This window comes from Pinus tabuliformis, chromosome 7, assembly GCF_031772625.1.
Source record: "Pinus tabuliformis cultivar Carrire ecotype Pingquan chromosome 7, CPIR1, whole genome shotgun sequence".
Classification (NCBI taxonomy): domain Eukaryota; kingdom Viridiplantae; phylum Streptophyta; class Pinopsida; order Pinales; family Pinaceae; genus Pinus; species Pinus tabuliformis.
In genome coordinates, this window is record NC_142293.1 from 570,919,354 (window position 1) to 570,991,442 (window position 72,089).

Sequence of the window (72,089 nt, forward strand, 5' to 3'; positions counted from 1 at the left end):
AATATGTTATTTTTTCTACCCAAGATATCACAACAAGAAAAATATTAATATTGTAGGAATTGTTTGAGGACCTCATTAAGGTTGTTTTTTTATGTCCTACTTGATTGATACCTTCTCATGACATGAAGGTTTTAAATATGATCTAATTGTTGGAAATAATACTGAGAGGGCGGTGAATCAGTATTATCAGATATATAATTTTATTTCCCAAGCAGATATATATATATGCTACTTCAATGAAGTGAACTAGCGTGTACATGCGAGTGTACTTAAAGCAACCAGCATATATGTAGAGAACTTTTGATTTATACAATTTATCATGTATTGATCTTAAACCAGTATATCACAGATTTATTAGACAGTGCAGTAAAAGCAGAATAAAGCATCACACATAAGCAACACACATGAACACCGAGATATAAGGTGGAAACCCAATGTGGGTAAAAACCACCTGCTATTGTCGTCTCTGTCTTCTTTTTAATAATAAGAAAATATGTTTACAATCTTGTACTGGTGCAGACTCATACTAGTACATAAGCACCCACATGCAGAAGGCTATAACCTTCTCTCATTCTCCAGCTACTACTGGAAGGGAGCTACAAGCCCCTAGCTCTTTTACTAGCCAATATGTTTACTAGTACGTAGGCGCCAGCCTACAGAAAAACTCCACTCTTCCACCAGGGACCACGTTTCATGAATTTTCAGACTGGATAGTCCTGGAATACAACACCACAGTCTGAAGGCCACATTTCATCCAATTTTCATACTGGACCCATCAACAACATTGAAACTGAGAAAATCATCACTGCAATACAACCATCAAATACATCCGCATCAGCCAATCACTGAAACCCAGTCATCACTTTCTGAATCAGCAACAACTAAATCAATCAATCACTTTACAACCCATCATCACTGAAGAAAATCACAATCAATCAATATGATCATTCAGAATACTGTCATCAGAATACAGTCACCAGAACACCAAGCAAAACCCAGAACTCTGCAACAGCAAACAGAAACAACTAAAACTTTAAAAATCATACTTCATAAGGTATACGCTACTTCCATGTGTCAAACGAGTGTGTATATGCACTTCTACCAAAGGGAACCAGCTTACAGATCTACAAATTCAAATTTATGATGTATACACTACTTTGATATGCAAAACTAGCGTGTATATGCTCTTTTACTAAAGCGAACCTGTGTACACATCTGTAGATGATAACTTAAACATCACAACTATTCCAGACTTCAATCATACCCAGATCATCACATTTACAGAATAAAACATGCGTAAGTATTTAGATCTAGATTGTTCAAGATCAAACCACATAATGATAATACTCTTAAGCGTTTAAGATCCCAGTCCATCAACCTTCATTAGCCTTATAGGTGCATCCTTAGATTAGATCAAGAAAACCATCTGAAGCTCATTAACCTACCTATATGATTCAACACTTCATAAGATATTCAAATCCTTGCACACCATGGCCTAATCATCTTCTCCTCCTTATATAGTTTTAGGCCTTTCTCAATACCATCGACCAAAACTACTTAGGACCAATACCTTGGATGAAATACCTCGGACCAATTACCTTGGGTCAAATACCTTGGACCAAAGACTTTGTTTTCCCAAGATATACACGCTTTTCCTTCTGTGAAAGTGTGTGTGTACGTATACGCTCCTTTTGTTCAATAAACCTATGTGTATACGTAGCTTGGTCAAGGTGAACTTGCGTATACCTTTCTTTCTTCATTCTTTGTATCCTCATCTATAATTCTTTGTTGTTGACATGCTGCACTGTGATCTTTCATCTGAGTGAGTTGCCATCAAGGACAACACCTCTATCATAATGCCAACAATATCCCCCTTTGGACTTGATGGCAACAACAACACCAAGTTACTCTCCCCCTTTGATGTCAAGGGCAAAGGGTGGACCAATATATTTTCTCCATTTGACATACATTATGTTGTTCATGCTGAGATGCACTGAAACCGTCCATGCTCCCCCTGAGCACAAGCAGAGTCTGCAAAAAAAAAAATTCTAAAAGAATGACTCTATGACTCAACTATGTGAGGATGACCTTCCTATCACCAATGACTCATACATACATCCATCACCCGACCAAGTGGGGATATACCAATTGTTTATACATGAAAGAAACAATAAACATTACATCATCCATCCCATGTAAAGTAGGGATACAAATTGCATCATTTGTCGAAGAGGACTCATTAAAATGTATGAGAAGACATATCACACCCTAGACTTTTACATGACTTAAGCAACAAATGGTATAGATATCTGAAGCCATAGCTGGACTCAACAACCATAATGCCAACAATGTTGAATATACATGAAGGCTAATGATCCCCCTGAACCTATGCTACTTGTGCTTTGTTAACAAGTCAATGATCAAGGCATCTTTGTCAGTCAGACAAAATTAATGAATGAAGCATATCGATAGACATTAATCATCAATATCAGTCAGAGAACCTATATCAGAGCCTGCGCCACTATTTTTCTTGTCTGAAAAACATATATGCTCCTTGACCCATAGAAACCTATGTGTGTACGCGACTATTCTCCATGAAACACGTGTATAATAACCTTTCTCTGAAAATTTGTATTTAACAGCAGGATGATGCAGCAACTACTCCCAACTTTTGTCTGAGATATTCAAATGTCTCTCTAGGCAGTGGTTTAGTGAATATATCAACAACCTGTTCTTTGGAGGGAACATACTCCAATTTGACTTTTTGTTCAAGCACTTGTTCACATAGAAAATCGTATTTGATGAGTATGTGCTTGGTCTTGGAGTGCATGACTGGATTCTTTGAAATACTGATGGCAGTTTTATTATCACATAGAATGGAGATGGGTGGATTACATGTGATCTGAATGTCTTGCAATGTTTGCATCATCCAAAGTAGTTGTGTGCAACAAGATGTAGCTGCCACATATTTTGCTTTAGCTGTAGATAAAGCAATTGAACTTTGCTTATTACTGAAACAAGACACTAACCTGGAACCCATATAAAATGCACCACCACTAGTTCTTTTTCTGTCATCAACACTTCCTACCCAATATGCATCTGTATGTGCATGAAGAGTAAGATCTGTATCTCTAGGATACCATAAACCAAAGTTCTGAGTTCCTTGAAGATATTTGAAAATTCTTTTGACTTCCTGAAGGTGTGATTCCTTTGGATTTTCTTGGAATCTTCCAACTATTCCTACTACATGCATGATGTCAGGTTGGGTACCTGTTAGATAATGCAAACTGCCAATCATGGATCTGTAAGTTGGTTGATGTACTACTGCTAATTCATCATTTGAGTTGAGACTGCATCCTGTTACCATTGGGGTACATACATGTTTAGAATCTTCCATGCCGTACCTTTTCAAGATCTGTTTGAGATATTTGGTTTGTGAAAGAAAAACACCATCTTTATTTTGTTGAACTTGTAGACTAAGAAAATAGGTAAGTTCACCAAGCAAGGACATTTCAAATTCTTGCTACATTACTGAAGCAAATTTCTGACTCATGGATACTTCATTGCTACCAAAAATGATATCATCAAAATAAACAACAATAATTAGCAATTTATCGGTTTCATTATTTGTATATAGGTTGCTATCCACTGAACCTTTTGTAAAACCTTGTTGGTGTATATATTTGTCAAGGCGGTAATACTAGTTCCTTGAAGCCCGTTTTAGACCATAGAGAGCCTTTTTGAGTCGGAATACAAGTTTTTCATCATTTCCAAGGATGAATCCTTTTGGTTTTTCACTATAAAATTCTTCTTCTAAATCTCCATTAAGGAAAGAAGATTTGACATCGATTTGGTATACTTTGAATTTCTGAAAGCTAGAAAGAGCAAGAAACATCCTTATGCCTTCAAGTCTAGCAACAGGTGCAAAGGTTTCTTCAAAATCTATACCTTCTTGTTAAGCATACCCTTTACAAACAAGTCTGGCCTTGTTTCTAATGACTTCTCCATTTCCATTCAGCTTGTTTTTGAATATCCATTAAGTTCTTATAATATTTTTATCATGAGGTCTAGGAACTAATTCCCAAGTATTATTCTTTTCAATTGGCTCAAGTTCTTCATTCATGGCCTTGACCCAACATTCATCTTTGCATGTTTCATTTATATTTTGAGGTTTGGTGGAGGATAGTAGTTCTAGATAGCTTGAGGTTTCTGTAATAGTTCTTCTTGTCTGTACACCTGCCTCTTTTTCCCCTAAAATTTGAGTTTCTGGATGATTTTTCTGAACATACCTAGACGAAGTCTTTTCTTCTACCGTTATCTCTTCTTCTGGTGCTTCATTGGTTTCTTCTTCAATATCATTGTGATTTGATGTGGGAAAATAATCCCCATCTTCTTCATTGTTATAATCTTTTGTTTTTATCTGTTTTGGATTTTTGCATGCTTCATCAACTACAACATCAATACTTTCAACAATTTTCCCAAGTCTTTTATTATAACATTTATATCCTTTACTTCGAGAAGAGTAACCAAGAAGAATACCTTCATCTGCTCTGGGCTCAAACTTACCAAGTTTTTCATCAGTCCTTTTGATATAACATTTGCTTCCAAAAACTTTAAAGTATTTTACAGTAGGAGTCTTACCATACCAAAGTTCATGTGGAGTTTGAGTGCTATTTACCCGAACATTTGCTTGGTTGAGAATAGTTACGGTGGCGAATGCAACTTCACCCCAAAAGGTTGCAGGAGTTCTAGATTCATCTAGCATAGCTCGAGCCATTTGTTGAACAGTTATGTTCATTCTTTCTACCACTCCATTTTGCTGAGGATTCTTTGTGGTGGAGAATTGCCTTTTTATTCCATGTTGTTCACAAAATTCAAAGAATTCATCCGAGGTAAATTCCCCTCCTCGATCAGATCTGAGGCATTTGATTTTTCGATCTGATTCATTTTCAACCAAAGCTTTGAAGGCTTGGAACTTTTCAAATGCTTCATCTTTATGCTTTAGAAAACCTATCCAACACATTCTGGAAAAATCATCAATGAACAAAATAAAGTATTCTTTTCCACGAGGTGACTTTTTCCTTGATGGTCCACATAAATCAGTATGGACAGGTTCAAGAGGCTTACTAGTTGACCCTTCTTTTTCAATGAAGTGAGCTCTAGTTTGCTTACCGATTTGACATGGTTTGCATATTGTATTTTCAGGGATATTGATATATGGAAGATCACAAACAACCTTGAATCTGCATGCTTTTCTTATTTGAGAAAAGCTTAGATGCCCCAATCTTCTATGCCATAGCCAATTTTCATCATTTTTGCTTAGATAGCACTATTGTTGTCCTCCCTTGAGTATGTATAAGTTGTTTGGAGTTCTTGTACCTTTGATCACGGTCTCTCCTGTATCAAACTCATGAACAACACATCCATTTGATCGAAATACCACTTCATTTCCTTGATCACACATTTGACTGACACTCAACAGGTTATGCTTTAAACCGTCTACATACATAACATTTCTAGCTTTAACCTTTTCTTTAAAGAAAACAGAGCCTTTACCTTTTATGACAGCAGGAGTGTTGTTTCCAAATGAAACATTCTTTTCCTTTTCTAAAGCATTATATGAGTGAAGTTTTTCTTTGTCACCTGTCATGTGTTTTGAGCATCCACTGTTGATGTACCACTGATTTTCTTGTCCTTCTTCATACAAGGCTATACCACATCTTTCTGTTTGAGATTCTTTCCTTCTTCATATCATGGGATTTAATGGAGTTTTCTCCTTTTTAGATGTTTACCAAAATTTGCTCCTGCATTCAGATTCTTCATGACCAAAGTTGTTACAAATTGAGCATTCTATTTCATTTTCAAGAAGAGAAAAGTTATTATAGGAACTTTTCTTGATCCCTGTCACATTCCTTTGATTTCGTGCTTCTCTAGTCATGATGGTTTTGTAAGCAACACATTGAGAAGCTTTGTGTCTAAAATTATGACATGAAAAACATTGCCCATTAAAGAAGTTCCTGTGACTATCGAATCTATTGACCTGTTGACTATAGTTTCTAGTGATATTCATATTTGGAGAAAATTGAGTATGATTTACTTGCGGTTGGTTGTGGATTCTATTCCTCCTTGGATTAAATTGAGTCTGATTTACCTGGTGATCTGCTTTATGCCTTTGCTGATGATTGTCATATTGTTCACTATTCTTTACTGCATCAAGATAGCTTTTAGTGGAGGTTGACGGCTTCTGTGATTGAGATACTTCTTCAATATATACAAGACCTGTCTTTATCAGAGGAGAATGTTGCACTTTGATAATTTAATTTAAGGGTTATGATCCTTTAGCAAATCTAAGATTAAGAGATTTCGTTTTCTCACGATCCTTTCTTAGACCCATAATTTCACATTCTAGTTTTTCATTGTGATTTTCTTTTTCAGCAGTTGGTATGTCAAGGTATCTATAATCATATTCTTTTCTTCCAAATAGATTTTGAGTTTAGAGATTTCTTCATGAAGGTCATCCTATTCTAAAGCATCCCAAAAATTATCATCATCATAAGCCATTAGAAATCTATAATCATTACTATTTTCATCTTCATCACTATTTGATAAACCATTGTTATCTTCATGAGTAGAGTAACTCCTTTTATTTACAACTTGTTTTCTATTCCATTTTGCATATTCCTTCCCTTTTTCATATTTATCTTTATGGGGGCATTTGGTAGCATAATGACATACTCTGCCATAGGCTAAGCATTTGAAGGGTAGCTTACCTCTAAATCTTTCGGAACCCCGTTGAAGCTTCTTGACAAAGTTTACCTCATCTTCTTCTTCTGAAATATGTCTTGATTCATTGTGTTCTTCCTTTCCTTTTGCTGAAGCTTTAAATGTGGATTCTCTCATATCTGATGGTCCTCCTTTTCTCATCTCAAAAGCAGTTAAGATTCCGTGAAGCTGTGTCATAGTGATAGTCTGCAGATCCTGTTTTTCTTCTATGGCAAACACTTTTGATTCAAATTTAGCAGACAAGGATCTCAAAACTTTCTCAACTAAGGTAACTTCCTTTATTTCTTCACCCAGATTCTTCATACAATTAATAAACTCATCTATACGTAAGAATTAACTAGCTATACTTTCATCACTGTGCATCTTAAGAGTTTCATACTGAATTCTGAGAGTCTGAAGCTTAGCACGTTTTACCTGAGAGTCTCCTTTGTAGCTCAGAATGATTTTGTCCCATATTTCTTTAACTAATTTGAGCTGCACGACTTTGATGAATTCTGATTGTGACAGACTTCCCAATAAAGTATTGACTACTCTGGCATTGGTTTCATATTTCTTTTTACCTACCATATCTGTAGGAATTGCTGTTGGAAATGTATATCCTCCTTCCATAATTTCCTAGACACCCATTCCAAGTGATTGTAGATAGGTTGTGGTTCTTATTTTCCAATAAACAAAATTTCTCCCATCAAAGTTTGGCGGTCTGATGGACCCCATGCTTTCTTGATTACTCATGATGATGGATCTCCCTTCAAGCGATCAAGCTTCTTCTGAAGGACCGGCTCTGATACCAATTGTTGGAAATAATACTGAGAGGGGGATGAATCAGTATTATCAGATCTATAATTTTATTTCCCAAACAGATATATATACACTACTTCAATGAAGTGAACTAGCGTGTACACGTGACTGTACTTAAAGCAACCAGCGTATATGCAGAGAAATTTTGATTTAGACAATTTATCATGTATTGAGCTTAAACCAGTATATCAAATATTTATTAAACAGTGCAATAAAATAAGAATAAAGCATCACACAATATAAACACACATGAACACCAAGATATAAGGTGGAAACCCAATGTGGATAAAAACCACCTGTTATTGTCGTCTCTATCTTCTTTTCAATAATAAGAAAATATGTTTACAATCTTGTACTGGTGTAGACTCATACCAGTACACAGGCACCCACCTGCAGAAGGCTATAACCTTCTCTCATTCTCCAGCTACTACTGGAAGGGAGCTACAACTCCCCTAGCTCTTGTACTATCCAATATGTTTACTAGTACGTAGGTGCCAGCCTACAAAAAAACTCCACTCTTCCACCAGGGACCACGTTTCATGAATTTTCAAACTGGATACTCTTGGAATACAACACCACAATCTGAAGGCCACGTTTCATCCAATTTTCATACTAGACCCATCAACAACATTGAAACTCAGAAAATCATCACTGCAATACAACCATCAAATACATCTGCATTAACCAATCACTGAAACCCAATCATCACTTTCTGAATCAACCACAACTAAATCAATCAATCACTTGACAACCCATCATCACTGAAGCAAATCACAATCAATCAATCTGATCATTCAGAACACTATCACCAGAACACAAAGCAGAACCCAGAACTCTGCAACAGCAAACAGAAACAACTAAAACTTTAAACATCATACTTCATAAGGTATACGCTACTTCCATGTGTCGAACTAGCATGTATATGCACTTTTACCAAAGGGAACCAGCGTATAGATCTGAAAATTCAAATTTATGATCTATACACTACTATGATATGCAGAACTAGCGTGTATATGCTCTTTTACTAAAGTGAACCTGTGTACACATATGTAAATGATAACTTAAACATCACAACTATTCCAAACTTCAGTCATACCCAGATCATCACATTTACAGAATAAAAAATGCGTCAGTATTTAGATCTAGACTATTCAAGATCAAACCACATAATGATAATACTCTTAAGCCTTTACGATCCCGGTCCATCAACCTTCATCATCCTTATAGGTGCATCCTTAGATCAGATCATGTAAACCCTTAGAAGCTCATTAACCTGCATATATGATTCAACACTTCATAAGATATTCAAATCCTTGCACACCATGGCCTAATGATCTTCTCCTGCTTATATGGTTTTAGGCATTTCTCAATACCATGGACCAAAACTACTTAGGACCAATACCTTGGACCAAATACCTCGGACGAATTACCTTGGATCAAATACCTTGGACCAAAAACTTTGTTTTCCCAAGATATACACGCTTTTCCTTCTGTGAAAGTTCATGTATCTGTATACGCTCCTTTTGTTGAGTAAACCTACGTGTATACATAGCTTGGTCAAGGTGAACTTGCGTATACCTTTCTTTCTTCATTCTTTGTAGTCTAATCTGTAATTCTTTGTTGTTGACATGCTGCACTGTGATCTTTCATCTGAGTGAATTGCCATCAAGAACAACACCTACATCATAATACCAACATTAATATGTTCATGAAACAAATTAGATTCAAATTTTATAGATATAAAATATAAAAAAAAATGTTAATGCCTTCATTTGATTATTACTTGACTTTGGTATGGGTAGGTTACAGGAAACGGGATTGGAAAAATGATGGGGAGACAATGCAGAGCATCTATTTGATATGATTCATTTGTTGTTGGAGATCTTTCAGGCACCTGAGCCATCGACTTTGGGAATGTTTATAGTAGGGATTCCTATGGTTTTTAATGTTGTGATTCTTTCATCTCATGGTTATTTTGGGCAAGAAAATGTTTTGGGAATGTTAGACAAGACACTGGTGGAAAGGTAAACAAAGTTCTTATAATTGCAATGTTCATTCCATGATATCCTCTCTTATTGTTTGATTGTATTTTGAATGTTTCTTTTTATTTTGTTTTTTCTTTAAATTATGAAATTGGAAATACTTGGCATCATGTCTATTTAAAAAACATCCAAAGCTTGAAGATGAGTTTAGTATTACATGATATTAATTGAAATCCTTTTAGTTGTTTTGTGTTAAAATATTTTCATGATTATTAATTTTTTTTACTTTCATGTTATTTGAGCACAGGTTGTTTATATACTTAACCAAGTTCACGTGTTAGAGAATGAAATTTTGTTGCGAACAAAACAACAAGGGCTAAACATCACAACTTAGATTATTTGTTTTAACAAGTTATCTACAACCTACGCTTTTTGACATGTAACTTAGGTGGCATGATTGTGCCTAAGCTTTCTCTAAACGTTGAATATAATTAACTTACCAAGGTATTATTTTCTATGGTGATGTTTTATTTTCTTTCTTTATAGAGCTCATATCGCCACATAATGGCCACTATCCCTAACTGAAGAAAACTTGTTCAAGTTTCTTTCTTTTATGGGGGAAAATGACATTGACATTGTTGATGTTAAGGTATATGTCAAATATATATTTTATAGTATACTTTAGTTTATATTCAAGTATTCATCATCTTTCATGTCTTATACTTTGAATTGTATCTTCTTTCATTTTTAGGAGAGCAATTCAACATTGATGGTAAGAAGCAGGAATTGAAGAAAGAGGAGAACAATAACACTTGAGAGACAAATGAAAAATGAGAGAGAAAAAAATTGGTCTAGTGATACCCTTAGAGCCAATATATTGGATAAGACACACACATAGATACTGATGGTCAAGTCTTAAGAGTTGGTGAATTCACTTGAAATGCCTTAACAACACTGTGATAATATTTTGAAATGATGAAACAATATTTCATGTGTAAATTGTAGTCCAAGCAATATTAAGTTGGAAAATGTTCATATTGTAATACTTGACAATTTATATAATAAAAGTTATGTTGCTGAAATTATTTTTACTTGCACTTGATATTATTTAGTCCTGTAATTTACATATGTAACTTTGCATTATCATATTAGATGAACATGCACGTTGTATTAATTTTTTTTTTAATTTAGGCGCAAAATCATACTAATTAATTTATGTTCATTAATAATGAACACATAAAATCAATCTAAAACTACGAAATTAGTAGTTTATATTGATTAATGATGAGCACAAAAAAATGAATATATGACTAAATTAATCATTTATAATGATTATGAATGAAATTAAAAGAAATGAATAGAAACTACTAAATCAATCATTTATATAATGAATATAAAACTACAAAAAAAATATAAACAACTACTACAAATGATGACTAAATTTTGTGTGTATATCTATATATATATATATATATATATATATATATATATATATATATATATATATATATATATATATATATATATATGACTATTAGTAGCTAATTTATAGTATCTTATAACATGACCAACCTTTTGGTCATATTTATTTGGTCATCAATTGGTTTTCTTGGGTAAATATATAGTAATATATTTTGTTGTATATTTGGTCATTAATTGCGACCATTAATGACAAAATCAATGACTAAACTAATGACCTAATTTATAACTAAATATACTACTAGATGATAAAATTGAGACAAACAATTAATGACTAAGCTAAAAATGACTAAAAGTTGGTCGCGTTATAAGATACTCTAAATTAGCTACTATTGGTCATCCATTGAAAAATGTTCATTTATATGCAAATTTTAGTCTTTTTTTAGTAACTAATTAGCAATTTTGTAATAGTGCATGAAAAGTTTAATTGGTATAATTTTTTAAAATTTTGGTACAAAAGATGCAATAGTAGAGAGTGTACTCAGCTAGCAGCCACAAGGTATCCAAAACTGGAGGCATTCAAAATAGACGCAGTATATGTTCAGGGGGATCATATCACATATGCTCAGTTTATGGAGAAAAAACAACAACAATCATGGAAGAGATGTTTGCGAAGTAGATTGCACGTATCAATAATTAGACCTTGGTCTTCACATGCAGTGATTGCATGGACAAAAAAATACAGCTTGTAGCCCCTTGTCATTGATGTCAAAGGGGGAGAGAATTTGTGGAGAAGTTGTGATGGTCTGTGCAAAAGAAAGCAGGCCATTGGTGTCTCATGTAATGCGATATGTGGAAGCATCATGAGGTTTGGCTATAAAATGAAGACAAAGATGAAGTGTTTCCATCAATGCCAATAGGGGAGATTGTTGGGTTGTTGGCATTATCTTGATGGCCAATGGCATAGTGAATATATGTTCAAGTGTGTTGGCATTGATGTCAACAATCATGTTGGGGAGATATGTTGGGCATTTGGCATTGCCTAACTATTTGCAGTAGTGTTGGCATTGATTTCAACGAGACTATCTTGGATGCTTGTCGCAGTAGATGTTGGAAGTAATGGCTCAGGAGGAATCCTATGGTTTTTCATGGCTCGGAAACGTTCCTATGATAACTGCAAGCTTTATGTAGAGAATCAACATGATAGCAAGCTTATTGGAGAAGCCATAAAATGATGATTACATTGATGGACCAGATGAAATTCCATGGTAGCCATAGGTTATATGTCGATCAGTTGGTGCCATCTTAAAGGTAGTAAATGGGCTCAAAACCTATGTAAGACCCCCTCCAATGGAAGGTGCTCCAAATAAGCTTTCCAATATATGAAGAGGTTTAAAAATGGATTCATGGTTCAAAATTTATGGCCTACTAAAGTTCAGGGATTTGAAGCCTTAGGAAGGGAGGAATATCGTCATATCGGAGATCAGAATGTCGGAGGTCCAACATATTGGTGTATTGGAATATTAGAGGTCGATATATCGACACATTGGCATATCGAATAACAAGTTGTCAGAGGTTAGCATATCAACGGATCAGTATATCGGCAGCCAGCATATCGGCGCAATGACATATCAGAGAACAAGATGTCAGAGATCAACATATCGACACATCGAAATATCGGAGGGCAACATATTGACACATCGGCATATTGGAGAATAAGATTTCGGAGGTTAGCGTATCAACACTTAGGCATATTGGAAGTCTAGGACATCAGAGTATCGACATATCATAGATCTGGATACCAGAACATCAGAGGATTGGCACAAGTGGCACATCAAAGGTTAGAGCCTTATCACATCGGAACATTGGCATATCAGGGATTGGAATATTGTAACTTCTTAAAGTGAGGAACCTTTAAAATTTGTGATATCTGATAAGTGTCGATAAGCCTTTATAAGCATCGAGGAATTAAAAAGAATATTAACAATGGATTTCAGTGCAAAACCAAAGGTTGACGGGCCATCTTCTCTCTCCTCTAGCAGGACACATGGTAGCATATGATTGGCTTTCTTAAGCTACAGTGGAATCTAACATCAACATGACAAGACACGTGGTAGGCATATTCAACCTTATTGGGCAGACTAATGGTCCAGAAGTAGATGATGTGTGTCACCACTAAGGAGTCACGATGTGGAGTGATGCCCTGATATCGAAGGTTAGCATATTGGAGGATGAAGACATCAGAACTCTAAAATAGTTAGAGTTTGGAAAATTTCCGATAAAAGGGGTTTTTGATATTGGGTTGGCACATGGTCGTGAGGGTTAAAATAACCAAGGGTGTAGAATAGTTAACAAAGGGAGAATGGCCCTCGACAGGAATTTGAAGGCTTAACACCTTAATGTTAAGCGACAAGTAACAACTCTTGGTCCTATGATGAGAAATGTGCTCAGGGCTAAGCAGAAGGAGCTAAGGTGCAATCGTAACTTCGTAGAAGTTATGATTCAAAGGGTGCTCTGACATGGCACTAAGACAGTGGTCACTGGTTTGGTCAAATGAGACAACAAATGCTCTGGGAGGTAAGTGCCAAGGGACTAAGGAGTATCGGAACATTGCACCACTGTGAGGCAATGATGTTGAATTTCTCCGATAAGATAGTACAGAGAGTTAAAGGCGTATGGGTCGACAGCTGCGAGATTGAACGCAAAAACAGAGGAGTTGGTCTCAAGATTAATGGTGATTGTCAAAGATCACAGGGTCAAGGTAGTAAGGACCATGATCTTCAGGAAAGAGTGTTGGGTCTACCTTGAGGTGAGACAAGCCATCTCTATTCTCTTATGCATGCCTCAGTGAGTTAATTAGATAAATGGGTCAGCTACTGAAGAACAAATCTATATCAGCGGAGTTGGTTCATGGATTCAGATGGATTAGAAGAAGACTCTAAGATAAGGAAACGAGGACAATGGTCCACAAAAAAGCCATGCCGAAGTACAAATAAGCTGTGTGAAACCATGAATAAGAATGGAAGAGCCTCAGTAACAGGAGATTGTTCACAGAGAGGATTGTGCCTCGTTGGAGTGTGTAGGTGGACTGAGAATTAATTCTCAGTATGGAGAAACTGTCAAGTGCTCATTCTCATGTTTAATGCATTGGCAGAGACCAATTCAGATGCAATAGTAGAATGGAAAATCCATGCTAAAGTACACTCGGGCAGTGTGAATACAGGTAGGAGTGGCATCATCAATTAGTGGGCAAGAGAGGAACAAAAACCACGAGCTCAGATGAGCAAGGTGGGGGAAATCAACATTGTTTCTAGAGAGCTAAGTGGAAAAGCTCTATTTGAGTGCGATGTTGTGTGAGGCTAAATGAGATTTTTCTGCAAAGAAGAGATGAGAGTGTCGATGTAGAGGTAAGAGACCCCGATAGAAATTGTGTTTCTGTGTAAGAAAGGTCGAAGGTTCATGTGAAGAGAGAGAAGGCCGAGTGAACAAATGCTATCGTATGTAAGACAAATAGGTCTTGATGAATAAAAGAGGCCAAGCACTAACTGTATGCTGATGAAGAGAATAGAATAGAGAGTTGCATGGACTGTGATGAGTGACTGTTGTTGATCATATTAGCGTGCTACTATAGAGTGAGCAGAGTGAGCAGAGAATAGAGATGAGATCAGGCAGAGTGGGTGCCAATTACAAAGAACATTCAGTTCCTATTTGAGTGAGGTTTGGAGCCTGCATAAAGAAAGTTGGTGCTTCAATCTTTAGTGGGTGCTTGAGAAGGTTTAGGGGTTGGTGAGTCCTATAAGTTGGTGCTTGCATAAATCCAAGGAGCTACAAGTTAGTTCTTGCAACAAATCCGTGAAGTTGGTGATTCACATGGTGCTTCTGGTAAGATGGATATGTGTCTACAAGATGAGATAGTTGGTGCTTCTTGCTAGTTGGTGCTAGAAAACAAACAAAGGGAGTTGGTTCTTCCTGTGAGTGGGTTATCACAAAATAGATTGATGTAATAGAGTAGGTGAGCGTATTTTACATCAATAACAACAAAAAGCGTTGGTGGTTTTTTCTTGGAAGGGTTTCCACATAAAACCTTTGTCTCACGTGTATGATTCCCATGGTGTGTGATTGTATGTTGATTTCATATTGTTTCCATATTATGTGTTGTTGCTGAGTAGATGGATGGTTGCAAAGTTTGAAGAAGAAAATTAAATTGGCATAAATAAATAAAAATAGCCTTAATATTGATTCATCCCCTCTCAGTATTAACATTGTTTCCAACAATGCTTGCACAATTACTAGTGATAGTGATTGCGCAATCCATAAGTACAATGTACTACGCAACACGTGTCAAGAGTTTGTGTTCGCTTTCCATTGACAGAATTTCTCACTTCGATTACAATTGTACTTCTATTTTGGTGAATTTTTTCAACTGTCTCTCTGGCGCACCTTTGTTTTTGCAAGTGTCACTTTCACATTCGCGCCTGCCATTTTTGGCTTGATTTGGTTTTAACAAATGTCGTTTTCATGTTATATTCACTCAGGCATGTGTCTCTTTCACTTTATATAAGCCTTTGCAAGTGTCGTTCGCACTTTTATCTTACTTTCGCAAGTGTCATCTTTTAGCATGGGAAGTGTCGCACATTGTAAAAGCGGAGTGATGGTTCATTTCAAGAGGAAACGTTTCTACTAATGGGTCTTATCTATCATGTAGACATGTATTAGATGCATTCACAAAGTTTTATGCATTTTCATACTAGTGTTGTCACTATTTCCACAAAGCGTATCCTGAGTGTCACACTTTGAGGAGATTGTTGTTTTGTCATCGCATTAAGTGGATCATGTTGTTTTTGAATGTTGAGTGTTCTGTGTTATGTCATCGATGGTTCTAAGTGTCAGATCATGTTTAATTCCAACGTTGGTTTCATCTCTGCCTCATTGATCTCACACTTAGTCAAATTTTGGAATATTTCATGCCCGACCAACCTGAGCTCACTTTGCCCCTATGAAATACACATTGCACAGTTGTAGTCCTGAACACTACATCACTCCCTCTTGGAACTGTGTAATGCATAGTCACTGCCTACAAGGATTGTGCATTGCATAGTCACGGTGATCAATCTTGGCCTCCTGATGTCTAAAACTATGCAATCTTGCATCGTAGCCATTCCCTTTCTATGCATTTTATAATCCCAGTCTGCATCCTATCTCTCTAGCTCCTTGAACTACACAAATTTGCAATCCAACTTCCTAGCCCCCCTCTAGAAGTGTGCATTATGCAACTACATAGGAAATCCTTGTTCACTATGACCCTAAACTATGTAATCCTTCTTCATAGGCCTCGAAAACTACACATTGTTCATTTTCAAGCCTAAATCCCACATTCCTGGCCTCTAGAACTGTGTATTACACAATCCCTTAGTCTTCCTTCCTGTCGAGTACCTAGTTCCAACAAAATTTGTAATTTTCATGATGTAAGTTAGATTAGGAGGTTTTCAGACTAATTTCGTCTTGTCATGAGTGGATTTCACTTACAGGCATTACATCTTGAAGTGACAATATGATTCTTAGAGAAGATAAGAAGGAAGCTATTCTAGAAGACACTTGGGAATCTATGAATATAATATGATCGTGTAACAATAAGATTAAGTGACACTAGTTTATGATGGAAGACCAAAGATCAAGACCACATGAAGACTCCATATCATTCATCCCCTTGAAAGGTGAAGATGAAGAACAAAGTAGATCTTTCATGAATATGAAAAACTAAACATACCTCTCATGAAGATTAAAGACAATGAAACAAGAATAATAACTTGGAATCACCATCTCATCATGAAGTCCATGTCACCATTGTTAAGTTGTGACTTATGCAAACAACATCAGAGTGTCTATGTGTATTGCCAGATCATTTGTGGATATAATGATGTAATTATCAAAAGGAAAGGATAAAATGTAATATATGGAAGTCCAAGGTTTATATGTGGAATATGAAAAGTCACATAGTCATATATGGAAAAAAGAGTCTTTAGGAAAATTCCAAACTTCATGGAGAAGTCCAAAAGTCACATTAGAATTACAACATGACGGTAACTCAGGAGTCATAGGGGATATGAAAGGCCACTACTCTTGTTATAAATGAAACCTCTTAATTCAAGACAAGGGATTTTGTAGGCTTAGCCTTTGGAGAACTAGTCTTGGATTCTCTAGCTCAGCATAGGAGAGAATATCATTCTTTGGAGAAGCAAGCAGTGACTCAATGTTCCAATATTGGAGCTAGGGGATTGCCATTGTAACTATGTACTTCAATATTTAACCTAATAATCAAAAGCTCATTGAGCCAACACATTTTCATGCATATATCGCGAATATGGTAAGACTATTCTTTAGATGTTTGCAGTATATGTTTTTTTCATATGTACTAAGGAAATTGAACTACTTCATTGGCTTTGGTACTTGTCATGTTGAATGTGTGTTCTATTTTTTTAATGTTTGTTTTGTCTATATGAACCATTTCACTAGATAACTAATGAAGATTTCCTTTCTCTCGTGTGCCTCTCTTAGGATCGTACTATTGCATTACTTCTAGAGAATCACTCTTACTTCCCTCTCATGGAAGCCTCCTTTTACACTGCAATCAATGTTTCACAGTGTCAACTTACTTGTTGATTTCAAAGGTTATGTGCATACTCTCTTACGTTATCTATTGCAGCTAAGGAAAAATCTTAGAATTATGGTGGTCAGGCTGATACTTCGAATAGGGATCTTACTTGAAATTGTGTGAGGTCTAATTGGGACTTCACATAGGATGACCCCTTTGGTTGATGAATTTCCAACATCGTTAACAGTTGGCGTTAGAAGGAGGTAAAGATCAAAATTTGTGCCCACTGAGTCTATTTTGAACATCTTATCTTAAATGTCTCATCCCCAAATCATACTCAAGGGGTGTTTTTCTAATAGAACCAATGGTAAAATTTTGATCCCCAACGAACCTCTTTTTAACTTGTCCCAATTAAAATCTGATGATGAGGGTGAAATACCCATAGCTGGGCACATTTGTAATCTTCTCTATTTTTGTGAGTTTTATGTAATCGTTTTTGAATATGTTGCTCTTATACTTTTCTTCCTCACCCTTGAATGTCGAGTTAACTAATGGAGTCACACCCTACCACCCACTTGCATTCATTCTTTTGAACACTTCATCAAGGAGCTTCATTTAGCCTTCAATAAGCAAGATTACCAGGATGTCCTTAAAAGGATGGATCAACTAAGAATGAACCTTGATGAATCAATTGAGGATTTTTCTAATCGATTACTTCACCTATGTTATGAGTTTCCTAGGGAAGATACAAATTGAGATTTATTTAAAGGAAAGTTTGAGTGCCTGGTTCATATCCCTTTACATGGTGAATCTGAACACCCTGATGTTTTTTCTTCCCTAACTTTTGAAAATCATGAGACACCTCTAATTTTAGCGGAGGAACCTAATATTCCTTTTGTTCGTTGTCCTTGTCCTTTTCCAATACCAATTTGAGTGCCTCTTGCTGATAATGTTGAAGTTGTGGATTTTGAAAATCAAATGGCTTCAAGTATTCAAAGGCTTCAAGTATTTGGGATTATAGCTTAAACCAAATGGTTATAAAAAAGAAGACTAGATGTGGCTACTTGGAAAAGTTGAGAAATATTTAATTTTACGGTGTTATAAGTGGCTATCACTGGGAGGAAGGATGATATTAGTAAAATGTGTACTAGAAAATATTCTAGTCTTATGGGTGTCTTTATCTAAGATTCTCAAATCAATTCTGAATAAATTAAGGAAAAGGATGTTTAGTTTTTTGCAGACAAGTAAGAAAATTAATGAAGGGATTCACCTTGTCAGCTAGGAATTATTATCGAGGCAAAAGAGGCTTGGAGGGTGGGGTTTTAAGAACTTAGTTTGGTTTGGTAAGGCCTTCGCACTAAAAATATCGCGGAGAGGATTATTTGGTGAAAGTTTATGGAGTCAAGTAATAAGGAATAATTATCTCATAAATATGTTTTTATTTGATTAGCTTATAAATGTTATTGTTAAGCAATCTCCAGAGGCTCTATTGTTTTGAAGGACCTTATGGACCCCTTTCCTTTCCTCTGTAATTAGTTAGCCTGGAAAGTTGGGGATGGAAAACAAGTGATTCTTGGTAAGGACCCCATTGTAGGAGGAGCTAGTTGCTATAAATTATCTTAAGAGTTGCTATCCTAAACTCTAAATGTTACCTTTTTATAAACAATATCAATAAAATGGAGATCACACATTTCTTAATTGGTTACTGATGGCTCCTATCAATTGGGGTTAGTTAGTAATCTCTTTGAAGAATTGAATATTTCATAAATGATTTATATAACAATGGAAGCAGATTATCTAACACAAATGATTCACTTGTCTGGAGCTGGGATAATTATTTTGGCAACATGAGAGAAAAACGTGCTTATGAAGCCATAACACACACTGTTGTTGAATAGAGAGTTTTTTGGTGGAACAATTCAATTTGGAGACAAAACATTCCAAGCAAGGTGAAATGTATCACATGTCTAGTTTTACAAAATAAAATCCTAACCTAGGAAAACCTTTAGAAAAGAGGTTTCCGAGGCCCTAATTTTTGTAGCCTTTGTAAGAACCATGAAGAATTGGTGGATCATCATTTTTTCTACTACATAATTACACAAGAAATCTGTCTCTATGTATTACAATTTTTAGGCTTTAAAGAGAAGATAGATTAGATCTCCTTTAAGGATGCTCTCCAAATTTGGAATGATAAGTTCAAAAAAAAGTGCTTCCTTCCAATCTTTGTGGCTTGAGGAATGTGGTTATTGAGAAATAGGGTTATCTTAAAAAACTCAGGTATTAATATAATTATTCAAACATCGAGGACTGTGGCACATTCAGGGAATATAATCTGAAGCAGAAAGGAGAAAATCAAAGAAGGATCAATCTCCCTAGATTATTGCAATGCCACCTAGTGGGTTTCTATGATGGCGTTGCACAAGGGGATAGATGTGGATGTGAGAAAATAATTAAAATGATAGGAAGAAAGTATTTTTAGTTTAGAGTTGGTATAGAGTAGGGAACAAATACAAAAACATAATTATTTATTGTTGGCCTCTTTTGTATCTTGCAAAATTGAAAAATATAAGATGTTTACAATTTTTTGGAGATTCCAGAAGTCTAATAGATTGGTAGTTATAAAAAGTAAAGTTGGAGGTCTTAAACTTAGCTTATTAGTTTATGAATAATATGTTGGAAATGTTCTTCAAAGTGGACATTCTGTGGTTTTATACTAATATGAGTACTCAACTATTTTCAACAAAATCTATGTCTTGGATTAGATTCTCTCAATTTTGGGAATACCTTACTTTGCTACTTTGAATCACTCAAGTTATGGAAGTTATTTTTCTATTTTTCAACCCTTTAATGTAGCTTTCTATATGGACAATTTCCTTCTAATTACATTCCTCATTTTTGGACAAATCTATTTTTAACTTTGCCAGAAAATGTTGTCTTATGTTTTTGACAAATTTGTATAATGAATTTACCTCACAATAAACAATATATGTATGTTCTCTTTTTTTTATTCCTAGTGAATAACAAAGAAACTTTAAAAGAAGAGTGGAGTGCCCTTAGTTAAATCCATTTGAAAAAAAGTATGAATACAAAAGCTTCCTTGCTATCTAAGATCAAATATGAGACCATTGAGTTGAACAAATGTGTGAGGGAAACAAAAGAGAGAACTCAAAGAAAAAAAACTCAATTACACTGACAATAATTTATTAGTATTAAAATAACAAGAAGATATGAACATAATCCATTACCTATAAACATCAATAATCCAGTAACTATAATCCAATAGCTATAAACATCAATAAATAATTGAAGCTAAAAATTATTAAAATACCTTTAACATTTTAGTTTTCACATCAAAATTTATTAAAAAAAAAATAGCATAAAAATTTCTTATAATTTTACCATTAACAAGGAGACTTAGAGGGCTTCTATGTTTCTCTAATATATAAAGAATAACTTAAGCAATAGTGTTTGTGAAATATCTTCTTAACTATATTATATAGCTCGAAAGTAGCTACTTTTCTTCTGAGAAGAAATTTCTGAGTAAATTTTCATGTAATAGATAGATAAAGTGCATTGGACCATATCCACATAAAATATATGTACAATTTTTTCATAAAGAAATATTTATATATATAAAAATCCGAAGTGATTTTAATCATATATTAATTTCTTAATATGATTTGACATTTTTAATCACTAGCATAGACTCTATTTTCAGTACAAATCTAACATGAGTCGAGAGGGATCAAATTTCTTCACATGTAAGCTTCTTTAGAGTGTAAAATACAATGTGTTATTTTTCATTGTTTAAATTGGATTTTTAAATACTAAATAAAGTAGATATAGAACCGAATAAACGTTTTAACCATAAAAAACATAATTTGTTAATGATATAAACATTTTTTTTTTTTAAATGATATATAATGTATACCCAATTGACGTTAAATTTTTTTACATAACATGTACATTTTATGACGCAAATTAAAATGATATTTTATTATTAACATATTTTTAAGTATATTTCAATATTAATTAGTATTTAAATATTTTATTAGTAACCAAATTATAAGATTTAAACATCTTATTCACACAATTTTTTACTTCTAATTACTTTACAACATATTCATTTTTTTATTATCGCTAACATTATTTTTCTATTTAGAACATAATTTGTAACTTTTATTTTTATTTTCAAAAAGAACTGAAAGATTGACAAATTTATAGGAGTAGTCTATAATGCGACTTTTTGGAGATTCCGATCATCCGAAAAGTGCATTATTCCGGCCAACCACCCAACCGGCCTTTTCCTCTCCGTCTCCGTCACCTCGCTGGAAAGTCAACTCCGTTACCTCCGTCACCGTCACCTCGCACGCCGACTGCCTGTTTCAAATTCACCAACCCCGCCAACCCCGCGTACAAGCGTATGGCAATTGCGCCAACTCGATTTGAAAATTTCAGCCGAACCGGAGCATCCCCTGCTACCCCGCCCTTGCCCAGAGCAGAACCACCGACTGAGCGAAATGCTATCAGCGAATAAGATATCAACGCAGATTAACACAGGTTCGATTCGTTGGGGAAGAATTTCTGGAATTTGTATGCTCTGTCAATCCTGCGAGGAGCCATCAAATATGATCACGGCGTGAGACAGAGAGCGAGGGACGGCAAGACTTAACGGCCGCGATCAGAGTTTCTGTCTTTATTTCCCGTCTGCTGTCATCGACTGAGTCAGCTGTGAGTGCGTCTGGATGAAGTTTTCTTCTTCGGGGCTGCAATTTCTTGTGGAATCAGACACCCAATTTCCCGTACTGAAGAAGAAGCATTCAAAATCGCCGAGTAATTTCCGTCTTTATTTCTTGTCTGCTGTCATCGACTGAGTCAGCTGTGAGTGCGTCTGGATGAAGTTTTCTTCTTCGGGGCTGCAATTTCTTGTGGAATCAGACACCCAATTTCCCGTACTGAAGAAGAAGCATTCAAAATCACCGAGTAAATGGCTCTGAATTCTATCCAAGACACTCATTTCTGCGTACTATACTTCTTGTTTTACGCTGCTGGATGGCATCTCATGAAAGGCGAATAAAACTCAAAGCTTATTGACCTCTTTGTAAAAAGTTCGTTTAGTCCTCAGTCTATAGATTACTCCAAATTTAGTTTCCATAAAGATGAAGTTTTGGGAAATTATTTGCTAGAGAAAGGAAGTCTAGAAGGCAATTCTACTACCAGGAGTTCAGGGAGTGTTCTTAAAGACTGACTCCAAAACAGAAAATGACAACTTCAGAAATCAATTTTGTCTGAAAACTGCAAGCATGATCGACTTCCACTGCTCGAATATGTGCTGAAGGTGGCTTATTATTCAATTCATTGGAATGGGAATGGACCACACATATATATCCATAAAGTAAAATTAAAGTAAAATTACGGCAACAGGGAAGTTTTGCAACTTGTTCTACGATCTCATCAATTGGACCCACGTTAAAGTTGAAGTTCTGTATCTCACATAAATGTTAACCCTACACTACATTTATTTTAAGGCCAAAGCTAATGTGGTTCCCACATTGTGAATAGGGTACAACTTATCAGGATAACAATCCAGTGCTATCGTATTCAAGAGGCATTATGCGAAGTTCTATGTCTCATGTTAATGCTAGCTTCTAGTACATTTCCTTGAACGCTGAAGCTACTGTGGTTCCCACATTCCACGCTATGAATGTATCTGCAAGTTGTGACCATAAAAATCCCGTGGTATCAGATTCTGCGGGCATCAGGTACCAATCTGACATCAAGTTGACCATAAAAATCACGTGGTATCAGATTCTGCGGGCATCAGGTACCAATCTGACATCAAGTTGATGATGTTAGTTGGTCCATTGTTGGCAATTGGTTGGTCCACATTTTTTTGCAGACATTGAGACAACATGGAAAAGAAATGGAAGACTATTATGGGCCTTGAGGTGCAAGACCCTAAAGAGAAAATCATATTTTCTAGTAAAGATTTAGTTTGGTCTGAAGTATACAAGACGAACATGAATATTGACCACGTTGCAAAAATTCCTAAACTAAGAATTAATGATTTTATTCAAGGAGAGGAATCGAATCTAGATGCTCCATGTTCCTTCCAGCGTCGAAAAAGCAAAACTCCAAGCTCAAGGCCTAGTGCTGCCTTACTATGGGAACTGTAAGTATTTTAGAAAAGCCTTCTTTACATGTTGATATTAACAATGCTTTATCATTTGTCATATGTGTTGACATTTCAAAATTTATTTTGTAGTTATACTTGCTCATATGGCCCAGAGGACAAGAGAGAAGAATGGAAAACCAAACCAAGGCGTTCAATTGTCAAAAAGAGGGGTTGCCAATGCCATTTTATTATAAAGATCATGGTTCAAGATCCTGATGTTGCAATAATAACATACAACATGTATGATCATGAAGATGGGCAAGGATGGCCTTGTCATGGCAAACACGACACTTTTGGTGATGATGGTCCTCAGAGGAAGCCAAGACTTTCAAGAGACATGATTTCTTATTTAGAAAGTTGTTTTTTCCTTCAAGTGCCAATTGACTCTGTTTGTAAAATGCATATTAAGAAATATGTTGACATACATCCCACAGCTCAGGTTAGGGATTTTTTCTTACGCAGAAAAGATGTTGTAAACATCTATAATCGTCTGACAAAAGAAAATTACCAACTGCATAGCAAAGACGAAATGAGTGTGAATCTCTGGTATGAAAAACACCATAATGATTTCTTCTTCTATCAGAAACCCAATGGTGGAGAGATCCCTTTTATCGCTGGAATACAAACAAAATGGATGTTGGAAACTATGGTCAAGTTATCCCATAATAGCTTGATAGCTATGGACTCAACATTCAGTACAAATAAATATGGAGTGAGTATATTTGCAATGATAGCCTTAATGAATCATCTTGGTTATAATGATTCAATATGATTATTGACTTAAAATTAACTTCATTTTTTTTAATATGACAGTATCAGTTGTACACGCTTGCGGTGTTTGATGAGCAACAAAGTGGGGTTCCAGTTGCATGGGTGGTGATGTCACGTAATACATCACAAGATATAGCGGTATGGCTGGAGCACCTCATGCATAGGTGTTTTCAGCTTCGTCCTGACTGGAAGGTCAATGCCTTTATGGTTGATGATGCATTGGCTGAAATCATTGCTTTGAGGTAACATCAATATTCTTATTTGACATTGCAAGTTGCATTCGTTCTAAATATTTCTCACTTAAAATGAATTAAGTTTGGCAGGAGAATCACCAGATGTGAAGTGATCTTGTGTATTTGGCATGTAAGGAGGGCATGGCTAAAGAATGTTAATCGGTTGGCCAGCAGTTTAGAAAAAGCAAAAGAGATGTTCAATGAACTTGGTTATATCATGAAAAATGTTTCTAATGATGAAGTGGATAATGCAATCAATGGTTTTTTCACCAAATTTGCAACCGAGGAGAAGTTTTTGGACTATTTCCACAGGAATTGGGTTGCTGGTGAAAAGATGCGTAAGTTCGCATACTATTTTTTTTAGTTCATACATTTTTTATTTTATAACGACAAGATATATTTACTAGTTCAAATTTTACATGTAGGGATGTGGGTTAAAGGCTGCCGAGATTTTCCTCATGCAAATCAGGAGACAAATAATGTTGTGGAGTCATACCACGGTTATCTCAAGACAACCTTTCTATGTGATAGATGAAAGAAATGTTCTCGTAGGATGGATTGGCTATTCTATACTCTAATAAAAAATGTTGAGCCATGTTATCGATTCAAGGAAATTCTGAAAAAAAGAAGGATATTTGAACAACCACAAGAAAGAGAAGCAGCTTGAATCATCAATGGAAAAGGCTAGAAGAATTCCAGACAGTGATTGTAGGCCTCATGAGAGCATATCTCATGCTTATTGGGTGAGGAGTCAAAGTAAACCTAATAAGCAATATCTTATCATATGGCATCGCACAAATTTTATCACTTGTGATTGCCCATGGTCTATTCGTGGAAACATTTGCAAGCATGCCATAAAGGTAGATTGGTTACATTCCTCCTTAATGGATTCAAACCCTTTATTGGATCTTGATACCACACCTAATACATTGAATTCCCCTCCTGAGATAAGTATTGAGGCACCAAACCTTGATGCAGATACTAGCACAACTATTTTGGATGATGAAAATGTTGAAGACCTTAATTTGTTGAGAAAGGAGTTGTTTGGCTATCTAGACCTGTTTCGGAATAGTCCTCCTTCTACTGTGAGTAAGACAAAACAATTAATTGATTTGGCTAAAAAATTTGTGGATGATGTTAATGATCTTCATATTATGGATTATGACTTCACCCTTGGGTTGGGTGCTTATGAGTCATCTTTAAAGAGGAAGAAGAGTTTCCTTAGTCCTAAAAAGAAAAATAAAAGAAGCAAAAAAAATGCCAGCTTGGATATTGATTTGAATGTCCCTGCATCTGAAGATGAACCATTTCAATTTCAACACCTTAACAAGCGTGGTCGTCCTCGCTCTAACAATGCATCCTCTACTGTCCCAAGTAAGTTCTATAGAGAGATTATATGATATGTGTTTTCTCTTAACTATGTGCATTGGTTGTTGTTGATGTAGTTAATGTAGTGTTTGAATGTTTGCAGGGGTGCACTATCCAAATATTGTGCCTTCACTTGAAGCACGTAGACAGAAGAACCATCACTCTATTTATCACATGAGTCAAGGTGAATTTGATGGGACACCTAATGATGTAGTCTATATTCTGATGCCTCTATAAATTAGCATCATATTATTTTCTCTGATGGAAATTACATTGTTATCTTACAGATACAACATCTTCTTCAATGGATCGCCCTCCATCCAAACATGATTGGCTCATTGACAACACCCAAATTGGTCATTTTCCAGGTTTGTTGCTATGTCATTTCTCTTATCTGTGTGCACTGGTTGTTGTTGATGTTGTTAATGCAGTGTTTGAATGTTTGTAGGGGTGCACCATCCCAATAATATACCTTCACTTGAAGCACATAGACAGAAGCATCATCCCTCTATTTATCACATCAGTCAAGGTGCATTTGACAAGACACCTAATTGATGTAGTTTGTATTATGATGCCTCTATAAATTAACATCATATTATTTGCTCTGATGGAAATTACATTGTTATGTTATAGATACAATAGCTTCTTCAATGGATCTCCCTCCATCCGAACATGATTGGCTCATTGACAACACCCAAATTGGTCATTTTCCAAGTTTGTTGTTATGCATTTTCTCTTATCTGTGTGCACTGGTTGTTGTTGATGTTGTTAATGTAGTGTTTGAATATTTGTAGGGGTGCACCATCCCCATATTGTGCCTTCACTTGAAGCATGTAGACAGAAGAACCATCGCTCTATTGATCACATGAGTCAAGGTGCATTTAATGGGATCCCTAATTGATATAGTTTGTATTTTGATCCCTATATTAATTCACATGATATTATTTGGTCTGATGGAAATTGCATTGTTATCTTACAGATACAAAAACTTCTTCAATGGATCAACCTCCATCCGAACAAGATTGGCTCATTGACAACACCCAAATTGGTGATTTTCCAGGTTTGTTTCCATGTTTATGCTCTTAGTTTGCTCTTAAATTGTGTAGTGGTTGTTGTTGCCATTGTTAATATGGTGTCTAAATGTTTGCATATTGACCCAGGACATAGAATAAACCAGCAGGGCTGAGGAAAAGACATAAAGGTTAACCAACTTGTAGGCTTCTCAAACAAGTTGTCAGAGAAAATCCAGCTTCTTCTTCTTTAATCTCCCATATACCAGCATTCGTGTCATGAATGTCAGTGCAGTTGATGATGCTAGGTTGTTGAGGATTCTTGGTGTAGTGACCAGCTTTTGTTAGGTGTGATTCTGTTGATGCCCCGAAAATCGTTGTATCAACATTGGGGGATAACCACCCGGTCCGGACCTTAGTACAGCTCCTTTTCCGTTTGGAATGGTGGCTCCGACTGGGGATAATGGGACCAGTTTCCTAGTAAATGGATAAACAGGATAAATGAATGATTGGTTGACTAATTATATGATAGGCGAATAGCTTAATCTATTTGACGAAATAAAGGAACTACTACTAATCCCGGGAACTATTGTACTTTTAAAGTGTAGCTCTTGATGATCTATGTTTATAAACAGGCATGTAAATGACTCTATTCAATAAACATGGATTTTATTCATTCAGGATTACTCTGCTCAAATCGTTAAACAAAGGATTAGCGCAATATTGCTACACTATTTATATAATCGACACATATATGATCAAAGGAAAGGCATAACATAAACATCCAATAGTGGAAGGAATACGTGAATGCTATTAAAACACATACATATATTCGATAATAGAAAAGGTAATTAAATAACAATTCATATGAAAAGAATGGGTAACAGACATAGATATAGTACCGTATGAGCTGATAAACATTCCCAATATCAATCGCTATCTATGATTCTTCCTTCAACGCAGAAATACTTCCAAACAAAGACAGTAGTGCGCATTTGCATAAAAGCTTCCTTGTCGAAATTAGAATAACTGGTCTAGTTTTATAAAAGAGTATGGCTGAAGCACAATAGTGCAACTTCAGTCTTTCAGTCAAGTACAAAAATTTACGACCCTTTCTAAAAACATGAAAGGGTCTATAAATATCTAATTAAGCTAACTATATATGAAACTGAAATCCTACTTAATTGGTATCAATTGATTTTGATAATATCTTCCTCAGCAATCTAGCAGTCGGCGGCATGAATAATCAAGCAGGCTATTTGCCTTTAAATCTGAGCTGACTTATCGCAAGCATTGGCTCCGCTTCGGGTGGTTTGTTGAGGCGAGTGCTGAGCTGGGCGGCATAGGTGGCATCCTGAATATCGGGGATAATATACCCGATTGCATCTGTAAGGTACTTGAGGGTGGCTCTTTGAGTGTGTGGTTTTACCAAGAAGAACCAATAGGTGTCCCACGTTAAACTGTTAATTCCAGCAATTAATCTTCCCTTTTCCTCTAGATCAGGATAACACGACTGCTCCAATGTTTTCATTGCTGTCAATTTTCCCGGTGTGCATTGGGAAATCATGTTTGACAAGTAGAGAGTGTTATTGACTAATTCAACTAAATTGCTTGAAGTTGATTTGCATCTTGAAACTGCCCTCTCTGCTTTCATTAACTGGGACTACCATTCTATAAATAGTATATCTTTATGTGACTCTAAAATTCTTAGTAAATTTGCCGCTTTTCCTTGATCAGAATCTTGCCAGTCGAGAAATGCCGCTATCATTTCTTCAGCTTGATCCAATTCCGTCCTAGCCTTTTCTACTTTTTCGCTTATGGATGCCGTTAATTCACATAGTGGCTCTGCCTGGGCGATTTGCTGACATAGAAGCTTAATTTGGGCTATCAATGCAGTATTTATCTGTAGCGCTTCTATTCTGAATTCAGTTACTTGTGGAATGCCCTTTGTTTTCTCGAGTTGTGCTGATAGTTGAGCAATTTGCTCATCTTTTGTTTTTAGAATTTTTTCATTTGCTACTTTCAACTGCGCCAAGGCCTCTGATAATTCTTTCTGCTTTTGGATTGCACTATGGTCAATCCTTTGTTTTTCCACCTGCAATTGTTGAGTTAATTGATTGTTTAATTGCTGTTGTGTCAACAATTGTTGTTCTGCCTGCTCCGCTTTTTCCTTTGCTTCAGTTAGCTGTGCTTGTAATGAGAAAATTTCCTGGTCTTTTGTTTTCAGTAAAAGACTCACCTTTGATGCATTATCTATTGTTGCTGCCGAATAGGCTCCAGCATATTGTGATAGTTTTGTCAGGTCATCAGAGGGGTCAAATTCCTCCTTCCAAACCACATTGCCTGTGACCGTCTGTTCTAGGAAAAGAGAAGGTTGATCATGCCTTCTTCTCTTCCTCTGTCGTTTTACTACAACTTTATGTCTTGGGCTGTAGAAGACATCCAAGGGAGGAATCTCTTCTACCTGCAAAATGATTTGATCGGAGGGGTCCTTCGGTATTATCTCTACTTCGTTTGAAATAGGTGGGCCGCTGGTTCCACTTAGAACCTGTTGTGAAGTGGTTTCCTGTGTGTCTGCTGCTTTAGAGGTTTCAGTGTTCTTGGAACACTCCAGACCACTGATAATAGAATCAAATTGCTGCCATTCCTGGAGCAATTTAGGATCGATATGAGTATCCACATTTATTTCAATGTTGGTCTGTTTTTTCTCTTTAGTCTGGGTCTCCTCCCGCACTTTCTCCCGCTCTTTCTCCTGCTCTTTCTCCTGCTCTTTCTTCTGAGTTTCATCATGTGGATTCTCTTGTTCTTTTGTTGAAACCGGAGGTTCCTTTGACTGTTTCCGTTCAGGCTCGCTTGACGATGTTGTTGGGGTTGTTGCTAATAGATCTAGAGGCAGAGTTTGCAACCTCTGTTCTCTAAGTCTATTAAATTCAATCAACCCTTCATCTTGATATTTCATTCTAGCAAATGCTTTAACCTGCATTATTGACTCAGCTGAAGAGAACAGGTCGTCAAACATATCTTCTTTATGATCAAATTTTGACAATTTGGCCTGTTCGAGTGCATTATAGGTGACTTTGTTGGGATCAAATTGCCTATTAGGGAGAGTTGCTAGAGTTAACGATTTCATTTTAGTAGCTTCTTTCTCTGCATGTTTGAGATCATGCAAGGTATAAACACTGCATCTCAAAGCAAAAGAGGGCCAGCCCTGTTTTTTATTTTTCTTAAGAGTCTGTGTAACACTCTCAGCAATAATCTGGTAAGCTATTTCCCTCGCCAGTAGTTTATCAAGTATGTACAAAGGAAGGACTTGAGGTTCGGCTTGGCTGCCGAAAACTCTTATATAAGTGAACTTCTCCTCCCCGAATCGTCTTCCTACTGATGTTAAGTCAATTCCGGCTTGATAAGAAATCTTGGGAGCAGGTTTATCAAAAATAGAATAATGAATAGGTAACATAAAGCCATTGCAGACTTGGTATAAATGGTGCTTATACGAGGATTTCCACAATTTCTGATGGTATATATGAATCGGCGTGGGGTCTTGTGGCGTCCACCTCCAGCCGAGCACAGGAAATTCAGAGTTAAAACACAAGGTGTCTAAAATATAGGCACTGTAATAGAATGGGGGAATTACTCTTTCAGTAACACGGGTCTTATTTCTAAACTCAAGAACAACAGTTGCTAGTTTATCTGAGAGAATAGTGGCCCAGTCCATTATTTCACTATTGCATGCCGCTTCCATCAAGGGAACCATTTCTATAGTGAAATTAGAAGAGTCGTGCAATCCCCACAATCTACACATCATTATTCCAGCATAACAATAACGAGAACAAAGGGAATCAACCGAGTACTTACCGGAAGATTCATGTTTGTTTTTCGCTGGATTTTGTCTCCAATCCCAGATGGGTTCGGATTCCACCTTATTCTCTTTTCGGAATTTCTCCAAAAATGCCTTATTGTACTTCTTCTCTGGCTCAGGGAAATGATACATTTGCCTTAAATCATCGGCCTTGAATGACCCAAAAATCCTCCCGTCTCTGGTGCAGAAGGTTCTGTCCATGATCGGGATTTCCTCAATTGCCCATCGCACTACATCTGTATATGGGAGAATTTGCTCCCGAGCTGCTATCCGATGAAGGAAGGAGTCAGCCAAGTCCTTTAAAGTACCATCAGATTTCCGAGTTGAATCTGCAGAAGCCTGTACTGTTGTCACTTTAGGTTCTTCAACTTCAATCAGGTTGTAGGTACTTTGCCAAGTAGTTCTGCCGAGACCAGAACATGTAGTGTCAGATATCAATCCTTTCTTTTTGTTTGTTGGATCAGCGACGGCTTGCCCTGCGACTGGTGCAATGGAAGCGACCGTGGTTTTCTTAGATTTCTTCCCCATTCTGCTTGAGTTTTCCTCTTTGGATGAATTCTGCACAGAGGTGAAAATGAACATAACACAGAGAGCTGACAATGAAAACCCAATATGAGAAAGATAAATTGATCAATGCGTGGTGAGGGATTAGCTTTCAAAATGGCCACGAATACAATCTATGGGAGATTTCATAACTTATTATTACATTAAATGGCCGTTTAAACCTGCCAATCCTTTAAATGCCCATCATATCATTAATTGGCCGAATGATTCGTTTAAGCGTGCCTTGGATGTTTTGGCGATTGAGCGGAGGTAAATCACTGTTCGACAGATCAAGCTTTTAATATGAATTTATCGTAATATCCCTCTGTCTTAACGGCTTTTTGAAATCTGTGCTTTTGGCTTTATCGCAATCGGGCGTCGGGGAAAGCTTAACTTCTTATGTTGGCACCTTTTGAAATCCCCGATCGCCGATAGCGATATCGCATCGCATCAGCAGTATGGCTGCTCTATGAAAATATGGATAACATACCGCTGATCGCCGATAGTGAAATCGCATCGCATCGGGGTGAATGGCGTGGGGCGCTTTAAGAACATGCATAGAATATTGCCGATAGCCGATAGCGATATCACAACGGCGAAAATCAATGGGCCATCCACTTATACTCCCTATGTCATTGTGATATGCGATCTTGCGATCGCTTTATCGCAATGATCAAAGATTGATTATATGTTATATTATGGTCAAAATGGGTTTATCGAAAAGGTTTTCATAATGTTTTTCATTTTGTTTTCGGACCTTTTTGAACAATATAATATTGATACCAATCCAAACGAAAAGGGACCCATTTCATATGATAGTTTTTCTAAAGAAATAATGATAAGAAATGGGGGGTTGTTGTAAAGCACAACAATTGGCGATTCACTGGGAGAAACGGTTATCTCTGAAAAGTATGGGAATACTTAAACTTTTCCAAAATAGAGTTCTCATTAAAGGGAAAAGATTCTAATATAACTAGGTATATTTGCATTCTAGGTATATAAAATAAAACTATCTTTGTTAATTTCCTCTCTTGTTTAAAATTAGATACATTCTAAGTTTTAAATTGGCGTTTCTTGGTTTATAATGATAAAATAGAGAATCTTTCCAAATCAGCTTTTAGAATTGACTCCTTTGTCATAGGTAGAGCCTCTGCTGCCAGCAAACGTTCATAGTTTCGACAGGGATACCTTTAAACCATATTATTGTCCATGGTCCCATCCACTTAAGAGTGTGATTAACAGAATGAATTCAAAACATGTTTTCATATTTTGTATTTCCTTTCATTTTCTGTTATTACTAAGACAAAAAGCCATTGTCCTGGTTTGGTGGCCAGCTATTGACAATGCCATTCACTGGTAGTAATTTAACTGAACAAGTTGGCTCGTGATGAGACCCCTTGTCTTAGAATTCTAAGCCATTACCCTGTTTTGGTATGCAGTATTGGTAATGTCGGTTAAACTATTTCCCTATGAACATGGTAAGCAGGCTTGTAATAAGACCTCTTATCTTTATTATCAGATTTTTTAGAATTACACTCTGAGTAACCATAATCTTTGGTGAATGGGATGGACAATTTTCTCCTTAAGAGTAAATGGATGACAAGATAAGAGTTAAAGATGCTGAAGTTGAATTAGTTTCTGTTTTGATATTGATAACCCTTTTGTGGCCAATCTGAAAACATAAAATGATTTACAATACTTCTAAACTTCGAGAGGGGTTCACAAAAATTGAATTGTGATTTTGGGATGCAAGTATACCTAGTTTCCTAGAAATTTTTCCTCTTATGTAAGACTTCTATTATCTAAAAGTAAATATCCACACTACCTCTGTTGAGCAACTTTTAAATACAGCAAAGGTCAATGGAAGATACCTTATAACTTTATTTTCTAATGGTCCTACAAACTACAAAACTCTATTAAACTAAAAAGGAGAAGGGGTTACCTCCTCAATTAAAGAATTTCTTTAAGATAAGGCTATTAACAGGGAGAGAATCTCTCAAACCTGATAAATCTTGTAATATGAAGGTCGAATGGCCTATCTTTTCACTAATCTGAAATGGCCCAAGCCACATTTTCTGGAACTTGGTGTGTTTTCCCTTGTCCTCATGGGCTTTGTCCCATTTCAGAACTAAATCACCGACTTGAAATTGTTCTGAACTGGATGAGACTGAATCAAAGGATGACTTGATGATTTGCTGATGTTTTGCATGAATAACCTTGGCTTTTTCCCTTTCCTCTTCTAATTTTAGAATTTGGTCATGTCTAAACTGAATAGAAGAAGAAGGGCTTTCCTCAATAAACTGAACTAGGGCTAAGGAAGGTAGGACAAGATTAGTTGGTACCACTGCCTCTTTTCCATACACAAGGTTAAACGGAGATGATCCTATAGAAGCCTTCTGTGTTATCCTATCAGCCCATAGTGCGAATATTAAGGATTTGTGCCATGTTTTATGGTTCTGTTCGATAGTTCGCTTAATAATTTTAATCAGATTTTTATTTGTAGATTCTGCTAAACCATTACCCTGAGGGTAGTAATTAGCGGAATATTTTAATTTAAATCCTCTTTTAATAGCGAAATCAAACATAGCATTACCTGAAAAATAAGATGCATTATCAAAAACAAGAGCATTTGGGACACCAAACCTGGTAATGATGAATTGATCTATGAATTCAATGATTGCATCAGAATTAGTTGTCTTCAAAGGAATTGCTTCAACCCACTTAGTAAAATAATCGGTAGCAGTAAGGATATACTTATGTTGTTTGGAAGAATGCGGGATAATTTCCCCAATGATATCCAATCCCCATTGTTCAAATGGTTGTTCAATGTTGACCGGCTGCAAATGGAAAGCTGATTTTCTTTGTCTTCCACTAGAAGTTTGACAATTTTGGCATTTCCTCACATATTCATGAGCATCTCTAAACAGAGTGGGCCAATAGTAGCCAGCATGAATGATTTTATGGGCTGTTGTGTCAGCTCCAAAATGTCCTCCTGCTGGTCCATCATGTAATTCCTGCAAAACCTTTTGTGCTTCAGGTTTTTCTAGGCACCTTAATAAGATTGAATCATAATTTCGCCTAAAAAGCACATCATCAATAATTGTAAAATTTTTAGCTTTCAATCTAATGGCCCTTTTTTTTTTGTAAGATAGGTTAGGAGGTGCATATCCATTTTTTTAATAAAAGATTAAGTCAGCATATTGTGACTCAGAATCAGTAATACTTATCTGGTTGATATCTTTGGTTTGATCTGTATCACTTGATTCTGGAATGTTGGATGCTCCTGCCAATAACCTGCAAAAACCTTGACCTCTAACAATCTTTGCTGGTTTAATTTCTAAGTCATATTCTTGAAGTGCTGTAACCCAATTTTCCCTTTTTTCACCTAGTTCCCTTTGGATCAATAGTTGCCTTACTGTGGGTAAAGGAACTATAACTTTTGTGTGAGCTTTTAAAAGGAAGGGTCTGTAATGTTTGACAGCTTTATACACAGCAAAGGCTTGTTTTTCTACTTCGGAGTAATTCAATTCAGCACCCTGAAGATTTGAACTATAGAATGAAATGGGTGCTTCCACATTGTGATCATTGAGTTGCGTGAGTACTGCTGCATAAGAAAAGTTGGATGCGATAGTATACAATGTAAAATGATTAGAAAAATTTGGAGTATTTAAGGCTGGGGCATTGATTATTGATTGCTTGATTAAATCAAATGCTTCCTTTTCTGCTGATCCCCACTTAAAGACTGAATTTTTCTTAATCATAGTTTGAAGTGGCAAAATAATTTGAGAAAAATCTGGAACAAATCTTTTGACAAAATTGATTTGGCCTAAAAATGACTGCATGGATTTTTTATTATGAGGGAAAGGGATTTCAGAGATTTCTTTGATCCGATCAGGATCAATATAAATACCATCTTTAGACACGATAAAGCCTAAAAGCTTTCCTTGGTCAAGAGCGAAGAAAGATTTTTTAGGGTTAAGAGAAATGCCATATCTTTTGCAGCGTTGAAAGATTTGATTTAGATCATGCAAATGATTTGACCTCTCTTTGGAAAATACAGTAATATCATCTAAATAGACGACTACTGTTCTATTAATCAACCCTTTAAAAGCTATATCCATTGCTCTTTGGAACGTCGCTCCTGCATTGATAAGTCCAAAAGGCATTTTCTGATACGCATATGTTCCCCATTTTGTTCTGAATGTGGTTTTAAGCTGGTCATCAGGATGAACCAGAACTTGGTTATATCCTGAGAAACCATCTAGAAAGGACATTAACTCAGAGCCTGCCACTGATTGGAGTATCTGCTCCATGGTAGGTAATGGGAAATTGTCTTTTAGGCTTGCCTTGTTCAAATTTCTGAAATCAATACAAATCCTAATGTCGCCATTTTTCTTTCTGACTGGCACCATATTGGAGACCCAGTTTGAGTGCCGAACGGGAAAAATAATCTTAGCTTTCAAGAGTTTGTTAAGTTCGGATTTTATTTGACTCTCTAAGTTCGGATGTATTTTCCTCAACTTCTGCTGAATTGGTTTCTGATCGGGAAGCATTGGAATGGTATGCTGGATGATGGACGTATCATATGTCTTTAAATCATCGTATTTCCAAGAAAAAACCTGTTTATTTTTCCTTAACAGTCTAATGAATGCCTCCTTCTCTTCCAAGGAAAGTCCTAATCCTAAATTAATGTTTTGAGGAGTTTGCTCAGTGCCTAGGTTTATCAATTCAAACCTTAGGGTAGAACTATGGAGCTTTGCATTAGTCACAGGTTTAAACCTGTCTTTAATATCATAAAGATCCTCAAGCTTTACCACAGGCTTAGGGATTGAATTTTCCTCAGGTTTACCTCTCATTTGAAGGTCATGCTCGTTTTCCTCGATGATTTGATCATCATAGGACTTTTCGGAAGTTAAGAACTGCAAAATGTCTTCATCATGGTTAAATACTCTCCAATTTGTGACATTGTCAGGAATTGATGGCCTAAAAAGCAACTCTACTGAAAATCTATCTGGGCTGTAGTCTTCGGAAGGTAGGAGCTTGGAAGCGACATTGGCTAGCAGGTCGGCTGCTGAATTTTGAGATCTGGGAATGGAAGAAATATTGAATGCCAAAAAGTGGGAGGTAAGTTCTTGTGTCAGCAATTGATAATGCTTGAGATGGGTGGAAAGACAATGAATTGTATTCCTTACCTGTTTAATATTAATTTCAGAATCTTCGAACACTTTCAAATATTGGACCTTAAGGCCGATGGCTTTATATAGCCTTTGGACTAAGGCTTCATACTCTGCTGTGTTATTTGTGCATTCAAATTCTAACCTACAGGACAGCATTGTTTTTTCCCCTTGTGGGCTAATCAAAATACATCCTGCTCCTGAGCCCTCACTAGATTTGGACCCATCGAAATATAACGACCAAAATAAAGAAGTATTAACAAATTTATTTACAGTTTTCTCAGCACCATTGAAACATCTAGACCTATCTGTTTGTGAAAAATTCTCAATCTGAGATGCAAAATGGTTTACTGAGAAAGGGGATGGCTGGGCGACGAAGTTGCCAAAGAATGACTCTGATGAATAGTTCCCCAAAATGTTATTATTAAATGCTATTGGTTGGTTTTCTTGCTCAAACTCAGTAACTGTATGGGTCATATGTTTTTCTCGATCAATCCTTATTTGATTTGGCTTACCCTTATAGGGAAGCCACATATGTGACCAATCAGTAGAAATATACCCATGTAGTTTCTCAGACCAATCCCTGCTCAAGATCAAACCGTAAAATTCAGGTATATCGGCTATTAGGATATCAATCCTTTGTACTATTCTGGGATCAGCAGATAACCTGATAGTTATAGAATTAATCTCTCCTAAAACCTATACTTTGGTCCTGTCCAACTGTACAATATGAAAAGTAGACTTCTGGGGTTCAATGTTCAGTTTGGAACAAACTAAAGCTGGCATTATGTTAGAAGATGCCCCTGAGTCAATCAAACAGTTGTGCAGGTTTCTATTGTAGATCTCATAGGTTAGAAGGAAAGGTGGAGTATGAGAGTTTGATCTATCCCCTATTAGGACTGCATTAGTAGCTTCAACCATACTAGAAGGTGGATGACCTGTATCACCAGCAACTTTAGCACTGGGAAGAGGTGAAGTGGGAACAGCATTAAACTCTTTGAGAAGCAATTTCTACTGATGTTTTAATTTGCTAAGTTCAAACATGGTAATGTTTGCCTTAGTTTTCTTCATATCATCAACAATATTGTAATCCATCGAATCGGATACTACCAGAGTTTTAGATGTTGAAGGAGTATTTGAGGTTGAAGGTTGGTTTTGAGGGACTGCTGTAGGTGGCTTCTTTGTACATACTTTTTCCTTTGTTATAGTAGCATCTGCACTCCTTTTCTTTGAAGTTGCCTGAACAGGTCCAGAGGTACTTTTACTCCTAGTAGTGACAGGGAACGCTTCTTCTTCATTATCGGAATCAAAGTTGGGTAGTATGAAATCCCACATCCCATGACATTCAACAATCTCCTCTTCTTCATCAGTAGGTGTAGCTGTTTCTTCTTCTCCTTCTTCAAGATCTGAATCTGCATTTGATATAACATTTGGTGGTTTCGAGTCAGTTTTCTTATAATTTTTAAAGGGTCTTTTGGGGTTTTCTTCCTTGAGTCATCTTTAAAAGAGACTTTTTTGGCTTTTCTGTCTTCCAAAGCAGCTTTCTTTTCTAGGGCATTAATGCATTTCTCCACAGAAAGTGCTTCTTTCATGTTTTCAGCTAAAGTAGGTTTCCCAGCCCTGTCTACAAAAATAGCTATATTGGCAGGTAGGGCGGTTATATACCATTCGCTTCGAATTTGTTCGCTTGGTTTGGAGGCCGTCGGGATTTTATTTAAGAGTTTATTGAATCGGGCATTAAATTCCTTAATTGGTTCCCTATGCTCTATCCTAAGATTGGAGAGATCGTTTATTAGTGTAGCCAAAGACCTATCATCTCCATACTTGGTAAGAAACTGCTCTTGGCAAGTGTTCCAACTGGTAATGGAACCAGAGGGTAAAGAAAAATACCAGGATCCTGCTGATCCTTGCAAGGTATAAGGGAAAAGTCTAACAACAACATCTTGTTCTGTTACTCCTTTCAAGTTGACTGCCAACATGAAATTATTGATATGTTCCTCAGCCTGGGTCCCATCATCTGGGTTAAACTTGGGTAGCCATTTTTCAGGAGCATCTGGTAATGCATGCAATGGTGCAGGCATGTTGACTGCACCAGGCCTGGTACATGGATCTGCCATTGTAATAGCGGTAGTGGTTGATACTACTGTTGGAATTCCAAATGTCTGGGAAGGAAATAATGTTGAGGAGTGAGCAGGTTGGGATGTTAAAGCTCCTAATCCCTGATGAACAACAATATGTAATGGGGGAGTGGATGGTTGACTTTGCAGAGGGGAAGATGAAATGGAGGATGTGGATGAAGCTCTTCACTATCAGATCCTTCAGTATATTTCTTCGCCTTTTTCCTTTTGGGTAAAGGGAACTCAGTGGGTTCAATACCGAGCTTTTCGCTCTGAAGTATGGTGAGAAGGTGAGGTAAATTGAACTGCGAAGTCACACTGCTTTGTGATACCTCAGATTTCTGTGGTGAAATCGAGAAGCTCTAAAGTTTGTGGATAAGAGACTGGACTTCAGGGGATTCAAGACTTAATTGTTCTGGAGTATGATGGGTTTGAGCAGTGGTAGTTGATTCCTCTTCTTCTTGTTTGGATACCGGAGAACCAGCATGAAATTGGGAAGTTCGAGGGGATACGGAGGGAGAATTACTCTTAGAATGACCTGCAGATTTGGGTTTGCTTGCCATTCATAGTTGATGGCCCTCCTTCTAGCACCAAAAATGTTGATGCCCCGAAAATCGTTGTATCAACATTGGGGGATAACCACCCAGTCCGGACCTTAGTACAACTACTTTTCCGTTTGGAATGGTGGCTCTGACTAGGGATAATGGGACCAGTTTCCCAGTATATGGATAAACGGGATAAATGAATGATTGGTTGACTAATTATATGATAGGCGAATAGCTTAATCTATTTGACGAAATAAAGGAACTACTACTAATCCTGGGAACTATTGTACTTTTAAAGTGTAGCGCTTGATGATCTATGTTTATAAACAGGCATGTAAATGACTCTATTCAATAAACATGGATTTTATTCATTCAGGATTACTCTGCTCAAATCGTTAAACAAAGGATTAGCGCAATATTGCTACACTATTTATATCATCGACACATATATGATCAAAGGAAAGGCATACCATAAACATCCAATAGTGGAAGGAATACGTAAATGCTATTAAAACACATACATATATTCGATAATAGCAAAGGTAATTAAATAACAATTCATATGAAAAGAATGGATAACAGACATAGATAATAGTACCATATGAGCTGATAAACACTCCCAATATCAATCGCTATCTATGATTCTTCCTTCAACGCAGAAATACTTCCAAACAAAGACAGTAGTGCACATTTGCATAAAAGCTTCCTTGTCGAAATTAGAATAACTGGTCCAGTTTTATAAAAGAATATGGCTGAAGCACAATAGTGCAACTTCAGTCTTTCAGTCAAGTACAAAACTTTACGACCCTTTCTAAAAACATGAAAGGGTCTATAAATACCTAATTAAGCTAACTATCTATGAAACTGAAATCCTACTTAATTGGTATCAATTGATTTTGATAATATCTTTCTCAGCAATCCAGCAGTCGGCGGCATGAATAATCAAGCAGGCTGTTTGCCTTTAAATCTGATCTGACTTATCGCAAGCATTGGCTCCACTTCGGTTGGTTTGTTGAGGCGAGTGCTGAGCTGGGCGGCATAGGTGGCATCCTGAATATCGGGGATAATATACCCGATTGCATCTGTAAGGCACTTGAGGGCGGCTCTTTGAGTGTGTGGTTTTACCAAGAAGAACCAATAGGTGTCCCACGTTAAACTGTTAATTCTAGCAATTAATCTTCCCTTTTCCTCTAGATCAGGATAACATGACTGCTCCAATTTTTTCATTGCTGTCAATTTTCCCAGTGTGCATTGGGAAATCATGTTTGACAAGTAGAGAGAATTATTGACTAATTCAACTAAATTGCTTGAAGTTGATTTGCATCTTGAAACTGCCCTCTCTGCTTTCATTAACTGGGACTGCCATTCTGTAAATAGTATATCTTTATGTGACTCTAAAATTCTTGGTAAATTTGCCACTTGTCCTTGATCAGAATCTTGCCAGTCGAGAAATGCCGCTATCATTTCTTCAGCTTGATCCAATTCCGTCCTAGCCTTTTCTAATTTTTCGCTTATGGATGCCTTTAATTCACATAGTGGCTCTGCCTGGGCGATTTGTTGACATAGAAGATTAATTTGGGCTATCAATGCAGTATTTATCTGTAGCGCTTCTATTCTGAATTCAGTTACTTGTGGAACGCCCTTTGTTTTCTCGAGCTGTGCTGATAGTTGAGAAATTTGCTCATCTTTTGTTTTTAGCATTTTTTCATTTGCTGCTTTCAACTGTGCCAAGGCCTCTGATAATTCTTTCTGCTTTTGGATTGCACTGTGGTCAATCCTTTGTTTTTCCGCCTGCAATTGTTGAGTTAATTGATTGTTTAATTGCTGTTGTGTCAACAATTGTTGTTCTGCCTGCTTCGCTTTTTCCTTTGCTTCAGTTAGCTGTGCCTGTAATGAGAAAATTTCCTGGTCTTTTGTTTTCAGTAAAAGACTCACCTCCGATGCCTTATCTATTGTCGCTGCCGAATAGGCTCCAGCATATTGTGACAGTTTTGTCAAGTCATCAGAGGGGTCAAATTCCTCCTTCCAAACCACATTGCCTGTGACCGTCTGTTCTGGGAAAAGAGAAGGTTGATCATGCCTTCTTCTCTTCCTCTGTCATTTTACTACAACTTTATGTCTTGGGCTGTAGAAGACATCCAAGGGAGGAAACTCTTCTAACTGCAAAATGATTTGATCGGAGGGGTCCTTCGGTATTATCTCTACTTCTTTTGAAATGGGTGGGCCGCTGGTTCCACTTAGAACCTGTTGTGAAGTGGTTTCCTGTGTGTCTGCTACTTTAGAGATTTCAGTGTTCTTGGAACACTCCAGACCACTGATAATAGAATCAAATTGCTGCCATTCCTGGAGCAATTTAGGATCGATATGAGTATCCACATTTATTTCAATGTTGGTCTGTTTTTTCTCTTTAGTCTGGGTCTCCTCCCGCACTTTCTCCCGCTCTTTCTCCTGCTCTTTCTCCTGCTCTTTCTTCTAAGTTTCATCCTGTGGATTCTCTTGTTCTTTTGTTGAAACTGGAGGTTCCTTTGACTGTTGCCGTTCAGGCTCGCTTGATGATGTTGTTGGGGTTGTTGCTAATAGATCTAGAGGCAGAGTTTGCAACCTCTGTTCTCTAAGTCTGTTAAATTCAATCAACCCTTCATCTTGATATTTCATTCTGGAAAATGCTTTAACCTGCATTATTGACTCAGCTGAAGAGAACAGGTCGTCAAACATATCTTCTTTATGATCAAATTTTGACAATTTGGCCTGTTCGAGTGCATTATAGGCGACTTTGTTGGGATCAAATTGCCTATTAGGGAGAGTTTCTAGAGTTAACGATTTCATTTTAGTAGCTTCTTTCTCTGCATGTTTGAGATCATGCAATGTATAAACACTGCATCTCAAAGCAAAAGAGGGCCAACCCTGTTTTTTATTTTTCTTGAGAGTCTATGTAACACTCTCAGCAATAATCTGGTAAGCTATTTCCCTCGCCAGTAGTTTATCAGGTATGTACAAAGGAAGGACATGAGGTTCAGCTTGGCTACCGAAAACTCTTATATAAGTGAACTTCTCCTCCCCGAATCATCTTCCTACTGATGTTAAGTCAATTCCAGCTTGATAAGAAATCTTGGGAGCAGGTTTATCAAAAATAGAATAATGAATAGGTAACATAAAGCCATTGCAGACTTGGTATAAATGGTGCTTATACGAGGATTTCCACAATTTCTGATGGTATATATGAATCGGTGTGGGGTCTTGTGGTGTCCACCTCCAGCCGAGCACAGGAAATTCAGAGTTAAAACACAAGGTGTCTAAAATATAGGGACTGTAATAGAATGGGGGAATTACTCTTCAAGTAACACGGGTCTTATTTCTAAACTCAAGAACAGCAGTTGCTAGTTTATCTGAGAGAATAGTGGCCCAGTCCATTATTTCACTATTGCATGCCGCTTCCATCAAGGGAACCATTTCTATAGTGAAATTAGAAGAGTCGTGCAATCCCCACAATCTCCACATCATTATTCCAGCATAACAATAAGGAGAACATAGGGAATCAACCGAGTACTTACCGGAAGATTCATGTTTGTGTTTCACTGGATTTTGTCTCCAATCCCGGATCTGTTCGGATTCCACCTCATTCTCTTTTCGGAATTTCTCCAAAAATGCCTTATTGTACTTCTTCTCTGGCTCAGGCAAATGATACATTTGCCTTAAATCATCGGCCTTGAATGACCCGAAAATCCTCCCGTCTCTGGTGCAGAAGGTTCTGTCCATGATCGGGATTTCCTCAATTGCCCATTGCACTACATCTGTATATGGGAGAATTTGCTCCCGAGCTGCTATCCGATGAAGGAAGGAGTCAACCAGGTCCTTTAAAGTACCATCATATTTCCGAGTTGAATCTGCAGATGCCTGTACTGTTGTCACTTTAGGTTCTTCGACTTCAATCAGGTTGTAGGTACTTTTCCAAGTAGTTCTGCCGAGACCAGAACATGTAGTGTCAGATATCAATCCTTTCTTTTTGTTTGTTGGATCAGCGACGGCTTGTCCTGCGACTGGTGCAACGGAAGCGACCGTGGTTTTCTTAGATTTCTTCCCCATTCTGCTTGATTTTTCCTCTTTGGATGAATTCTGCACAGAGGTGAAAATGAACGTAACACAGAGAGTTGATAATGAAAACCCAATATGAGAAAGATAAATTGATCAATGCGTGGTGAGGGATTAGCTTTCAAAATGGCTACGAATACAATCTATGGGAGATTTCAGAACTTATTATTACATTAAATGGCCGTTTAAACCTGCCAATCCTTTAAATGCCCATCATATCATTAATTGGCCGAATGATTCGTTTAAGCGTGCCTTGGATGTTTTGGTGGTTGAGCGGAGGTAAATCACTGTTCGACAGATCAAGCTTTTAATATGAATTGATCGTAATATCCCTCTATCTTAACAGCTTTTTGAAATCTGTGCTTTTGGCTTTATCGCAATCGGGCGTCGGGGAAAGCTTAACTTCTTATGTTGGCACCTTTTGAAATCCCCGATTGCCGATAGCGATATCGCATCGCATCGGGAGTATGGCTGCTCTATGAAAATACGGATAACATACCACCGATCGTCGATAGCGAAATCGCATTGCATCGGGGTGAATGGCGTGGGGCGCTTTAAGAACATGCATAGAATATTGCCGATAGCCGATAGCGATATCGCATCGGCAAAAATCAATGGGTCATCCACTTATACTCCCTATGTCATTGCGATATGCGATCTTGCGATCGCTTTATCGCAATGATCAAAGATTGATTATATGTTATATTATGGTCAAAATGGGTTTATCGAAAAGGTTTTCATAATGTTTTTCATTTTGTTTTCAGACCTTTTTGAACAATATAATATTGATACCAATCCAAATGAAAAGGGACCCATTTCATATGATAGTTTTTCTAAAGAAATAATGATAAGAAATGGGGGGTTGTTGTAAAGCACAACAATTGGCGATTCGCTGGGAGAAACAGTTATCTTTGAAACGTATGGGAATACTTAAACTTTTCCAAAATAGAGCTCTCATTAAAGGGAAAAGATTCTAATATAACTAGGTATATTTGCATTCTAGGTATATAAAATAAAACTATCTTTGTTAATTTCCTCTCTTGTTTAAAATTAGATACATTCTAAGTTTTAAATTGGCGTTTCTTGGTTTATAATGATAAAATAGAGAATCTTTCCAAATCAGCTTTTAGAATTGACTCCTTTGTCATAGGTAGAGCCTCTGCTGCCAGCAAACGTTCATAGTTTCGATAGGGATACCTTTAAACCATATTATTGTCCATGGTCCCATCCACTTAAGGTGTGATTAACAAAATGAATTCAAAACATGTTTTCATATTTTGTATTTCCTTTCATTTTCTGTTATTGCTAAGACAAAAAGCCATTGTCCTGGTTTGGTGGCAAGCTATTGAAAATGCCATTCACTGGTAGTAATTTAACCGAACAATCTGGCTCGTGATGAGACCCCTTGTCTTAGAATTCTAAGCCATTACCATGTTTTGGTATGCAGTATTGGTAATGTCGGTTAAACTATTTCCCTATGAACATGGTAAGCAGGCTTGTAATAAGACCTCTTATCTTTATTATCAAATTTTTTAGAATTACACTCTGAGTAACCATAATCTTTAGTGAATGGGATGGAAAATTTTCTCCTTAAGAGTAAATGGATGACAAGATAAGAGTTAAAGATGCTGAAGTTGAATTTGTTTCTATTTTGATATTGATAACCCTTTTGTGGCCAATCTGAAAACATAAAATGATTTACAAAACTTCTAAACTTCGAGAGGGGTTCACAAAAATTGAATTGTGATTTTGGGATGCAAGTATACCTAGTTTCCTAGAAATTTTTTCTCTTATGTAAGACTTTTATTATCTAAAAGTAAATATCCACACTACCTCTGTTGAGCAACTTTTAAATACAGCAAAGGTCAATGGAAGATACCTTATAACTTTATTTTCTAATGGTCCTACAAACTACAAAACTCTATTAAACTAAAAAGGAGGACGGGTTACCTCCTCAATTAAAGAATTTCTTTAAGATAAGGCCATTAACAGGGAGAGAATCTCTCAAACCTGATAAATCTTGTAATATGAAGGTCGAATGGCCTATCTTCTCACTGATCTGAAATGGCCCAAGCCACATCTTCTGGAACTTGGTGTGTTTTCCCTTGTCCTCATGGGATTTGTCCCATTTCAGAACTAAATCACCGACTTGAAATTGTTTTGAACCAAATGAGACTGAATCAAAGGATGACTTGATGATTTGCTGATGTTTTGCATGAATAACCTTCGATTTTTCCCTTTCCTCTTCTAATTTTAAAATTTGGTCATGTCTACACTGAATAGAAGAAGAAGGGCTTTCCTCAATAAACTGAACTAGGGCTAAGGAAGGTAGGACAAAATTAGTTGGCACCACTGCCTCTTTTCCATACACAAGGTTAAACGGAGATGATCCTATAGAAGCTTTTTGTGTTATCCTATCAGCCCATGGTGCGAATATTAAGGATTTGTGCCATGTTTTATGGTTCTATTCGATAGTTCGCTTAATAATTTTAATCAGATTTTTATTTGTAGATTCTGCTAAACCATTACCTTGAGGGTAGTAATTAGTGGAATACTTTAATTTAAATCCTCTTTTAATAGCGAAATCAAACATAGCATTACCCGAAAAATAAGATGCATTATCAAAAACAAGAGCATTTGGGACACCAAACCTGGTAATGATGAATTGATCTATGAATTCAATGATTGCATCAGAATTAGTTGTCTTCAAAGGAATTGCTTCAACCCACTTAGTAAAATAATCGGTAGCAGTAAGCATATACTTATGTTGTTTGGAAGAATGCGGGGTAATTTCCCCAATGATATCCAATCCACATTGTTCAAATGGTTGTTCAATGTTGACCGGCTGCAAATGGAAAGCTGATTTTCTTTGTCTTCCACTAGAAGTTTGACAATTTTGGCATTTCCTCACATATTCATGAGCATCTCTAAACAGGGTGGGCCAATAGTAGCCAGCATGAATGATTTTATGGGCTGTTGTGTCAGCTCCAAAATGTCCTCCTGCTGGTCCATCATGTAATTCCTGCAAAACCTTTTGTGCTTCAGGTTTTTCTAGGCACCTTAATAAGATTGAACCATAATTTCGCCTAAAAAGCACATCATCAATAATTGTAAAATTTTTAGCTTTCAATCTAATGGCCCTTTTGTTTTTGTAAGACAGGTTAGGAGGTGCATATCCATTTTTTAAATAAAAGATTAAGTCAGCATATTGTGACTCAGAATCAGTAATACTTATCTGGTTGATATCTTTGGTTTGATCTGTATCACTTGATTCTGGAATGTTGGATGCTCCTGCTAATAACCTGCAAAAACCTTGACCTCTAACAATCTTTTCTGGTTTAATTTCTAAGTCATATTCTTGAAGTGTTGTAACCCAATTTGCCCTTTTTCCACCTAGTTCCCTTTGGATCAATAGTTGCCTTACTGCGGGGAAAGGAACTATAACTTTTGTGTGAGCTTTTAAAAGGAAGGGTCTGTAATGTTTGATAGCTTTATACATAGCAAAGGCTTGTTTTTCTACTTCGGAGTAATTCAATTCAGCACCCTGAAGATTTGAACTATAGAATGAAATGGGTGCTTCCACATTGTGATCATTGAGTTGCATGAGTACTGCTGCATAAGAAAAGTTGGATGAGATATTATACAACGTAAAATGATCAGAAATATTTGGAGTATTTAAGGCTGGGGCATTGATTATTGATTGCTTGATTAAATCAAATGCTTCCTTTTCTGCTGATCCCCACTTAAAGACTGAATTTTTCTTAATCATAGTTTGAAGTGGCAAAATAATTTGAGAAAAATCTGAAACAAATCTTTTGACAAAATTGATTTGGCCTAAAAATGACTGCATGGATTTTTTATTATGAGGGAAAGGGATTTCAAAGATTTCTTTGATCCGATTAGGATCAATATAAATACCATCTTTAGACATGATAAAGCCTAAAATCTTTCCTTGGTCAAGAGCGAAGAAAGATTTTTTAGGGTTAAGAGAAATGCCATATCTTTTGCAGCGTTGAAAGATTTGATTTAGATCATGCAAATGATTTGACCTCTCTTTGGAAAATACAGTAATATCATCTAAATAGATGACTATTGTTCTATTAATCAACCCTTTAAAAGCTATATCCATTGCTCTTTGGAACGTCGCTCCTGCATTGATAAGTCCAAAAGGCATTTTCTGATACGCATATGTTCCCCATTTTGTTCTGAATGTGGTTTTAAGCTGGTCATCAGGATGAACCAGAACTTGGTTATATCCTGAGAAACCATCTAGAGAGGACATTAACTCAGAGCCTGCCACTGATTGGAGTATCTGCTCCATGGTAGGTAATGGGAAATTGTCTTTTAGGCTTGCCTTGTTCAAATTTCTGAAATCAATACAAATCCTAATGTCGCCATTTTTCTTTTTGACTGGCACCATATTGGAGACCCAGTTTGAGTGTCGAACGGGAAAAATAATCTTAGCTTTCAAGAGTTTGTTAAGTTTGGATTTTATTTGACTCTCTAAGTTCGGATGTATTTTCCTCAACTTTTGCTGAATTGGTTTCTGATCGGGAAGCATTGGAATGGTATGCTAGATGATGGACGTATCATATGTCTTTAAATCATTGTATTTCCAAACAAAAACTTGTTTATTTTTCCTTAACAGTCTAATGAATGCCTCCTTCTCTTCCAAGGAAAGTCCTAATCCTAAATTAATGTTTTGAGGAGTTTGCTCAGTGCCTAGGTTTATCAATTCAAACCTTAGGGTAGAACTATGGAGCTTTGCATTAGTCACAGGTTTAAACCTATCTTTAATATCATAAAGATCCTCAAGCTTTACCACAGGCTTGGGGATTGAATTTTCCTCAGGTTTACCTCTCATTTGAAGGTCATGCTCGTTTTCCTCGATGATTTGATCATCATAGGACCTTTCGGAAGTTAAGAACTGCAAAATGTCTTCATCATGGTTAAATACTCTCCAATTTGTGACATTGTCGGGAATTGATGGCCTAAAAAGCAACTCTACTGAAAATCTATCTGGGTTGTAGTCTTCGGAAGGTAGGAGCTTGGAAGCGACATTGGCTAGCAGGTCAGCTGATGAATTTTGAGATCTGGGAATGGAAGAAATATTGAATGCCAAAAAGTGGGAGGTAAGTTCTTGTGTCAGCGATTGATAATGCTTGAGATGGGTGGAAAGACAATGAATTGTATTCCTTACCTGTTTAATAATAATTTCAGAATCTCCGAACACTTTCAAATATTGGACCTTAAGGCCGATGGCTTTATATAGCCCTTGGACTAAGGCTTCATACTCTGCTGTGTTATTTGTGCATTCAAATTCTAACCTACAGGACAACATTGTTTTTTCCCCTTGTGGGCTAATCAAAATACATCCTGCTCCTGAGCCCTCACTAGATTTGGACCCATCGAAATATAACGACCAAAATAAAGAAGTATTAACAAATTTATTTACAGTTTTCTCAGCACCATTGAAACATCTAGACCTATCTATTTGTGAAAAATTCTCAATCTGAGATGCAAAATGGTTTACTGAGAAAGGGAATGGTTGGGCGGCAAAGTTCCGAAAGAATGATTCTGATGAATAGTTCCCCAAAATGTTATTATTAAATGCTATTGGTTGGTTTTCTTGCTCAAACTCAGTAACTGTATGGGTCATATGTTTTTCTCGATCAATCCTTATTTGATTTGGCTTACCCTTATAGGGAAGCCACATATGTGACCAATCAGTAGAAATATACCCATGTAGTTTCTCAGACCAATCCCTGCTCAAGATCAAACCGTAAAATTCAGGTATATCGGCTATTAGGATATCAATCCTTTGTACTATTCTGGGATCAACAGATAACCTGATAGTTACGGAATTAATCTCTCCTAAAACCTGTACTTTGTTCCTGTCCAACTGTACAATATGAAAAGCAGACTTCTGGGGTTCAATGTTCAGTTTGGAACAAACTTTAGATGGCATTATGTTAGAAGATGCCCCTGAGTCAATCAAACAGTTGTGCAGGTTTCTATTGTAGATCTAATAGGTTAGAAGGAAAGGTGGAGTATGAGAGTTTGATCTATCTCCTATTAGGACTGCATCAGTAGCTTCAACCATACCAGAAGGTGGATGACCTGTATCACCGGCAGCTTTAGCACTGGGAAGAGGTGAAGTGGGAACAGCATTAAACTCTTTGAGAAGCAATTTCTGCTGATGTTTTAATTTGCTAAGTTCAAACATGGTAATGTTTGCCTTAGTTTTCTTCATATCATTAACAATATTGTAATCCATCGAATCGGATACTACCAAAGTTTTAGATGTTGAAGGAGTATTTGAGGTTGAAGGTTGGTTTTGAGGGACTACTGTAGGTGGCTTCTTTGTACATACTTTTTCCTTTGTTATAGCAGCATCTGCACTCCTTTTATTTGAAGTTGCCTGAACAGGTTCAGAGGTACTTTTACTCCTAGTAGTGACAGGGAATGCTTCTTCTTCATTATCGGAATCGGAGTTGGGTAGTATGAAATCCCACATCCCATGACATTCAACAATCTCCTCTTCTTCATCAGTAGGTGTAGTTGTTTCTTCTTTTCCTTCTTCAAGATCTGAATCCGCAGTTGATATAACATTTGGTGGTTTTGATTCAGTTTTCTTATAATTTCTAAAGGGTCTTTTGGGGTTTTCTTCCTTGAGTCATCTTTAAAAGAGACTTTTTTGGCTTTTCTGTCTTCTAGAGCAGCTTTATTTTCTAGGGCATTAATGCGTTTCTCCACAGCAAGTGCTTCTTTCATGTTTTCAGCTAAAGTAGGTTTCCCAGCCCTGTCTACAAAAATAGCTATATTGGCAGGTAGGGCGGTTATATACCATTCGCTTCGAATTTGTTCGCTTGGTTTGGAGGCCGTCGGGATTTTATTTAAGAGTTTATTGAATCGGGCATTAAATTCCTTAATTGGTTCCCTATGCTCTATCCTAAGATTGGAGAGATCATTTATTAGTGTAGCCAAAGACCTATCATCTCCATACTTGGTAAGAAACTGCTCTTGGCAAGTGTTCCAACTGGTAATGGAACCAGAGGGTAAAGAAAAATACCAGGATCCTGCTGATCCTTGCAAGGTATAAGGGAAAAGTCTAACAACAACATCTTGTTCTGTTACTCCTTTCAAGTTGACTGCCAACATGAAATTATTGATATGTTCCTCAGCCTGGGTCCCATCATCTGGGTTAAACTTGGGTAGCCATATTTCAGGAGCATCTGGTAATGCATGCAATGGTGCAGGCATGTTGACTGCACCAGGCCTGGTCCATGGATCTGCCATTGTAATAGCGGTAGTGGTTGATACTACTGTTGGAATTCCAAATGTCTGGGAAGGAAATAATGTTGAGGAGTGAGCAGGTTGGGATGTTAAAGCTCCTAATCCCTGATGAACAACAATATGTAATGGGGGAGTGGATGGTTGACTTTGCAGAGGGGAAGATGAAATGGAGGATGTGGATGAAAGCTCTTCACTGTCAGATCCTTCAGTATATTTCTTCGCCTTTTTCCTTTTGGGTAAAGGGAACTCAGTGGGTTCAATACCGAGCTTTTCGCTCTGAAGTATGGTGAGAGGGTGAGGTAAATTGAACTGCGAAGTCGCACTGCTTTGTGATACCTCAGATTTCTGTGGTGAAATCGAGAAGCTCTGAAGTTTGTGGATAAGAGACTGGACTTCAGGGGATTCAAGACTTAATTGTTCTGGAGTATGATGGGTTTGAGCAGTGGTAGTTGATTCCTCTTCTTCTTGTTTGGATACCGGAGAACCAGCATGAAATTGGGAAGTTCGAGGGGATACGGAGGGAGAATTACTCTTAGAATGACCTGCAGATTTGGGTTTGCTTGCCATTCACAGTTGATGGCCCTCCTTCTAGCGCCAAAAATTTTGATGCCCCGAAAATCGTTCTATCAACATTGGGGGATAACCACCTAGTCCAGACCTTAGTACAACTCCTTTTCCGTTTGGAATGGTGGCTCTGACTGGGGATAATGGGACCAGTTTCCGAGTAAATGGATAAACGTGATAAATGAATGATTGGTTGACTAATTATATGATAGGTGAATAGCTTAATCTATTTGACAAAATAAAGGAACTACTACTAATCCCGGGAACTATTGTACTTTTAAAGTGTAGCGCTTGATGATCTATGTTTATAAACATGCATGTAAATGACTCTATTCAATAAACATGGATTTTATTCATTCAGGATTACTCTGCTCAAATCGTTAAACAAAGGATTAGCGCAATATTGCTACACTATTTATATTATCGACACATATATGATCAAAGGAAAGGCATACCATAAACATCCAATAGTGGAAGGAATACGTGAATGCTATTAAAACACATACATGTATTCGATAATAGCAAAGGTAATTAAATAACAATTCATATGAAAAGAATGGGTAACAGACATAGATATAGTACCATATGAGCTGATAAACACTCCCAATATCAATCGCTATCTATGATTCTTCCTTCAATGAAAAAATACTTCCAAACAAAGACAATAGTGCACATTTGCATAAAAGCTTCCTTGTCGAAATTAAAATAACTGGTCCAGTTTTATAAAAGAATATGGCTGAAGCACAATAGTGCAACTTCAGTCTTTCAGTCAAGTACAAAACTTTACGACCCTTTCTAAAAACATGAAAGGGTCTATAAATACCTAATTAAGCTAACTATCTATGAAACTGAAATCCTACTTAATTGGTATCAATTGATTTTGATAATATCTTTCTCAGCAATCTAGCAGTCGGTGGCATGAATCATCAAGAAGGCTGTTTGCCTTTAAATTTGAGCTGACTTATCGCAAGCATTGGCTCCACTTCAGGTGGTTTGTTGAGGCGAGTGCTGAGCTGGGCGGCATAGGTGGCATCCTGAATATCGGGGATAATATACCCGATTGCATCTGTAAGGCACTTGAGGGCAGCTCTTTGAGTGTGTGGTTTTACCAAGAAGAACCAATAGGTGTCCCACGTTAAACTGTTAATTCTAGCAATTAATCTTCCCTTTTCCTCTAGATCAGGATAACATGACTGCTCCAATGTTTTCATTGCTGTCAATTTTCCCGGTGTGCATTGGGAAATCATGTTTGACAAGTAGAGAGTGTTATTGACTAATTCAACTAAATTGCTTGAAGTTGATTTGCATCTTGAAACTACCCTCTCTGCTTTCATTAACTGGGACTGCCATTCTGTAAATAGTATATCTTTATGTGACTCTAAAATTCTTGGTAAATTTGCCGCTTGTCCTTGATCAGAATCTTGCCAGTCGAGAAATGCCGCTATCATTTCTTCAGCTTGATCCAATTCCGTCCTAGCCTTTTCTACTTTTTCGCTTATGGATGTCGTTAATTCACATAGTGGCTCTGCCTGGGCGATTTGCTGAAATAGAAGCTTAATTTGGGCTATCAATGCAGTATTTATCTGTAGCGCTTCTATTCTGAATTCAGTTACTTGTGGAACGCCCTTTGTTTTCTCGAGCTGTGCTGATAGTTGAGCAATTTGCTCATCTTTTGTTTTTAGCATTTTTTCATTTGATGCTTTCAACTGCGCCAAGGCCTCTGATAATTCTTTCTGCTTTTGGATTGCACTGTGGTCAATCCTTTGTTTTTCCACCTGCAATTGTTGAGTTAGTTGATTGTTTAATTGTTGTTGTGTCAACAATTGCTGTTCTGCCTGCTCCGCTTTTTCCTTTGCTTCAGTTAGCTGTGCCTGTAATGAGAAAATTTCCTGGTCTTTTGTTTTCAGTAAAATACTCACCTCCGATGCCTTATCTATTGTTGCTGCCGAATAGGCTCCAGCATATTGTGACAGTTTTGTCAGGTCATCGAAGGGGTCAAATTCCTCCTTCCAAACCACATTGCCTGTGACCGTCTGTTCTGGGAAAAGAGAAGGTTGATCATGCCTTCTTCTCTTCCTCTGTTGTTTTACTACAACTTTATGTCTTGGGCTGTAGAAGACATCCAAGGGAGGAATCTCTTCTACCTGCAAAATGATTTGATCGGATGGGTCCTTCGGTATTATCTCTACTTCTTTTGAAATGGGTGGGTCGATGGTTCCACTTAGAACCTGTTGTGAAGTGGTTTCCTGTGTGTCTGCTGCTTTAGAGGTTTCAGTGTTCTTGGAACACTCCAGACCACTGATAATAGAATCAAATTGCTGCCATTCCTGGAGCAATTTAGGATCGATATGAGTATCCACATTTATTTCAATGTTGTTCTGGTTTTTCTCTTTAGTCTGGGTCTCCTCCTGCACTTTCTCCTGCTCTTTCTCCTGCTATTTCTCCTGCTCTTTCTTCTGAGTTTCATCCTGTGGATTCTCTTGTTCTTTTGTTGAAACCGGAGGTTCCTTTGACTTTTGCCGTTCAGGCTCGGTTGATGATGTTGTTGGGTTGTTGCTAATAGATCTAGAGGCAGAGTTTGCAACCTCTGTTCTCTAAGTCTATTAAATTCAATCAACCCTTCATCTTGATATTTCATTCTGGAAAATGCTTTAACCTGCATTATTGACTCAGCTGAAGAGAACAGGTCGTCAAACATATCTTCTTTATGATCAAATTTTGACAATTTGGCCTGTTCGAGTGCATTATAGGCGACTTTTTTGGGATCAAATTTCCTATTAGGGAGAGTTGCTAGAGTTAACGATTTCATTTTAGTAGCTTCTTTCTCTGCATGTTTGAGATCATGCAAGGTATAAACACCACATCTCAAAGGAAAAGAGGGCCAGCCCTGTTTTTTATTTTTCTTGAGAGTCTGTGTAACACTCTCAGCAATAATCTGGTAAGCTATTTACCTCGCCAGTAGTTTATCAGGTATGTACATAGGAAGGACGTGAGGTTCGGCTTGGCTGCCGAAAACTCTTATATAAGTGAACTTCTCCTACCCGAATCATCTTCCTACTGATGTTAAGTCAATTCCAGCTTGATAAGAAATCTTGGGAGCAGGTTTATCAAAAATAGAATAATGAATAGGTAACATAAAGCCATTGCAGACTTGGTATAAATGGTGCTTATACGAGGATTTCCACAATTTCTGATGGTATATATGAATCGGCGTGGGGTCTTGTGGCGTCCACCTCCAGCCGAGCACAGGAAATTCAGAGTTAAAACACAAGGTGTCTAAAATATAGGGACTGTAATAGAATGGGAGAATTACTCTTTCAGGTTCACGGGTCTTATTTCTAAACTCAATAATAGCAGTTGCTAGTTTATCTGAGAGAATAGTGGCCCAGTCCATTATTTCACTGTTGCATGCCGCTTCCATCAAGGGAACCTTTTCTATAGTGAAATTAGAAGAGTTGTGCAATCCCCACAATCTGCACATCATTATTCCAGCATAACAATAAGGAGAACATAGGGAATCAACCGAGTACTTACCGGAAGATTCATGTTTGTGTTTCGCTGGATTTTGTCTCCAATCCCGAATGGGTTCGGATTCCACCTCATTCTCTTTTCGGAATTTCTCCAAAAATGCCTTATTGTACTTCTTCTCTGGCTCAGGCAAATGATACATTTGCCTTAAATCATCGGCCTTGAATGACCCGAAAATCCTCCCATCTCTGGTGCAGAAGGTTCTGTCCATGATCGGGATTTCCTCAATTGCCCATCGCACTACATCTGTATATGGGAGAATTTGCTCCTGAGCTGCTATCCGATGAAGGAAGGAGTCAGCCAGGTCCTTTAAAGTACCATCAAATTTCCGAGTTGAATCTGCAGAAGCCTGTACAGTTGTCACTTTAGGTTCTTCGACTTCAATCAGGTTGTAGGTACTTTGCCAAGTAGTTCTGCCGAGACCAGAACATGTAGTGTCAGATATCAATCCTTTCTTTTTGTTTGTTGGATCAGCGACGGCTTGTCCTGCGACTAGTGCAACGGAAGCGACCGTGGTTTTCTTAGATTTCTTCCCCATTCTGCTTGAGTTTTCCTCTTTGGATGAATTCTGCACAGAGGTGAAAATGAACGTAACACAGAGAGTTGACAATGAAAACCCAATATGAGAAAGATAAATTGATCAATGCGTGGTGAGGGATTAACTTTCAAAATGGCCGCGAATACAATCTATGGGAGATTTCAGAACTGATTATTACATTAAATGGCCGTTTAAACCTGCCAATCGTTTAAATGCCCATCATATCATTAATTGGCCGAATTATTCGTTTAAGCGTGCCTTGGATGTTCTGGCAGTTGAGCGGAGGTAAATCACTGTTCGACAGATCAAGCTTTTAATATGAATTGATCGTAATATCCCTCTGTCTTAACGGCTTTTTGAAATCTGTGCTTTTGGCTTTATCGCAATCGGGCGTCGGGGAAAGCTTAACTTCTTACGTTGGCACCTTTTGAAATCCCCGATCGCCGATAGTGATATCGCATCGCATCGGGAGTATGGCTGCTCTATGAAAATATGGATAACATACCGCCGATCGCCGATAGCGAAATCGCATCGCATCGGGGTGAATGGCGTGGGGCGCTTTAAGAACATGCATAGAATATTGCCGATAGCCGATAGCGATATCGCATCGGCGAAAATCAATGGGCCATCCACTTATACTCCCTATGTCATTGCGATATGCGATCTTGCGATCGCTTTATCACAATGATCAAAGATTGATTATATGTTATATTATGGTCAAAATGGGTTTATCGAAAAGGTTTTCATAATGTTTTTCATTTTTTTTTTCGGACCTTTTTGAACAATATAATATTGATACCAATCCAAACGAAAAGGGACCCATTTCATATGATAGTTTTTCTAAAGAAATAATGATAAGAAATGGGGGGTTGTTGTAAAGCACAACAGATTCTTATATATGAGGTGTTGGTTGTTAGGGTTTTCTTGGTTTCACTGGCTAGGGTTTGAAATTGTTCCAACTTGTGATAAGTTGCAAGTATGTACATGTACTTCATCTTTTCTATATAAATAAAGTGTTCAATGGTCCAATAATCAAGTACTTGCATATTTGATTATGAGCTTGTTTTCTCTTTCTTCATTGGGTAATTTCCAACACTTTTTTTTATAATGACAATTTCACATGACAGAATGCAATAAATCATTATATACAACAAAGACTGCAATGCCTCTTGCACCTGAAGCACTTCTTATATAAAAGGGAAGTAGCTGATATGTATGGTATATGTAGACTTGAAGATGTGTCTCTTTGACAACACTTGTTTTTATTTTTGGTTTAAAAATAAATCAACTTTACCAATACATTTGTTAATGGTTATTGCTGTGCATGCTCATATTTCTTCAAAATGGAGTTCTTCTGTGGTATTTTCTAAAATAAAATTCACGTGTCTATACTAAAACGAGTTGCTGGACCTGTACATAATTTCTGGGCAGATTCAAACATTTGAAGGTGACATATGCATACTCCTATGTATGCATTGTCCATGTGGAAGGTGCTGATACTATTGATATTTTATCTTAATTAAAGCAACACTTATATGTAGTCATATATCTCTTATTTGCTCGCTGATATTTCTCAATCTATCCCACAATTGTTGGCTGCCCCATGGGTTATCAGTGGTATGTGTATTTTCATCTTTAATAAAAGTGATCTTGGCATGTTCAAAAATATTGCTACCATATGGATTTTATGTTATTTGTGTTATATTGAAGTCTCTTTGGCATATATGTTCATTGTACCTTCCTATTTGCAGATAAAAGCTCAAACAGTCACCTACAACAGTATGCAAACCAACACTTTGACAAAATATCAAAATGGCTAGAATCGTATAAACATATAATATCAGTGGTCATATTTCTTTAGGATGTAGTTTTTTTTTGGTATTTTCTAAAATAAAATTCATGTGTCTATACTAAAACAAGCTGTTGGAAAGTGTTCTGCAAAGCAGAACCTGTGTTAAATAATTGAGCTCAAAGCAATTGGATTAGCACAAGAAACATTCTAGGTGTTATTTGATAAAAGGGAAAGCATGTGCGTTCAATTGTTTAAAATAGTTTCCAAAAGTAGACAATGACATCGATGAAGATGAACACAAAGAAAATGTAAGACAGCAAGACTTAGGAAATCAAAATTAAGCATTCAAATAGGTACATCTAAAATTGTTGATATTTGATTTGGTGATCCTCTCACAATGACTTGTTCAAGGTATGGTACAAAGGTTCCTATCCATATTCCCCTTGTTTGGGCTTGGGTGTTTCTTGGCTTCAAAAAAAGTGAAAACTAGTTGAAGGAACTTTTGAGTGATGGATCAACTTCTTTGTTATATGCTCTCAAGCATTAACAGGATTGTTTTAAATATTTTAACGTCTTTTCAATGACCTCTCATTGCTTAATATATAAATCATATTAATGGTTTCCATGCACTAATAGTTGGTTCTAGTTCATCTCACACATGGTAAATACTTGTGACGGGATTCCTTAGCATGCTCTGTGTTAGAAAATTCAATATTAACAAACTAGAGCTTTCAGTGATTAACCTCCTTAGTCAATAGAAAGGAACATTAGAGGGCACAATATCTGATAAAGGGTTTAAAATAATCAGAGGACTGGTAGGTCTTTACCAAAGCATGAATACCATAACTTGATCTTATTTTGAACTTTCATTATAGCTGTCATGGGTTATAGTGTATTAGAATTGCAGTCTTAAAAAACTCTATTATGCAGATGTTGAATATTTGATCAAACTATACACAATTTTTATTTGGAAGAGTTTATAACTGCATTTTTGTTTTGCTGCAATTTATTATGGGTTCAGAATACAAGTTTTATCTTGTTTAGATTCAGCCGTTGGTTCCAGATAGCAATTTCTGTGCTGGATGGTGGTACTTACAGTGTCTAATAGATAATTTCTTGACTAATGGTTGTCTGATTATGTGCTCCTAATTTTCAAGAACACGGTTATGGTTTTTCCACTTCTATTATGGTTCCAAGAAGTTTGCTTAGCATTATGAATTGTGATATTCTAAGAGGTTTGCCTGGTCATTTTAGAAGTAGTTAGTTTCTTTCTTTTCATAGTCTCCCTGATCCTCTATTCACTGCATATTCCTTAAAATTCAGTCACTCCTGCAAGAATCTCGTTGTGTGTGTGTGTGTGTGTGTGTGTGTGTATATATATATATATATATGGTCTTCTGTTGACATAGACTTTATATTGGCCACTTGATGAGTTAGTTTATGAGTGACTGGGCTGCAGGGCCTAAAGAAAATAATAACATGAACAAGTTAATGGATTCCATGGTTAAAGATATGGAGGAGGACACATTGAATTCAGTCTCTGCTATTAAATTACAACCCCCTTCACAAGCGAGAACCTGCAATTCACAAGAGGCTTTTGTGTTTCAAACTTATAAAACTTGGCAAATGAACCACATAGAAAAAAGTATCTTGTAATAGTGGGTCTCATGATAATCCTGGGAATAGCTATTGGGACTGCTTTTGTGGAAAGCCTCTATGAATATAGAGTGAAGTTTTTGAATTATGGTGATGTGTATTCCAGGATGTGGGAGGGTCCTCTTTTGATCATCATGTATACTTTTGTGGTGCTTATTGATGCCATGATGAGCTGCATCTTCTATTTCACTTGCAAATGTTCAAGTTTGGAAAGCTTTGACAACCATTCTCTGTTGGAACACACCACCAGTTTTTCTGGATCGATGGAGCAAGCTAATGTGAATGATATCTCCCGATCAAAGCTATTGGTGGGAAGCTAGTGGATCGACTACACTGCAGAGAGGATGAAAGCTGCTGTGCATTATTTATTACCCTTAAGAACTTCAGGGAAGGGACATCTCTGTCAGGCAGATAATAGGTATTCTTTGGTTGCAGCTATCATATTAGATGCTGGCATGACTTTCGTTTAACATGCTGTAGCCATATTCTGTGACCCTGTTACTGAATTGATGAACAATCAATTTTACATTATCTAGTCCACATCATATATTATGTGTTTGCCAGCCAAAACCGCCATATTATTCCTTCCAATTTTGTAATTACATTTGCTGCCAACATTATTTATGCAGATACATCTGTTCTTTTAATAAATCATTCAATGACATCATTCATATCCTAGCTCAGTGAGTTGGTGCCATTGTTAGTACAAATAGAGGGAGAAAGAAAACATGTTCATTTCATCGCTTACTCCTCTAGTTTGTGTGTTGCCATTGTATTCTGAAATGGAAAGCGTTCTCAGTAATATTTTGAGAATGTTAATACTGCCTGTGCAAGTTTATGTAGCTCTATTGTTGAATGAATTCATTGTTGGACTCTCTGAATATCCAGGGCATCGGTTTTAATTTCTACCATCTTTCCTCTCTGAAGAAGTTGTGCAAATTTTTTAAGAGTCCTTGAGAAGCATGGGATGATCTCTTGACAGTCATTTTTCCTTCTAATGCTTGTCAAGAAGGTTATTTTTCTGTGCTAAAGGCTAAGTGTTTGGATTCAAAATAAATGTAACCTGCTCTTCAGGACATTGTTAACTTCACACAATCATATATCATGATTTATGATCTCTAAGGAAAACTCGTTGTTTCTTCCTTTTTACATCTAAATTATGTAGTTATCATTAGCCCTGCTTTTGGGCATAAAACAAGCAATACTCAGCCCATTTTGTCAGTACCAAGGTCCTTAAACAAGCAGATTGGATTATAATTTCTCAAACAATACTTTTTTTTCGCTTGTTTATCTACTCATATTACACTTTCATTAGCCTATAGATCACTGAATATCATATTAGTTCAAAATTCAAATTATAAAAGAAGACATCTAAATTATGTAGTTATCATTAGCCCTGCTTTTGGGCATAAAACAAGCAATACTTAGCCCATTTTGTCAGTACCAAGGTCCTTAAACAAGCAGATTGGATTATAATTTCTCACAATACTTTTTTTTCGCTTGTTTATCTACTCATATTGCACTTTCATTAGCCTATAGATCACTGAATATCATATTAGTTCAAAATTCAAATTATAAAAGAAGACATCTAAATTATGTAGTTATCATTAGCCCTGCTATTGGGCATAAAACAAGCAATACTTAGCCCATTTTTTCAGTACCAAGGTCCTTAAACAAGCAGATTGGATTATAATTTCTCAAACAATACTTTTTTTTCACTTGTTTATCTACTCATATTGCACTTTCATTAGCCTATAGATCACTGAATATCATATTAGTTCAAAATTCAAATTATAAAAGAAGACATCTAAATTATGTAGTTATCATTAGCCCTGCTTTTGGGCATAAAACAAGCAATACTTAGCCCATTTTGTCAGTACCAAGGTCCTTAAACAAGTAGATTGGATTATAATTTCTCACAATACTTTTTTTTCGCTTGTTTATCTACTCATATTGCACTTTCATTAGCCTATAGATCATTGAATATCATATTAGTTCAAAATTCAAATTATAAAAGAAGACATCTAAATTATGTATTTATCATTAGCCCTGCTTTTGGGCATAAAACAAGCAATACATAGCCCATTTTGTCAGTACCAAGGTCCTTAAACAAGCAGATTGGATTATAATTTCTCAAACAATACTTTTTTTTCGCTTGTTTATCTACTCATATTGCACTTTCATTAGCCTATAGATCACTGAATATCATATTAGTTCAAAATTCAAATTATAAAAGAAGACATCTAAATTATGTAGTTATCATTAGCCCTGTTTTTGGGCATAAAACAAGCAATACTTAGCCCATTTTGTCAGTACCAAGGTCCTTAAACAAGCAGATTGGATTATAATTTCTCAAACAATACTTTTTTTTCGCTTGTTTATCTACTCATATTGCACTTTCATTAGCCTATAGATCACTGAATATCATATTAGTTCAAAATTCAAATTATAAAAGAAGAAAATATTATTTGATGATTTGTTTTTTTTCTAAATTGTGTATGTAAAGGCAATGTTTACTTTGAAGACATCCTAAAATTGTGTAACTTCTTAGCTCCTTTTGAAAGTTTGACTGTATATGTTGAAGGTTGGTCCTCTCCGTTTTATGTTGATCTGGTTGGCTTCCTGCTGGTGTACGGCCTTTTTAGCTGAGATATTTTGTATTGAATATGTTGTAGATTTTTTTTAATCAAAGAGCGTGTTGTTCTGGGGGGAACAGCAGTCAATAACTAAACAACTAGAATTAATCTAGTGAGCCTAGGATGAAGTAAGAAATTCAAACCAGGTATGCATTTGCAAGATGGACCACAGGCCGCAAGATAACCTGATAACCTGGGGGCAATCAGATAACCAGATCTAGGTCATTGCAAAAAAAGTTTCAAGCAACCTATTTGGGGCACTATCATGGCTATCCTTCATAATAGTGTTGTCTCATTGGCATATTTAGAATGGACAATAGAAAATATAATTTCAAGTTACTGGAGAGGAGACATAAGATGAGACTTTCAAAGTATGTATGCACATTCTAGGAAAGAAGATGTACAGGAAAGTACACTTTGCAAACGCGATAAAAATATTGCTTGAAATTCATTAAAGCAGCGATAAAAAAAACATATCAATGGCATTTCTTTCACCAGTGGAAGTCGATCATGCTTGCAGTTTTCAGACAAAATTGATTTCTAAAGTTGTCATTTTCTGTTTTGGAGTCAGTCTTTAAGAACATTCCCTGAACTCCTGGTAGTAGAATTGCCTTCTAGACTTCCTTTCTCTAGCAAATAATTTCCCAAAACTTCATCTTTATGGAAACTAAATTTGGAGTAGTCTATAGACTGAGGACTAAACGAACTTTTTACAAAGAGGTCAATAAGCTTTGAGTTTTATTTGCCTTTCACGAGATGCCATCCAGCAGTGTAAAACAAGAAGTATAGTACGCAGAAATGAGTGTCTTGGATAGAATTCAGAGCCATTTACTTGGCGATTTTGAACGCTTCTTCTTCAGTACGGGAAATTGGGTGTCTGATTCCACAAGAAATTGCAGCCCTGAAGAAGAAAACTTCATCCAGACGCACTCACAGCTGACTCAGTCGATGACAGCAGACGGGAAATAAAGACAGAAACTCTGATCGCGGCCATTAAGTCTTGTCGTCCCTCGCTCTCTATCTCACGCCGTGATCATATTTGATGGTTCCTCGCAGGATTGACAGAGCATACAAATTCCAGAAATTCTTCCCCAACGAATCGAACCTATGTTAATCTGCGTTGATATCTTATTCGCTGATAGCATTTCGCTCAGTCGATGGTTCTGCTCTGGGCAAGGGCGGGGTAGCAGGGGATGCTCCGGTTCGGCTGAAATTTTCAAATCGAGTTGGCGCAATTGCCATACGCTTGTACGCGGGGTTGGCGGGGTTGGTGAATTTGAAACAGGCAGTCAGCGTGCGAGGTGACGGTGACGGAGGTAACGGAGTTGATTTTCTAGCGAGGTGACGGAGACGGAGACGGAAAAGCCGGTTGGGTGGTTGGCCGGAATAATGCGCTTTTCCGATCAAAGTCGCATTATAGACTACTCCCAAATTTATATATCTCTCATAATAAATTATAGAATAAATATCTCAACTCAACAAACTGCAAAATCAAAAAAAATTAAAAACTCCACTTTTAAAATAATAGGGGCTCTAACCATACGGTCCTTAAATCCAACCGTAGGCATACGGCCCCGGCATTAATAGTTCGTAAATATTTGTGGCCCTGCGAAACTGGTTTACGTGTGAATGTGAATCCCAATGAAGGCTTGCCCTTTTAAGTAAAAAGCAAAAGATAAGCAAAAGTAACACTAAATGAGATTAGCCGTGTACTGCTTTGTGTGCGAAAGAAGCGGCCACCTTTATGTAGAAAAGCACGTCCACTTGTTAAAAACACATGAGTATACTCGACATATATGGCCAACACTATCATTTTAAAAATGGGGTGTGCTAGCTCTGTTCCATATATCATGTTAAAAATGTCAAATCATTATTAAAGTAAAAGTAGAAAAAACCAATATAATATTAAATTAATCGAAATTCTAACCCTGGGTTATAAGAAAAACGAGGTGTGGAGTATTTTATGATTCAAATTCATATAAAAGCAAATATTATTATATAACTAAAAATGGGTCTATTATGTGGATCGAAATATTTAGACAATGCCTGTGCAATATTTTGAAAAAGGTTGGTTTTTTTAATTTCTGTATACTATTAAAATTATTTAAAATTAATTTCTTAGTTTAATTTTATTTTTATATTATTAATATAATTAATTAGTAAATGCAGTTTATGTATATTGATTAACGTTATTTTTATATACCAATTAGTATATAAAAAGTGGAAAATGACATTGACAACATATTAATCACGTTTATTAATGTAGTTTTGTTAGTTGACAGTGGATGTGCCTCGGGCATATTCATAGACCATGGTTGACTATGGTTCATGTTTATTGAATATTGTTAAACAAATTGATGAGGGTTTGATTATGGTTGTTGATGGTTGACCATGGTTGAAGATGGTTGATGTTACATTAATGTTACACTGATGGTTATATTAATGATTGAAGAGGGTTGACAAATTGACCACAGTCAATGAGATTGACCGTGGTTGACTATGTTAACTTTGGTTGATCGAGGTAGGGCTTAGTTGACTAATGTTGACCATGGTTGACATTAATTGAATGTGATTGGCATGGTTGACCAAGTATTAGGAGGATATATTATTTTTGACCTTGGTTAAACATGGTTGGTTATGGTTGACCTTGGTTTACCATCATTGACCTTAATTGACCATGGTCAACCATGGTTGACAATGATTATTGAGGTTAACTAGGGATGAAGAGGATAGATTATGGTGGGCTAAGCACAACCATGGATGCCCATGTTGGCCACGGTTTGTCGTCATTGGCCATGGATAAGCATAATTTGACAACTTAGGTTGGCCATAGATGAGCATGGTCACCATGATTGACCATTGTTTAACTATTTTGACTATGGTTGAACATGTTCGATTATGGTTTAACTTGGTGATGTTGTTTGACCATTATGACCATGGTTGAGCTTGTTTGGCTATGGTTGAATTTGTTTGGAAAATATTAACTACGGTGAACTATTGGTGACCATGGTTAATTATGTTAGCCATGTCGACCACAACCAAACATCATTTGACCAAATTCATTGTCGTTGACTAGTCAAAAATGGTTATTTATGGTTGATAGTGGATGAACACTTTGATCATGTTTAACCATAGTCAATCATGACTAACCATAGTTGACTAGCTAAAGTATGTATGGTCATAGTGACCATGGTTAACTATAGTTGTGCTAGTTTGATAATGGTTGATTATCATTGAACTTGTTGACTATGTTTGAACATGTTGATCATGTTTGACCATGGCTAAGATTATTTGACCATGGTTGACTATGGTCACCTATGGTTTACTATTGATTAGCATTGTTGTTAATGTTTAACTATATATTAATATGGTTAACAATATTAATTATGATTCATCGTGCTTTACCATGGTTGATCATGTAGACCACTTAACCAAGTTTGATAGGGGTTGATTATGTTGCTTATGTTATCCATTAGTAAGCTTGTTTGACCAAGTTCATCATGGTTGACCTTGCTGTCTATGGTTGATTATGGCTAACCATGGATAAACATGTTGACCAAGTTTGGTCATGGTAAACCGTGGGTGAACATGGTTGAGCATAGTTAACCAAGATGACTATAATTTACCAACAAGGATATTGAGTTTTTCATGTGGTAGTGCATGTTTTCGATATCCATCACAATGCAATGTTGATTTTTGTTTGCCATCTTGCGACAGTGATTTTTGTTTGTTACATTATGACATTGGTTATTATTCGTCATAATGTGAATTCAATTATTGCACATCACATGCGATGCCATTTTTTTCATTACATTTCAATCTCAGTTTTTGTTCATCACATTGTGATAATGAGTTTTCTTCATCATATTGTGATGTTGATTTTCGTTGATCACATGCATTGGCAACACTTTTTGTTTGACACATTGTGATGTTGATATTTTTTTCATCATATTTTGACATTAATATTTGTTTATCATATTGTAATGTTGACTTTTTTGTATCACATTAGATCATCAATATTTGTTAATTACATTGCAAGTCAAATTTTGTTCATCAGATTGTGACAATGAATATTGTTCTTCACATTACAATGTTATTTTTAGTTCATCAAATTACAATGTTGACTTTTGTTCATTTCTTGTTCGTAAAGTTGTGATGTTATTTTTTATCATCACATTGTGATGCCATTGTTTTGTCAAATTGTGACGTTATTTGTTGTTCATCACATTTCAACATTGTTTGTTGTTCATTACATTACACATTGTTTGTTGTTCATCACATTACAACTTTGTTTTATCTTTATAACATTAAGAATAATATTGAAATCATATTTTGAACAATATAAACTTAAAGTGATATCAAATTCATATTACTAAGTTACAATACAATGATTAGTGTTAAGACAATTATTAATGTTTTAAGTTATATTAAAGATTAAACATTAACAAGTTAAATAGTAAAAAATTATATTTAATATTGAGTATTAAATATATCATATAAATTTACACACTTTAATGACTATAGTAATATATATGCCTATGCTAATTATAGGCATGAGCTTATAGTTTATTATGGGCATATTAGACATGATGCATATGGTTGACCATGGGCATGTTGAACATGAACATGATGCCTATGTTGAATATGGTCGACATTGACTACACATGCCTATGCACATGTTGAACATGATTCTTATGGGTATGTTGGGCATCATGCCTATTGTTATGTTGGACATGATGCCTATGGTTTATTATGGGCATGTTAAACATGATGCACATAATTAACTATGGTTGAACATGACCCCCACATTGGTCATGGTTGACCATGTTAACGATAGTCAACCATAGTCAACAACACTCAATGAAGTTGACTATGGTTGACTTTAGATTTTAGTGTTTACCTTGTTGTCGCTAGTGATTGTGGTTCACCACGACACCTATGCTAACTAAGTTTGACCATTTTAACCATAGTTGACACGTGTTAATGTACAATTAATATGTCATGAATGTATTAATGTGTAAATCAATGTATTGCTAATATCTTATTATTGTGCTAATGTGTTTTTAATGTAAATTAAGTTATAGATTAATGCATTATTATTTTTCATTGTTATTTGTTTTTCCACATTTTAATATCTAGTTTCATTAAATGATGTATGATTATGCATCAAAAAATTACCTCTGGTTCTTCTTCCGGATTGAAAATAATTTTCTTTACTTAGTGTTATCTATCTCATGACCTTTTTATGATTTATATTTACATAAAGTTTGATTCATATGATTTTACATTTTCCTAATATTTGGATAACTTCAAAGATTCTAAAGTCTTTTTATTTCACAAAAAGCTAAGAAAATAAAAATAAAAATAAAAATTTAAAAACAATCTGGACAAAAAATTGATTACTCTAATAAAAAAAAATCGAATATTATATAAATAAAATTGAATAGTAATAATTCCTATTCGCTATATTTTCTCTTAATCCTAAAAAGATGTTCTACTTCATTCTATAATAATGTACATTTCATGTCTTAATTTTTAAACACATATTTATTTCTTAACTTTATAACAATACTCTTTTTAAATCTTCATTAGTAATTGTAAAATACATTACTAACACACACACACACACATATATATATATATATATAATTAAAATTTTAAAATAAAATTATGTATAATAGTTCTTAATTTATTATATATATATATATATATATATTATATTATATTATATTATGACAAATATATATTTTTTTGTTTATTACATTAAGAATGATCTTATTATTAGTGAAAATTAAATGTTAATATTTTTTATTAATTTTTTCTATAGGGTGGGAAAATCTATCATAATTCAATTGTCAAACTAGCAGTGAGGAAAACCATCTCTGGTTGTTATCCTCGAATGCAAGCTCACTCATCATCGTTATTCAAGGAAAACCACGCCACTTGGAATAACCCATTGGTGGTTCGTAAGAGGGCAAGCTTTCACTCCTGCCAGATGCCTCTGGGTCTTGGGTCGTTAACTTGTTTCCATACATCTGAAAAAAATGAGATATTAACCAAAAAGAAATAATTTTAAGATATAATCCATACCCATATTTTTTTATTAAATTATAAAACACTTTCAAATTTAATAAAATCATTATCATAAAATAATATTTTTTGAAATAAATGAACCAAAAATTTCAATTATGATTACTTTTATTGTTAAAATTTGATATCACTCTCATTGACAGAGTATTGTATTTAACATGCAGATTATCCTCAAATTCCATCTGTAGTCACCATATCATAATCTTTGGTCACTGTATCATAATCTTTATAATCTTTCAATAAAAATTGATACCACTTTCATTGACAACGTATTGTATTTAACATGCAAATTATCCTCAAATTCCATCCGTAATCACCATATCATAATATTTGGTCACTATATTATAATCTTTCAATTTAGGATAAACTTTGAGAGGGCATAGGTTGCAAAATATCAAAAACAATGAGTTTGCTTGCATAACATCTCGAGGAAAGCTTGAAAAGTGATGGATTGACTTTGATACATTAAATACGAGTGAATGTTTCTGTTAAGACACATACATGGAAAACACAAAAGATGAATGATAAACATCAGTGTGTATCTATTATTGACAAGGATATAAATTTTTAGTACATTTGTGTGACCGTTGGGTTCCACATCCCAAGGTCTCTTGGACTCTTATGGCTATTCACATTCTACACCAACCCATAGAGGATTATGTGTCCAACATTCCCCCCTTTAATCTAAAGGGTTATGTATGAGTTCAAGAAGAGAGCTGTAATACAAAACGTGTAAAAATGCATGGCAGCACTAGGTTGAATGTGCTCTCTGAAATGTTGGTATAAGGCAGGTGGTTTAAGGATGACCACCCACAATGGAATGCCTAGTGCAGTTCCCAGAACTCTTCCAAGTCTCGCATGAAGCTCAGGTCTTTTGCTAGAAGAAGTGCTCCTGATCCTTTGAAGAGGGAAACTTTCAACCAATAAAGGGAGGTCACACACCGCATAAAAGGGAGAACCTCAACTTGAAAAGGGAGGTCTCAACCTGTGATGGTTTAAGTATGACCAACAACTTTGGAATGCTTAATGCAATTCCTAGAACTCTTACAAAACTGGAAAGAAGCTGAAGTCTTCTGCTAGAGGAGGGGCATATTTGTCTCTAGCTACAACTCTGAATCTGGTATGGCAGGTTGTGGCTTAGGCTCGCTTGATGTGGCTTTGAAGCTTGTAGATGACCATCATTTCCCCCCCTGTCAGATACAAGGTGAGAAGATGAAGAGATCTCAACTGCAAGACTTTTCAATATTCGAGAACAAATCCTGTTGTATGAGGGAAATATCTTCTTAGCTATTGAAGCCCATTTCCAAGAACCGATCCATCCAAAATGAATCTTTGTTCTTGCAATAGTTTTGTTTCTGAAGCATTTGTTTGAAGAATGACTGGTTTTATGACAATGCTTACATGGATGAAGATCAAAACAGTGATCTTTCAGATGAACAACTCAGTCACAGTGTTGGTATTTAACAACTTTTGACTGGGAATGTGAAGGAGCAGAATCTTGAACAGCTGAATGTGGACTGTCATGAAGGAATCCAACACTCTGAAACTGAATGGGCTTTGAGTAATCTGGAATATGCAAGGAAACATCCTTGTCATATCGAAGACCAGTTCTATGCTTGTTGTGGACAAGCTCTTCCCAAAGTCTGATGATTGACTTGGGAAGTGCAGACTGAATTTCTGCATCTTTATGCAAAACTGCTCTTGAAATTGACACTTGATGGGGATCAAACTCAACATTACTAACTTGATGACTTGTTGGTTGTTGATAGGATCCTGTTTCAAAGTCAAATAAGGGATTGTTCTGAACAAGTTCAGAAGGATGTCTTTTCTGTTGTAACTCCTCTTGCTATAGTTTTGTCTCAAGCTGCAAAAACTCAATATTCTCTTGTACATTATGTAAACAGGTTCTAATGTCAACAAGAGAAGATTTGTTGATTCTTACTGTACCATGATCAAAGGAATGTGTCATAGTTTTTAAGAACTCCAATACTTCACCAATTCTGGTTATTTTATTCATTGTCAAAATTACACTTAAAACTAATCACAACTATGAACTTATAGAGAATAATCAACACTCACTCGCAATACAATGTCACTACAATTGGATTTTACAACAGGTTGAAATTGTCTTCAAAAATAGTGATGGCTCTTGATTTCAGTTGTGTTTGGTTTCATGTCAAGATTTCAACCAACACCATTTGTTCCAATAGATAAACAATGACAACTTATCCCTCAACATATATAAGCTTCATATTCCATTACATATTAACCATACATGCTTCACACTCAACACATATGAAATAACATAAATATATATATTAATCAACGCCATATAAGGAGTATGAAGGTTTTCATACCCACCATAACCAAACCATAATAATTTAACACTCCATATACAATGACTAATGCACATGTATGTACCTCAACCTTCAACAAAAAATACGAAGTCACCAACACACCATCCTCAACTACTCTCTTTCCTCCTGCCTTTACAGTCCCACAAACTATATGTACGACACCGGAAGCTCCTAAATCTGCAGTGGTCTCAACTGCCCTCGAGTGGTAGGCCTTGGTTTACAACCATATTCCCCAATTTCCTCCGGTTGTGTATATACGCCCATCAATCTCGGCCCCATCGATGAGATAAATTTGGCTAAGCTCAAATGCTAGTCCTACACCATCCTCAGTCTAACACACCATTCAATTCTATATGTCCTTTCGATGGTCAACGCAAGAGTATAGAACAAAACAATAATTCTATTCATGCATTTAGGGCCTTTCAAAACGTATGGAGAGCCACGAAGGGCAGTTGTCACACACTTCCACTGCGCATAGACCACCACGCTTCTACTTCAATGTATGATTGGGTGGTATAATCGGTATGGTGGGATACCACTCGTATTAACTGTGTGGTATTAGCTATGTGGTATACGTTATACAGGAAACAGAGGAGCGGAGAGTGGTAATCCATAATAGTCACAGACCCATGAGCATTGTGCCCCCAAAAGAGCGTATGTATTGAGCAACTGTGTAATTAGATATAAAACTGGATACCACTGGATTGATAGAGCGGAGTCGGGAGGAGGAGAGTTGTCAGGCCACGTTATGCATTATTAACTAAACATGCATTGATTCACTCAGCTTCAACAAGATGAATCACCAAACACTTATTGCAGCCACCCAAAACATTACAAAGATGACAAAATTGTTGAGAATAAGGTTCAAGGCATCAGATGCAAACAGAAAACAAGCAAAATATAACAGGATTGTGGAGGGATTAGCTCAACGCTCAAATTTTCCTATCTCAGACACATGGATTGTTAATCCTCTTCTACCAAATGATATAGTAAAAGAAGTTGTACCTGGGAATATTAGACAAGCTGAACATTTTTTGTCCATTTTAAAAAGATTGGTAAAATATCTAAAGATCCGTCTAAGAAATGAGGATCTACAAATCGAAGGGATTGTGTTGGAGCATTGTCGTGCAGTAAAGGATAGAAAACATAACCAAAAGGAAGGAGCAGATTTAATGTATTGTAAGCAGAATATTATTCAACGTATTGTAAAAATCAAGAGTGGGATTGATAAGGGTATTCGATGCAGACACAACCGCGCCTGTGGAGCAGTTGCCTCACATAACTAGTAACATAGCCATTGTGCGGGGGTTGCAAGATAGAGTATTGCAAAACATAGTCGCAATTATGGAGTCATTGCAAGACATAGTCACACCTCTGCAGTAGTTTCCAGAGAGGGGCAAACCTGTAGAACAGTTGTGAGACAGAGGCACACATGTTGAGTGGTTTGAGCAACAAATAAATCAATGAGGCTTCCACATGTGTGTGATTATGGTCACCATTTCAATTTCAATGGAAGAACGTCACATTCAGCGTTACAATCGGTGAGGCTTCAACGCATTTCTTAGGATGGACTTGGAATTAACGCACAATTAAAATATGGAGCTAATGTTTGAATGAGTAATGGAGAAAGATCACACAACTTCTATTGGTTTACAGGAGCAGAGAAAATGGTAGTTACATGGAAGAGATCATAGCTAGAATTTAGCTGAGAAAACATTCATGAAATGCAAAACTGACATGCACGGAGAGGCCAGAAAACAAGTGGCTCAAAATGAAGCAGGGCAGGAGAACACCCACTCTCATATCATGTTAAAACACATACATGACAAACACAAAAGATGAATAATAAACATGAGTGTGTATTTATTATTGACAAGGATATGCATTTATAGTACATTTGTGGGACTGTTGGGTTCCACATCCCAAGGTCTCTTGGATGCTCATGGTTATTCAAATTCTACACCAACCCATAGAGGATTAGGTTTCCAAAACTTTATTTGAGAAAAATATATCACACTATGAATTTATGATGGATAGATTTTGATACATTATATATCACTGAATGTTCCTTTGTGAAAAATATATCTACCGTATGAATTTATGGTTACAATAGAAGCTATGAAATTATGGTTAAAAAAAATTGAGTAACCGTTCTTAAATTATTTATTAATATA

The 72,089-nt window shown here is 36.4% G+C and overlaps 2 protein-coding genes and 1 long non-coding RNA gene across 3 annotated transcripts; all 3 read left to right on the forward strand.

The window, feature by feature from the left end:
- The first annotated feature begins 23,486 nt into the window (after window positions 1-23,486).
- On the forward strand, window positions 23,487-25,117 carry LOC149248704 (uncharacterized). Its single transcript, XM_089450796.1, has 4 exons — window positions 23,487-23,746; window positions 23,840-24,188; window positions 24,563-24,762; window positions 24,844-25,117. The coding sequence occupies exons 1-4, from the start codon at window positions 23,487-23,489 to the stop codon at window positions 25,115-25,117; spliced, it is 1,083 nt and encodes a 360-aa protein (XP_089306922.1).
- Window positions 25,118-25,503: 386 nt separating this feature from the next.
- Window positions 25,504-26,905, forward strand: LOC149248705 (uncharacterized). Its single transcript, XM_089450799.1, has 6 exons — window positions 25,504-26,127; window positions 26,225-26,305; window positions 26,409-26,489; window positions 26,570-26,650; window positions 26,764-26,839; window positions 26,899-26,905. Exons 1-6 carry the CDS (start codon window positions 25,638-25,640, stop codon window positions 26,903-26,905), a joined length of 816 nt encoding a protein of 271 aa, XP_089306925.1. The 5' UTR covers window positions 25,504-25,637.
- A 3-nt stretch (window positions 26,906-26,908) lies between these two features.
- Window positions 26,909-27,371, forward strand: LOC149248706 (uncharacterized). Its single transcript, XR_016265763.1, has 3 exons — window positions 26,909-26,996; window positions 27,101-27,181; window positions 27,282-27,371. It is a non-coding gene; the product is annotated as an uncharacterized LOC149248706 (long non-coding RNA).
- The last annotated feature ends 44,718 nt before the right edge of the window (window positions 27,372-72,089 follow it).

Coding starts and splice junctions, on each gene's coding strand:
- LOC149248704 (XM_089450796.1), top strand. CDS start 23,487: ATGGAAAAGAAATGGAAGACTATTATGGGCCTTGAGGTGCAAGACCCT. Junction 24,189..24,562: donor ACATACATCCCACAGCTCAG/GTTAGGGATTTT, acceptor TTAATATGACAG/TATCAGTTGTACACGCTTGC. Junction 24,763..24,843: donor GCTGAAATCATTGCTTTGAG/GTAACATCAATA, acceptor TAAGTTTGGCAG/GAGAATCACCAGATGTGAAG.
- LOC149248705 (XM_089450799.1), top strand. CDS start 25,638: ATGGATTCAAACCCTTTATTGGATCTTGATACCACACCTAATACATTG. Junction 26,306..26,408: donor TATTTATCACATGAGTCAAG/GTGAATTTGATG, acceptor GTTATCTTACAG/ATACAACATCTTCTTCAATG. Junction 26,651..26,763: donor TATTTATCACATCAGTCAAG/GTGCATTTGACA, acceptor TAGATACAATAG/CTTCTTCAATGGATCTCCCT.